This window comes from Somniosus microcephalus, chromosome 9 (assembly GCF_052327205.1).
Source record: "Somniosus microcephalus isolate GS21.2 chromosome 9, FLI_Smic_1.0, whole genome shotgun sequence".
NCBI classification, from domain to species: Eukaryota; Metazoa; Chordata; class Chondrichthyes; order Squaliformes; family Somniosidae; genus Somniosus; species Somniosus microcephalus.
The window spans coordinates 22898526-22970614 of record NC_140995.1 but is presented as its reverse complement, the minus strand read 5'-3'; the positions used below and the strand labels follow the sequence as shown (position 1 = coordinate 22970614).

Here is a 72089-nt window from a genome sequence, read left to right as displayed (position 1 = left end):
GGGTACTACAAGTTAAGTCTATCAGGAGGCCTTGTCTGACGTCCTGATCGTCGTGGTGGCAGCGGTGGTGTTGCAGCATCCGACGTCGGGTCTGGTGTCTGGGTGGTTGGCGAAGATTCCTGGGGCTTTGGCATGCCGTCTGCAGGGGTTGGGTTGGGAGGGGTGGTGGGGGATAACAGTGGTAAGGGGGATAACGGTGGTAAGGGGGATAACGGTGGTAATTCAGGGGTACCCGAGGGTGCGAGATCTCGTATGGAGACCGTGTCCTCCCGCCCGTCTGGGTATGTCACCCAGGCATACTGGGGGTTGGCGTGTAGGAGGTGCACCCGCTCGACCAGGGGGTCCGTTTTATGCGTCCTCACGTGCCTCCGCAGTAGGACGGGCCCAGGAGAAGTCAACCATGCCGGTAGCGAGGTTCCCGATGTAGACTTCCGGGGGAAAACGAACATTTTCTCATGAGGGGTCGCATTAGTGGCAGTACAAAGCAGTGACCGAATGGAGTGGAGTGCTGCAGGGAGGACCTCCTGCCAGCGGGAGGTCGGAAGGCCCTTAGATTTTAGTGCTAAGAGGACTGCCTTCCAAACCGTCGCGTTCTCCCTTTCCACCTGGCCGTTCCCCCGGGGGTTGTAACTGGTGGTCCTGCTCGTGGCGATACCTCTTGTTAGCAGGTACTGCCGAAGTTCGTCGCTCATGAACGATGAGCCCCTGTCGCTATGTATATAGCTGGGGAACCCGAACAGAGCGAAGATGTCATTCAGACACTTGATGACCGTGGTACTGGTCATGTCTGGGCAAGGGATGGCAAAGGGGAAACGGGAGTACTCATCAACTATGTTGAGGAAGTACACATTGCGGTCAGCGGAGGGGAGGGGCCCTTTAAAATCGACGCTCAGGCGTTCGAAGGGGCGGGTGGACTTGATCAGGCTTGCTCTGTCCGGCCTATAGAAGTGCGGTTTGCACTCGGCGCAGATTTGGCAGCTCTTGGTCATGGTCCTGACCTCCTCGATGGAGTAGGGCAGGTTACGGGATTTGATAAAATGGAAAAACCTGGTGACCCCCGGGTGGCAGAGGTCATTGTGGAGGGACTGCAGCCTATCACTCTGCGCGTTGGCGCATGTACCACGTGATAGGGCATCTGGGGGCTCATTGAGTTTCCCTGGCCGATACAAGATATCATAATTGTAGGTGGAGAGTTCGATTCTCCACCTCAAGATCTTGTCGTTCTTGATTTTACCCCTCTGCTTATTATTAAACATAAAAGCTACTGAACGCTGGTCAGTGAGCAGGGTAAATCGTTTCCCGGCCAGGTAATGCCTCCAGTGACGCACCGCTTCTACAATAGCCTGGGCCTCCTTTTCGACGGAGGAGTGTCTTGTCTCGGGGCCCTGGAGGGTCCTTGAGAAAAAGGCCACGGGTCTGCCCGCCTGGTTAAGGGTCGCGGCTAGGGCGAAGTCGGAGGCATCGCTCTCCACTTGGAAGGGGATGGACTCATCCACCGCGTGCATTGCGGCCTTCGCGATATCGTTCTTGATAAGAGTGAAGGCTGCACACGCCTCTGGTGTCAGGGGGAAGGAGGTGGCTTTGATGAGGGGCCTGGCTTTGTCTGCATAGAGGGGCACCCACTGGGCGTAGTAGGAGAAAAACCCCAGGCATCTCTTCAGTGCTTTTTGGCAGTGGGGAAGGGGTAGCTCCATTAGGGGGCGCATTCTGTCGGGGTCGGGCCCGATGACTCCGTTCTCCACCACGCAGCCGAGGATGGCCAGGCGCTTGGTGTGAAACATACATTTTTCCTTATTGTACGTTAGGTTCAGCCGTTGGGCCGTACGGAGGAAATTTGCTAGATTAACGTCGTGGTCCTGCTGGTCGTGGCCGCAGATGGTGACGTTATCCAAATAGGGGAAGGTTGCCCGCAGCGCGTTCTGGTCAACCATTCGGTCCATCTCCCTTTGGAAGACCGAAACCCCGTTGGTGACGCCGAAGGGGACCCTAAGGAAGTGGTAGAGGCGGCCGTTTGCCTCGAAGGCAGTATACTGGCGGTCCTCATGGCGGATGGGCAGCTGGTGGTACGCTGACTTAAGGTCGATGGTGGAGAATACTTTGTATTGCGCAATCTGATTGACCATATCAGATATGCGAGGGAGGGGGTACGCGTCCAGCTGGGTGTACCGGTTTATGGTTTGGCTGTAGTCGATTACCATGCGGCGTTTTGCAGTGGTTTTAACGACTACAACCTGGGCTCGCCAGGGGCTAGTGCTACCTTCGATAATGCCCTCCTTCAAGAGCCGCTCCACCTCAGAGCTGATAAAAGCTCTGTCCCCGGCACTGTACCGCCTGCTTTTGGTAGCGATGGGTTTACAGTCGCGGGTGAGGTTAGCGAACAGGGGAGGGGGGGGGACTTTTAATGTGGAAAGGCTGCAGGTGGTTTGCAGCGGGCGATTTAAAAGTTGTTGGTTGCAGACTGTGAGTGGGGGGAGGGGTCCACCGTATGCTAGTGTGACACTCTTAAGGTGGCACTGAAAATCCAACCCTAGCAGGACGGCAGCGCAAAGACGGGGCAGGACTAGCAGTTTAAATTTTTTATATTCAGTGCCCCCTACTGACAGGGTCACCACACAGTAGCCGCTGATGTCCATTGACTGGGACTTGGACGCCATAGAAATGCGATGGTGCGTTGGCAGAATCGTGAGGGAGTGGCTACGTACCGTGTCGGGGTGGACGAAACTCTCTGTGCTCCCGCTGTCGATCAGGCAACTGGTGGCGCGGCCGTTTACCGCGATATCCATCATGGAGCTGGATAGATGGTGAGGGAGGGCTTGATCCAGCGTCACGGAGGCCAGTATGTGGCTTAGTGAGTCACTATAGTCATCCGCCGAGACGGTGGTCGGTTCCGGTGACGAAATGGCGGTTGAGTGCGTTGGATACGATGGCGGCGGATGCCATGCGGCCGGGGGTACACAAAATGGCGGATAAGATGGCTGCTCCCATGGCCCGCACGCTGCGCTGCTGGCTGGCTTCCCCTTGCAGGCGTTAGCGTAATGGCCTTTCTTCCCGCAGCCCGAGCAGGTAGCTGTCTTAGCTGGGCAGTGCGCTCTGGGATGTTTTAACTGGCCACAGAAATAGCATTTTTGGGCCTGGTTACTGGGCATCGCAGCAGTTCTTACCGGAGGCTGCTGTCTCGGTTGGGTCGCTGCAGCGGTTGGTGCCGGGGGCGGCGGTCCCGTGTCCCACGGTTTCGATTGCCATGTCTCGGCGCCGTTACGGGGGTATGCCTCGAGGTTTCGGTGGGCCTCCTCTAACGAGAGCGCAAGGGCAATGGCCGTCTTCAGGTCGGGTTCCTTGCTTTCTAGCAGTCTCTGCCGGGTGTGGTCTGACTGGAGGCCCCTGACGAAGGCATCACAGGCGAGTCCCTGCGCGTGCTCCACAGCCGTTACCGCTTTACAATCGCAGTCTCTGCAGAGTGCCAGTAGCGCCCGTGCAAATGCCCCTACCGATTCTCCCGGTTGCTGCCTGCGGGATCCCAAGAGGTGTCGGGCGTAAATTGTGTTCACTGGGCGCGTATATTGCCCTTTTAGTAGCTCGAGGGCCGCCACGTACGTATTAGAGTCCCGGATTAGCATATATACTTGATGGCTCACCTGGGCGGTCAAAATTTTCAGTTTGTGATCCTCCTCTGTAACCTGTGAGATTGCGAGGAAGGATTCAAAGCAGCTCAGCCAGTGTTCAAACTTGGCTGATGCACCCACATCTTGAGGGTCGAGGTCCAGGCGTGGTGGTCTGAGGGCTCTCAGCAATGTCTGCTGTATCCGTTGCTGTTGTTGCTCCTCAGGTGTCGCCATTTAACTTTTAGCTAATAAAATTGATACGCTTATCAATTACTTCATAAAAGGTGATGAGTCGAAGAAGAGATGATGAGTCGAAAGAAGAGATGAATAAGGCTTTTATTAGCTAAGAAGAGACCATGCTTCTTCGTGAGTGACTGAACAAGTCTGAACGAAACCCACACAGTGGTGGGTGGAGTCAGCTGAGGCATGCCTCCATACACAGCGCCACCCAGAGGTGGCAATATACAATACAGTGGTTTACCACAAGTACGGCTGAGATGGCTGAAGTCTCGGCCACTGGCGGTGGAGTGCAAGCAGGAAAGTCCCGGTTGTGATGTAGGGTTGGATAAGATTGCAGAGAGGTCATATGTGGCAAGGCTGTGCAAGGATTTATTAACGAGGATGGAGATTTAGAATTCAATGCCTTTGGGGATGGTGCAGGCAGGGTGGCTTGAAATTGTTGTGTATGTAATATGTGTGCTACTTTGAACCTATGGACAGGACTGCACTACTTGTTGGGCGTAGTGATACGCAGTACCACTCCTGGCCATAGGGGTATAAATAGTACTGTGGGTACTGATCCCCCTCAGTTCCCGCCTGTGGGCATGAAGTAAAGACCTATGTATAGTCCCTACCTCCAACCAGTAAAGACCTGTTTGAGTTATACGTTTAAGTCTTTGTGTTAATTGTTCAATACAATACACATACTTAACACTGGCGACGAGTCGGTTCGAACCCTGCGGCAGTTATTCCACAGCGGCTTCGTCCAAAGACAGGACGTTGAAGGGAGGTTCCAATCCTCAACACCCCACTGAAAACTGAAGGGCAGCAGAAATCCTGACAGGTTCCAGCGACTGGAAGCGACAGGCATTAGGACCCTGAAGCCTCCATAACCTCGTGGGTAAGCCAGAGCCCGGGAGGGCGCGAGCGGGTAAGCCAGAGCCCGGGAGGGAGTGAGCAAGAGCCGCCGAGCGGGTGAGCCAGAGGCCGGGAGCCGCTTCAAGCGGGAGGCGCTTAGCGGGCCAGCGATCGCACCGGTGATAAGGGCTGAGAACCGTTTCGGGCGGGCGGCGCACCAGCGATCGCACAGGAGATAAGAGCCGCAGTCGGGCTGAAAGTCAGCGACGAGAAGCGCGGGAAAACCGCCATTGAAGTGGGCGGGGAGAGCGAGAAGCGCGGGAAAGCCGCCATTTTTCGCGGGAAAACCGCTGGGGAAGAAGGCAGAAGCGGGAAAACCGCCATTTTGTGGGCGGAGGACGACGGCAAGAGCGGGAAGCCGCCATCTTGGATAACAGTAAAAAAAAAATCTGAGAAATTGCAAATCTGATAAAGTACTACAATGCCTAAACACGGGAATATTAGCAACTTTGATAGTGACATCGAAGATTGGGCCATATATGTTGAACGAGTTAAAAATTATTGTAAGGCCAATAAAATTCGTGAGGCTGATAAAGCACTAACATTATTAAATTTAATGGGTGCGAAGACATACGGGCAATTGAAACACCTGTTATCACCAGATGAACCGGCGGATAAGACGTTCGATGAGATTGTTACTGTCCTGAAAGATCATCTAAACCCCACGCCGCTGATGCTAGCGGAACGATTTAAATTTTACGACAGAAGGCAGCTACAGCATGAAAGCAATGCTGATTATTTGCTGGAATTGCGTAAATTAGCGAAATATTGCCAGTTTGGAATGGGACTGACAGAGGCACTTCGAGACAAATTTGTGTGTGGTTTATTTAAACAGGATACACAAAAGCGACTGCTCGAGGAGAATGAGCTGACGCTTGAGAAGGCGGTCACTATGGCAGCAGCACACGAAGCCGCAGCGAGAGGCACGGCAGTAATGCAGCTACGGTCACCGGAGCTCAGTGCACACAAATTGGGTGTGAGTTCTGGCAAATGTTATCGTTGTGGAAAGACAACGCATGATCAGAACCAGTGTTGGTTTAAAAACCAAGAATGTAGAACTTGTGGTAGGCTTGGACATATAGCTAGAGTATGCAGGTCAGGGAAGAAGACCAACAACAAGAAGTCACCGCAAGGAAAATACGCAAAGGTACACAAGGTGACCGAACAGGAGTCCGATTCAGACGCTAGCAGTAATGAACTGGCTAGCTTAAGCTGTAATGAACTGGCTAGCTTAAGAGTACTCAACGCTGGTAAGGGTGCAGACCTCCAGACAATTTGGGTCACTCTTCAGATAGAAGGAGTCCAAGTAAAACTGGAATTGGACACTGGATCGGCATTGACGGTCATAAATAAGAAAGATTACGGAAAGTTATTCCAACATATTCCCCTACAGGATACGGGGATTATATTGAAAACATACACGGGGCAAAGAGTGTACCCCATCGGGAAAATAGAGGTTGCAGTGGTCCACAAGGGCGAAGACAGTCAAATAATGGACTTATATGTGATATCTGAAGGAGGTCCTCCACTACTAGGACGGGAGTGGATTAGGAAAATGAATATGGACTGGCATTTCCTACAAACAATAACGAGTGAGAACTCGGTGAAGATAGTCGGCCCAGACTCTGGAACGGATGATGGTAAGCCCAACTCAGGTGCAAAAGACAAAGTTTCAGCACAGAATTCCACTGAGCAACAACAACATAGTTTAACTGTGGATTGAGAGTCTGGCAAGTCTACTGATGTGCCCATTTCTGAGGGACACCGGGCTCGAACTCAACTCCATTTCAAACTACAACAGCAATTAGAACAAATGCTTCGCCGTTTTGAGCAAGAGTTGAATGCAACGAAAGAGTTCTTTGATATAGAGTTGGAGAATCTGGAAAGACAACAGAAGCAGCTGATGGAGAAAATGGAGCAGGAGCACACAAAACGTCTGATGTCAGAGGAGTTAACGGTCAGCCAACTCCTGCATATGCTGAAGGACAGGACTCTGAAATGGGAAAAACTTGAACATGAACTTCAATATTCAAACGAAAGGGGTTCGGAGCTCTCAAAGGTTATTGGAAGAGCTGAGGTGGCAACACAGACTGAGATGACTGCAACAGAGCAGCCCTTGGATGCCAAAAGTACGCTGACTCACGTCAACGTAGAACAACAGACCGCTGAAACAGCTGCTCCGGTAGAGGGATTGCATAGTCCGATCAATCAATCTCCAAAGGAAGTTGAAGTATTAAAATCACAAATGAGGTCATTAGTAAACGACTTGCTGAAAGCCCAGAAAAAGCTGGATGCAGAGGTACACATGAAGAAGTCTCTTCAGGAAAGATGTCTGGATTTGGAACAAGAGCTGGCTAATGTCCAGCTGGGTATGGAGGAAATAGACGACCCTCTCACTGGTCTAGCTCAGGACGACACCGAATATTACGATGTCCTGTCCTGCCCAGCTTGTAACTTCGACTCCCAAAGTGCAGAAATCATGGAGGAGCACCAAAAGTCTACGGAACATCGGGAGAAGCTGGCTCTACGACGGAAACAGGAGGAAGAGAAGGAGGAACTGCGCATGCAGCTGGCAGCTGTGGCAGCTGACAATGGAGCCCAGAGAGTCTCCAAGAAGCAGAAAAGGAAAAGGAAAAACAGAAGATGACCCATCTGAACCATTATCACCTCTACCAGATCACACACGTGGTCCCTCCGAACGGAGCCAATTCAGTTCGGAAGTTCAAACTGTTAAATCCATGGAAGGACTATTGAATGAGTCACTCCAGCAACGTGAACCGACTACACCACAGAGATTGAATCTGTGAACTGTTTTCCGCAGAGACTGAATCTGTGATCTGTTTTGACATGAAGTTATCTATGTATCTATGTTATTCTGTTATGTAAACCTGAAGTTATATATGTATATATGTTATTACGTTATGTTAAATGGGGAGATGACTGTAAAGCTAGGAAGGGAGGAATGTTGTGTATGTAATATGTGTGCTACTTTGAACCTATGGACAGGACTGCACTACTTGTTGGGCGTAGTGATACGCAGTACCACTCCTGGCCATAGGGGTATAAATAGTACTGTGGGTACTGATCCCCCTCAGTTCCCGCCTGTGGGCATGAAGTAAAGACCTATGTATAGTCCCTACCTCCAACCAGTAAAGACCTGTTTGAGTTATACGTTTAAGTCTTTGTGTTAATTGTTCAATACAATACACATACTTAACAGAAATCAGTGTGGGTAGTTGAATTTATATAGGTGAGCGTTTGGAAGGCCAGCGAGAAGGGCATTGGAGGTGTGGTTAATGGCGTTGGCTGTAGTGGGGTGAGGCGAGGTCCAAAAGGGAGGCGGGTTGCAGAAGTCTTGGTTGTTAGTTTCATACCTTCACACTTTTCTCTTGGAGAACAGTATGAAGTAGTGGAAGGATTTGCAGGCTGATTAACAATCCTACCATGGCTGTAACCATTTCTATACCAGCCGATAGGATGGTTAGTTCTATATGGCAGGAGGATTTTATGGGTTCCCACAACCCATATGATAGGGGGGGCGGGGGGGGGCGGTGGGAGGCAGCCCACACCCACCAGACGCGAGTATCCCACTGGATGTCAACCCAGAATTCAGAGTTGGAGATCCCGTCTCCATTCGCTAGGACTGTCTGGAGAGGGGTTTGAACCCTGCACATGCTGACTCAGAGGCAGGAAGTCTACCACTCAGCCATAGGCTCACGTAAGTGATCTTGGTGATGGATATGATATGTGATTTAAAGCTCAACTCAGAGTCAAACTGGGCACCAGTCTGTCAGGTCCAGTTTGAGTACAATTAGAGGGGGATTGAGTGGGGGTGGATGCTTTTGGTGAGAGGCCAAACAGAATGGCTTCAGCCCGGCAACGTCCAGAAAGCCTTCCTTTCGACGTTGAAAATTCTGATCGTCATCTATTTGAACGCAGATTAAAACTTTAAAATTCCCATCCTTGTTTTCAAATCCCTCCAAGGCCTCCCGATCTCTGTCACCAGCTCCAGCCCTACAACTCTCCAAGATCTCTGCGCTCCTCCAATTTTGTCCTCTTGCGCATCCCCGATTTCAATCGCTCCCCCCGTTGGCGGCCGTGCCTTCAGCTGCCGAGGTCCTCGGCTCTGGAATTCCCTCCCTTAGCCTCTCCGCCTCTCTACCGCCCCCACCTCCTTTAAGACGTTCCTTAAAACCTACCTCTTTGACCAAGCTTTTGGTCATTTGCCTGAATATCTCCTTATGTGACTCAGTGTCACATTTGGTTTGCTAACGCTCCTGTGAGCGGCTTGGGGCGTTTTGCTACACTAAATGCATTATATTAATGTAAGTTGTTCTCGTCGGTATTAAGTTGGAGAAAATCTGGCTCATCCATGATTTGAGGTTGGACAAGGAATCTGAAAGCACAATGATTGTGGAATCAACGGTAGTCAGCATATACAGGAAACTCTCGTTTAAATGGCACCGAAATATCTGGAATTCTCTATTAACCGGCAAAATTCAGGAGTAGGTTCAGGTAAGTTTTACTGTATATTAGTGGCTGTGTAACCGGGGTTCCTGCACCTGTGGCCGTGTAACAGGGACTCCTGGATCTGTGGCCGTGTAACCGGGGTTCCTGCACCTGTGGCCGTGTAACCGGGGTTCCTGCACCTGTGGCCGTGTAACAGGGACTCTTGGATCTGTGGCCGTGTAACAGGGACTCCTGGATCTGTGGTCGTGTAACAGGGACTCCTGGATCTGTGGCCGTGTAACAGGGACTCCTGGATCTGTGGCCGTGTAACCGGGGTTCCTGCACCTGTGGCCGTGTAACCGGGTTTCCTGCACCTGTGGCTGTGTAACAGGGACTCCTGAATCTGTGGTCGTGTAACAGGGACTCCTGGATCTGTGGCTGTGTAACCGGGACTCCTGGATCTGTGGCCGTGTAACAGGGACTCCTGGATCTGCGGCTGTGTAACCGGGACTCCTGGATCTGTGGCCGTGTAACAGGGACTCCTGGATCTGTGGCCGTGTAACAGGGGCTCCAGTACCTGTGGCCGTGTAACCGGGGTTCCTGCATCTGTGGCCGTGTAACAGGGACTCCTGGATCTGCGGCTGTGTAACCGGGACTCCTGGATCTGTGGCCGTGTAACAGGGACTCCTGGATCTGTGGCCGTGTAACAGGGACTCCTGGATCTGTGGCCGTGTAACAGGGGCTCCAGTACCTGTGGCTGTGTAACCGGGACTCCTGCGCAAGTGGCCGTATAACTGGGTTTCCTGCACCTGTGGCTCTGTAACGGGGCTCTCGTACCTTGGTAGGTATACATCTCTGTTACCCGGAATTTTTAATCAACCGGCACCATCCGGTCCCATAGGTGCCGGATACCAAAGAGTTTCCTGTATGTGGAAGATGACTCTGTGCCTTAGGATAATGTCAACAAGTGGCAATGTACAAACGAGGAAAAAGAAGGGATACAAGGATAAAACTTTGGGGCTCTTCCAAGGTAATTGTGCAGGGGCATGAGAACAAGCCAATTCTAGAGATGAAATGACTAAAATATTGGGACAGGAAGCAGTAGAATCATACAGCGGAGAAGCAGTAAAGGAGGATGGAGCTGTTGATCTTGTCAACATAGAAACATAGAAGATAGGAGCAGGAGTAGGCCATTCGGCCCTTCGAGCCTGCTCCGCCATTCAATGAGATCATGGCTGATCATCCAAATTCAGTATCCTGTCCCTGCCTTCTCCCCATATCCCTTGATCCCTTTAGCCTTAAGAAATATATCCAACTCTTTCTTGAATATATTTAATGAACTGGCCTCCACTGCCCCCTGTGGCAGAGAATTCCACAGGTTCACCACTCTCTGGGTGAAGAAATTCCTCCTCATTTCAGTCCTAAATGGCTTACCCCTTATCCTTAGACTATGACCCCTGATTCTGGACTCCCCGGCCATCAGAAACATCCTTCCTGCACCAATCTGTCCAGGCCTGACAGAATTTTATAGGTTTCGATGAGATCCCCTCTCAATCTTCTAAACTCCAGTGAGTATAAGCCCAATCGACACAATCTCTCCTCATACGTCATTCCTGCCATCCCAGGTATCAGCCTGGTGAATCTTCGCTGCACTCCTTCCATGGCAAGAACGTCCTTCCTCAGGTAAGACGACCAAAACTGCACACAATATTCAAGGTGCGGTCTCACCAAGGCCCTGTACAACTGTAGCAAGACATCCTTGTTCCTGTACTCGAACCCTCTTGCTACGAAGGCCAACATACCATTTGCCTTCTTAACCGCCTGCTGCACCTGCATGCTTACCTTCAGCGACTGGTGCACAAGAACACCCAGGTCCTCTTTGCACTTCCCCTTCTCCCAATCTATTGCCATTCAAATAATAATCTGCCTTCCTGTTTTTGCCACCAAAGTGGATAACCTCACATTTATCCACATTATAGTGCATTTGTCATGTTTCTGCCCAATCACCCAACCTGTCCAAATCGTACTGGAGTTTCACGACATCCTCCTCACAGCATACCCTCCCACCCAGCTTTGTGTCGTCTGCAAATTTGGAGATATTGGGCTAGAAATTCAGTGGCCTGCGCCACCAGTTTGCGCCCAAAGAGGGCTTTTGCGCCACTGGCCAAACCTACCGCGATATTTAGCAGGGCGCTAATGGCGGCGTTAGCCTGTAGCACTGCGCCGCCACTGATGACGTCATCGGTGTGCGCAGCGCCCCGCTATCGCCCCGCCGGCCATATTTGGTCGCTGCCGCCTCCTCCGCGCCGGCCGCAAACAGCGACCGGTACACAGGGGCCTACCTGTGGCGGTAGTGGGGCGAGTTAAGGTGGAGGTGCGGCCGGCCGCTTTTTCGGCGGCCGCCTGCCCACACCTCCGTCCCCAGCCTCCTACACCACCCCCCCGCGGCATTGCTGGCTGTTTCCCGAGAGCCCGGCACTTCTCCTTGGTGCCAGGCTCATTTGCCGGCACTCGCAAGCGGGGATCGCGCTGCTGCAGGCACCTCCCCCTTAAGAGTGAGAGGAAGGCCTGCAGTACCGCAGGCTGCCGTGCCGCAGCGGGTGGCGCTGCGGCACTTTGCGCGCCGATATTCAGTTTCAGCGCCCCAAGCGGGGCGCCGAAACCCTTGTTTAGCGGCCGGCTTCCACTTGGGGCGCTGAAACTGAATATCCCGCTGGCGCAAGTAGCTCCGCACGCAGCAGTAATTCCGGTGCCCAGGCGAGCTGGGCGCCCCAAACTGAATTTTTAGCCCATTACATCCAATTCCCTTGTCCAGATCATTAATATATATTGTGAACAGCTGGGGTCCTAGGACCGATCCTTGCGGTACCCCACTAGTCACTGCCTGCCACTCGGAAAATGACCCGTTTATTCCAACTCTTTGCTTTCTGTCCGCCAACCAGTTCTCTATCCAAGTCAATACCTTGCCCCCAATCCCATGTGCCTTAATTTTGCACGCTAATCTCTTATGCGGGACCTTATCGAAAGCCTTCTGAAAGTCCAAATACACCACATCCACTGGTTCTCCCTTATCTATTTTACCAGTTACATCCTCAAAAAATTCCAGTGGATTAGTCAAGCATGATTACCTTTTGTAAATCCATGTTGACTTTGTCCGATCCTGTCACTGCTTTCCAAGTGCTCTGCTATTACATCTTTTATAATGGACTCTAGCATTTTCCCCACTACTGATGTCAGGCTTACCGGTCTATAATTCCCCGCTTTTTCTCTACCAACCTTTTTGAATAGTGGGGTAATATTAGCTACCCTCCAATCCATGGGTACTGTTCCAGAGTCTATCGAGTTCTGGAAGATGACCAGCAATGCATCTACTATCTCTAGGGCCACTTCCTTAAGTACCCTGGGATGTAGATTATCAGGCCCTGGGGATTTATCGGCCTTCAGTCCCATCAATTTTCCTAACACCATTTCCCTACAAATACTGATTTCTTTCAGTTCCTCCCTTTCATCAGACCCTATGTTCCCCAACATCTCTGGGAGGTTATTTGTGTCCTCCTTTGTGAAGACAGAACCAAAATATATATTTAGTTGGTCTGCCATTTCTTTGTTCCCCATTATAAATTCCCTTGATCCTGACTGCAAGGGACCTACGCTTGACTTCACCAATCTTTTTCTCTTCACATATCTATAAAAGCTTTTACAGTCAGTTTTTATGTTCCCTGCAAGCTTACTCTCATATTCTATTTTCCCTTTCTTAATTAGTCCCTTTGTCCTCCTTTGTTGAATCCTAAACTGTTCCCAATCCTCAGGATTATTGCTTTTTCTGGCCAATTTATATGTCCTCTCCTTGGATCTTATGCTATCCCTAATTTCCCTTGTTAGCCACGGTTGAGTCACCTTTTTTGTTTTATTTTTATGCCAAACTGGGATGAACAAATTCTGTAGCTCATCCATTCGGTCTTTGAATGTTTGCCATTGCCTATCCACCGTCAACCCTTTGAGTGCCATTCCCCAATCAATCCTACCCAACTCGCTCCTCAGACCATCGTAGTTTCCTTTATTTAAATTGAGGACCCTAGTCTCTGAGTCAACTATTTCATTCTCCATCTTAATGAAGAGTTCGATCATATTATGATCGCTCCGACCCAAGGGGCCTCGTACAACAAGATTGCTAATGAATCCTTTCTCGTTACATAATACCCAGTCTAAGATGACCTGATCTCTGGTTGGTTCCTCGACATATTGGTCCAGGAAACCATCCCGTAAACACTCCAGGAATTCCTCCTCCACAGTATTGTTACTAATTTGGTTGGCCCAATCTATATGTAGATTAAAGTCACCCATGATGACTGCAGTGCCCTTATTGCACGTTTCTTTAATTTCCCTTTTAATGCCATCCCCAACCTCCGCCTTACTGTTGGAAGGTCTATATACCACTCCCACTAATGTTTTTTTCCCCTTAGTATTTCTCAATTCTACCCATACAGATTCCACATCATCAGAGCTAATATCCTTCATTACAATTGTGTTAATCCCTTCTTTAACCAGTAATGCTACCCCACCTCCCTTTCCTTTTTGCCTATCTTTCCTGAACATCGAATACCCCTGGATGTTGAGTTCCCAGTCTTGGCCATCCTTGAGCCACGTTTCTGTAATCCCAACCAAATCATATTCGTTTACCTCTATTTGCGCAGCCAATTCATCCACCTTATTACAAATGCTCCTCGCATTAAGACACAAAGCCTTCAGGCTTGTTTTTTTAACGCTCTTAGACCTATTAGAATTATTATTTACTGTGGCCACGTTTGATTTAAACCGTTGATTTCTCTGACTGCCACTTTTGTTTTTCTCCTTCCTATCTTTTGCTTTTATCCTTGTTTCCCTTTCCTCTGTCTCCCTGATCTGGTTCCCAACCCCTGCCATTTTAGTTTAAACCCTCCCCCACAGCACTAGCAAACACTCCCCCTAGGACATCGGTTCCAGCCCTGCCCAGATGCAGACCGTCCAGTTTGAACTGTTCCCACCTCCCCCAGCACCGGTTCCAATGTCCCAGGAACTTGAATCCCTCCCCCTGGCACCATTCCTCTAGCCACGTATTCATCTGAAGTATCCTTCTATTTCTACTCTGACTAGCACGTGGTACTGGTACCAATCCTGAGATTACTACCTTTGAGGTCCTGTTTTTTAATTTATCTCCTAACTCCCTATATTCCGAGTCAACACTCGGGAGCGGTCTCGGAGGACAAAGAGGGATAGCACGCCAAATCATGCTTAACACATACATGATGAAAGAATGCAAGTAAATAATTTTAAATTAAATTAACTTATTTCCACTCTGTTTTTGCACACTAAGTTCTTGCTAGGTCTGTGTAAATATTGTACCAGATTATGATCATTTTATAAATTTTAAACAATGTTTGATTGTTTGGCATACCTGTCAGTCCAGATCTCTTGCACGTGATTGAGAGCTCATGTACTGCGTGACAACAGTGGAATACATCAGTGTTTCTACAGAAAAAGGTGGCGTGTTCTTATAAATTAAAGAGCGCTGAGTTATTTAAACCTAGTTTTAAGCATAGTTTTCAAACCGTTTTTTTTTTTAAAGGTTCAAGTACAAGTCTGACTAGAACAATTACACTTTGCAAAATCAGCTCCCTGATTATTATTTACAAAATTAGCACAGCAGGGTTACGGTGATCTTTTAACCTTGTAGATCTTTCTGGAAAAGATAAGATGCTGAATGCCAGTTTTAATCAGAGAGATAAAAGCAAAACAATCCAAATGATGTAAATCTGAAATAAAAATACAAAATGCCGGAAATACTCAAGGGCCTAGGCTTTCTGTATGGAGATGCCTCGCCGACCCCCAGCTGACTTTCTGGGCCCGGGATTAGTAACCTCCACTGGGGATGCAGACTCGTTGCAGCAGGCCTCGGGGATATATTTTTTGTTTACATTGAAGGCATTTTAATTTAACTGGGGGTGGGGGAGGTGTTGTGTATTTTGAATGTTGTATTTGAATTGTCCCACATAGCTTACCGTAGTTGTGATGTGCAATGCACTATGGGAAATAGAATGCATAAAGTTGAGAAGCTTCTCTTGAAAGTGATGGCTGTTAACTGAACTCTGTCTCCTGCATACTCTTTTAATTGCTATACAAGCAAGGTTATTAAACTCTTGAGGTTCAACAGGAGGGGAGTGCAGCAGGCAGGGGCTGGGGCATGAAGGCACCAGCGTGAGGGCCTGACCATTCGAACTTCCAGGCTTCATTTCAGTGTGGGACCACTGACTCCTGCCCGGATCCGGCAGCAATGACTGGGGTCGGGGTGGGGGGGGGGGGGGGGGGGTGATGGACAAGTTCTGAGGAGTGAAGCCCGGGACAGGGGTGGCCCATGGTTTCCTTGTGGGACCTGGAGGAGCACTTCTGCTCCTCGATTAAATATTGCAACTGGGAAACCAGCCACACTTCTGTTGCTGCTAGGAAATCTAACTAGAAAATTAATTGGAATGCTAAATGGAAACATGTCTAGGGAAGCTGATCGCTGCCCATATTCCCAATTAGTTCCATCCACTGCACTCCCATTTGGTGCTGCCTCGGCCTACACCCAGGAGGCCACCTTGGAGTGCTGGAGAATGGCTACAGCAGGTGTCTGAGGTCTGGTTACCTCCAGGGCAGAACTTTTTTTTTTAATTGCCAAATTTCAGGGCTGGAATCACTTGTAACTAGAATGGCAAATCTAGGCCCTGATTCTCTGCTGAGTTAGCTCATATCAGCTTCAACCGCAGTAGGGGCTCTGCAATTGGTTACAGTGCCCCTGGAGTGGGAGGGGAGGTTGAAATCAGCCGGAGTTCCTGCTCCTTATCAGATGGGGTGAAGGACTGGAGAGTAGTTGGCGCACAAGGAACTGCCCACCCCAGCATGAGTCAGCACATTTAGGAGCGCACTGGAGAAAACTGGAGAGAAAACACAGACAAAGCAGAATCCTTGGTTAATGGTGGTCCATTGCTTCATTTTTTTCAATGACGGAACATTAGTTAATGCACTTTTAGCTGTGGACACCTTTATTAGTGTGGTAAACCACTGTTATTGTTTTCACTGTCGTTCACTACCGTTATCGTTATCGCACATTGTTACCTCCTGCTACTCACTGTGTACCTATGCATGCCTCAGCTGACTCCGCCTACATGACCTGGTATAAAGGTGGCTGCCCGGCAACCCACTTCCTTCTTGGAACCGGTCGTCCACGAGAGGCATGCTCTGTTCTTTAGTTAATAAAAACCTTTTCATTACTTTCCTAATTCATCGCCTTTTATGGAGTAATTGATAAGCGTATCAATTTTATTAACTAAAAGTAAAATGTCCGGAACTGAGCAGCAACAACAGCAGGCGTTGCTGCGAGCCCTCAGACCAGCATGCCTGGACCTCGACCCTCAAGCGGCGGGTTCAGCTACCAATTTCGAACACTGGCTGAGCTGCTTTGAATCCTTCCTAGAAGCCTCCGCCGTGACATCGGAGAAGAACAAATTAAAAGTTCTGACCGCCCAGGTGAGCCCTCAAGTATATACACTCATCCGGGACGCTACTACGTACACAGTGGCTCTCGACCTGCTAAAAGGGCAATACAAGCGCCCAGTGAATACGATTTACACCAGACACCTCCTGGGATCCCGCAGGCAGCAACCGGGGGAATCGGTAGAGACATTTTTACGGGCGTTACAGACACTCTGCAGGGACTGCGACTGTAAGGCGGTAACGGCTGCAGCGCACGCGGAGGGACTTATCTGTGATGCCTTCGTTAAGGGCCTCCAGTCCGACTACTCCCGGCAGAGACTGCTCGAAAGCAAGGAGCTCGACCTGAAGACAGCCGTAGCCCTCGCGCTCTCACTAGATGCGGCCCACCGAAACCTCGAAGCATACTCACGTAACGGTGCCGCGCCATGGCCATCGCGACCTTGGGACATGGGACCGCCGCCCCCGGTACCAACTACTGCAGCAATGTCCCGAAATCAACTGGGACCGCCGCCCCCGGTACCAACTACTGCAACAATGTCCCGTAACCAGGCCCAAAAATGCTACTTCTGTGGCCAGTTAAAACACCCTAGAGCGCGCTGCCCGGCGAAGACCGCTACCTGCTCTGGCTGCGGGAAGAAAGGCCATTACGCCAACGCCTGCAGAGGGAAACCCGTGAACGCCAGCAGCGCCGCGTGTGAACCGTGGGGGCAGCCATCTTCTCCGCCATTTTGTGCACCTCCGGCCGCGTGGGGATCGGAATCATGGCCGCTGCCATTTTGCCCGCCGCACTCAACCGCCATTTTGTCTCCGGACTCGACCACCGTCTCGTCTGATGACCATATCGGCTCACTCAGCCATACACTGGCCTCCGTTACACTGGATCAAGCTCTCCCTCATCATCTGTCCAGGTCCATGATGGACATTACGGTAAACAGCCGCGCCACTACTTGCCTGTTTGACAGCGGGAGCACGGAGAGTTTTATTCACCCCGACACGGTGCGTAGCCACTCCCTCACGGTCCTGCCAATGCGCCATCGGATTTCTATGGCGTCCAAGTCCCATTCAACGGACGTCGGCGGCTACTGTGTGGTGACCCTTTCGGTTAGGGGCACCGAATATAAAAATTTTAAACTTCTTGTCCTGCCCCGTCTTTGCGCTGCCGTTCTGCTAGGGTTGGATTTTCAGTGCCACCTCAAAAGTGTCACATTGGCATACGGTGGACCCCTCCCCCCACTCACAGTCTGCAACCAACAGTTTATAAATCACCCGCCGCGCACCACTTGCAGTCTTTGCACACTCAAAGTCCCCCCCCGTCCCCTGTTCGCTAACCTCACCCGCGACTGTAAACCCATCGCTACCAAGAGCAGGCGGTACAGCGCCGGGGACAGAGCTTTTATTAGCGCTGAGGTGGAGCGGCTCCTGAAGGAGGGCATTATCGAAGGGAGCACCAGCCCCTGGCGAGCCCAGGTTGTAGTCGTTAAGACCGCCGAAAAACGCCGCCTGGTCATTGACTACAGCCAAACCATAAACCGGTACACCCAGCTGGACGCATACCCCCTTCCCCGCATATCTGATATGGTCAATCAGATTGCGCAATACAGGGTATTCTCCACCATTGACCTTAAGTCAGCATACCACCAACTCCCTATCCGCCATGAGGACCGCCCGTATACTGCCTTCGAGGCAAACGGCCGCCTCTACCACTTCCTTAAGGTTCCTTTCAGCGTCACCAACGGGGTTTCGGTCTTCCAAAGGGAGATGGACCGGATGGTCGACCAGAACGTGCTGCAGGCCACCTTTCCCTATCTGGATAACGTCACCATCTGCGGCCACGACCAGCAGGACCATGACGTTAATCTAGCGAAATTCCTCCGTACGGCCCAGCGGCTGAATCTAACATACAATAAGGAGAAATGTATGTTTCGCACCAAGCGCCTTGCCATCCTCGGCTGCGTAGTGGAGAACGGAGTCATTGGGCCCGACCCCGACAGAATGCGCCCCCTTATGGAGCTCCCCCTCCCCCACTGCCAAAAAGCACTGAAGAGATGCCTGGGGTTTTTCTCTTACTACGCTCAGTGGGTGCCCAACTATGCAGACAAAGCTAGACCCCTCATCAAGTCCACCTCCTTCCCCCTGACATCAGAGGCGGGTGCAGCCTTCACTCTTATCAAGAGTGATATTGCGAAGGCCACAATGCACGCAGTGGATGAGTCCATCCCTTTCCAAGTGGAGAGCGATGCGTCCGACTTCGCCCTAGCTGCAACCCTTAACCAGGCGGGGAGACCCGTGGCCTTTTTCTCAAGGACCCTCCAGGGCCCCGAGATTCGACACTCCTCTGTCGAAAAGGAGGCCCAGGCTATTGTGGAAGCGGTGCGACACTGGAGGCATTACCTGGCTGGAAAACGATTTATCCTTCTCACTGACCAGCGTTCAGTTGCTTTTATGTTCAATAATAAGCAGAGGGGCAAAATCAAGAACGACAAGATCTTGAGGTGGAGAATTGAACTCTCCACCTACAATTACGATATCTTGTACCGGCCCGGGAAACTCAATGAGCCCCCAGATGCTCTATCACGAGGTACGTGCGCCAACGCGCAAGTTGATAGACTGCGGACCCTCCACAATGACCTCTGCCACCCCGGGGTCACCAGATTCTGCCACTTCATTAAGTCCCGCAACCTGCCCTACTCCGTCGAGGAGGTCAGGACTATGACCAGGAACTGCCAAATCTGTGCCGAATGCAAACCGCATTTTTATAGGCCAGACAGAGCAAGCCTGATCAAGGCCACTCGCCCCTTCGAGCGCTTGAGCATCGACTTTAAGGGGCCCCTCCCTTCCTCTGACCGCAACGTGTACTTCCTCAACATTGTTGATGAGTACTCCCGTTTCCCGTTCGCCATCCCTTGCCCAGACATGACCAGTACCACGGTCATCAAATGTCTGAATGACCTCTTCGCCTTGTTCGGGTTCCCTAGCTATATACATAGCGACCGGGGCTCATCCTTCATGAGCGACGAACTTCGTCAGTACCTGCTCGCGAGAGGTATTGCTACGAGCAGGACCACCAGCTACAACCCCCGGGGGAACGGCCAGGTGGAAAGAGAGAACGCGACGGTTTGGAAGGCCGTCCTCTTAGCCTTAAAATCTAAGGGCCTTCCGACCTCTCGCTGGCAGGAGGCCCTCCCTGCGGCACTCCACTCCATCCGGTCACTGCTTTGTACTGCCACTAATGCCACCCCTCATGAGCAAATGTTCATTTTCCCCAGGAAGTCCACATCGGGAACCTCGCTACCGACATGGCTGACTTCTCCTGGGCCCGTCCTACTGCGGAGGCACGTGAGGACCCATAAAATGGACCCCCTGGTCGAGAGGGTGAACCTCCTACACGCCAACCCCCAGTATGCCTACGTGGCATACCCAGACGGGCGGGAGGACACGGTCTCCATACGAGACCTCGCACCCTCGGGCGCCCCTGAATCACCACCGTTATTATCCACCACTCCTCCCAACCCAACCCCTGTAGACGGCATGCCGGAGCCACAGGACCCTTCGTCGACCACTCAGACACCAGATTCGACGTTGGATACTGCAGCACCGCCGCCGCTGCTACGACGATCAGGACGGCATACAAGGCCCCCTGATAGACTTACCTACACGAACTCTTAGTACACTTCACCCCACCGGACTCAATTTTAAACAAGGGGTGAATGTGGTAAACCACTGTTATTGTTTTCACTGTCGTTCACTACCGTTATCGTTATCGCACATTGTTACCTCCTGCTACTCACTGTGTACCTATGCATGCCTCAGCTGACTCCGCCTACATGACCTGGTATAAAGGTGGCTGCCCGGTAACCCACTTCCTTCTTGGAACCGGTCGTCCATGAGAGGCATGCTCTGTTCTTTAGTTAATAAAAACCTTTTCATTACTTTCCTAATTCATCGCCTTTTATGGAGTAATTGATAAGCGTATCAATTAGTTGCTCCCATCTATACTTCATTCTCTGTGTCAGTATTTTCTTCTCCTTTCATTTATCTGTGTGACAGTCTAGTGAATTAGCACAGTTATGGATATTTCTCTGCACTCAGAAGCTCAATGAATAGTTAGAGCTTGACCATTTAGAAGAAATGCCCCAAGAATTGCCTTAACTGTGTCCTTAAAGACAGAATGCTAGGGAAGGGAAGGGCTGATGCTAATTAAACCATGAAGGCTTAATATACAAACAACGCGTTCCATGCCAGGGATAGAAAACAAGCAGGGTGTATAACGGGTGGCCCATCTGCTACCTCCAGTTTCCTGCCTGGCAGTGAAAGTTAAAATCTACCCCAATATATCTAACTCGGAAATACTCAGTGTTGACAGGGGGTGCCCAAAATGTCAATGTGTTCCCCTTCCCAGTCCTAACATCCCTCACCTTGAATAACAAAATAATGCACCAAGGACATAAAGTGCTTAAGAGAAAAATAAACCAGTTGATGTCTACCCTGGAGGTATTGTATCCTTGTGATATTCCAATGGTAGAAATGCAGCTTTTATTTGAGCTGTTATTTCTCCATCATGAACGTTAGGAAATGGGATCGGAATAATAACCAATCAACAGAAGGGGAAACTCGGGCTTTGGTGCATCGGCATCAGCATCAATTCATAGATCAATCTCCAATTCAGCTACTGAATTAAACACGGTGACATATAACAACTTCATAAAGTGTTAAATAATTCAATTTAACTTGTAAAGGAGGGTTTGGTTTTATGAATATGTATAATTGATGGCCATTCTGAAGTATGTGACTCACTCTCTTTGCAGTCACCGCCACTTTCTCAAGGGCAATTAGGGATGGGCAATAAATGCTGGCCTTGCCAGCGACGCCCACATCCCGTGAATGAATTTTTAAAAAGTGAATGTTAACTTAGTATCATTTATCATTTATGAAAATAATTAATTGACTGCATAATGTTATAAACAACTGCAAACAAAGAATACTTTCACCAAACGGCGTCAATATCAAAAGCAAGAGATAGCAGCTATTCAAAGTTTCATCTACTGAAGCCAATGCATTTATTTTGGAACTAGTGTTTTTTTCTTAAATGTCGGCGATGAAATCTGAAGCAAACAAAAACATTAAAAGATATCACCGGAAGCATACAGTCCAAGAGCTTTATGTAACTCTGCCTTAAATATCAGTGAGACCAGGCTTAGAATATTTCATTCAGTTGTGCCAACACTGATGCAGAGAACAGATAATCAGTGCGTGCCTTTAAAATGATGAGGGGAGTAAATACAGCCTACGCCTGCAAACTCTTGGCCCGACACAGATGGAAAAACAAGAACACACATTTTCAAAATGGCTGAAGTATAGTAGTTAGACTTGCAAAGGTGAAAAATCTTGGGGTAATGTGAGCAGCGTGCAGTGAATGCTGTTACTACAGGTTTCAAAAAGGACAAGAGCCATTTCTAATTCAAGATAAAACACTGAATGAAGATTGGGATGATGACAGAGGGTCTCAGCTCCAAAGGTAGTGAGGGATCTGCAGTATAATGTGCCTCGCTGGTCCTTTTATTACATTATACATTACAATATAAGCCCCACACTAGTGTTGGATTTTGCCGGAGCTCAGAGGGTGGGTTTGGAGGCGGGTCAAAGGTTAAAATCGTTTTGATTGACGGCGGGTTGTGATCCCGCCGTCAAGCTGCCTCCAAACAATTTTCCCAAGTGTCGGGTCCCCGGTTTGTGCATGGACCCGACACCTAGCGGCGGGAAGAGGGTTAAAGGCAATTACCTGCCTATTAACAAGCAGTTGCCAGTAGTTAACAGGCTATTTTTTAATTTTGCTGCTTCTACCCTGGGTTTCCCAATGTCCGGACGCCAGGCCAGGTAAGTGTGGTGTGTTGTGAGTCTGCTGTAATGTTTCTGGATTGATGACAGCTGCAGAAGTGGTGTGAAGGATCCAATGTTGCACTGGTGTGTCTCAGAGCTAAGAAAATGTTGGGAAATGCATTTTTAATACATTCACACATTTCTTTAGGTTACAAGGTTTGAAAACAATGTCCAATGCCACCTCATTGGGAGAACCTCTCTCACCAGTGACAGATTGCTTCTGTCACCTCACCTGCAGCTGCCATCTATTCCAGCCTATGGAGGGAGTCATTGGAGAGCCTGGTTGTAAGAGTTCACCTTTGTGCAGTGATTGTCTGTTTTCAGCACCTCAATGCTGTCAAACACTGAGAAATCAACTTTCAAAAAAAAATTGTGCGTGGTCCCTTATAGGAAACTGGCAGATGACACGTCATCAAATTACATCATCTGACCCGCTTCCTCTTAATTGGCCCGCAAGCCTGCAGAGTGGGCTTAACAAGATCAATCAACGTAAAATCTTAACTGTGGGACAGATAGAGTTGGGGGCGGGACTGGAAGCCGGAATCCACTTGACCCGCACCCAACCCACCTCCATTGATAAAATTGCAGCCTAAGACATTACTAGCAACACCCCAAGATCTTCCCAAACTGGAGGGGGCATGTGGTATTAAGGTAAAAATGTTTTTATATGAACTTGTTTTGAAATTCAAGTAAACGAGATTGACTGGATTACTCTTGGAGCCCAGCTTAGTTAATTCCTGAGAGAATGCCAAGCATGTATGAAAGTAAATAACCATCACTTCTATGGGCGTGCTGACTGCCCTCTGTCAGACCTGCGCTCCAACTCTTCATTTATAATATCTCATAAGTTCCCTCAACCATATTTCCATTATGAATATTGGGCTTACTAGTCTATAATCAACCAGGCAGCATCCTTCCAGTACATTGACCAACTGGCACTTTTTGTGAGTGTAGACAGTGAGTATAAGCAAACTATTCGATCAAAGGGGCCATTACAATTTGGCCAACCGTGCCCTCATTCAACATCACCACATATGTACTTTCAGCAGGGGTCGTTGCCTCAAAAAAGGGCAGGGTTGGGTACTAAATATTCCTGGATATACGGTGTTCAGGAAAGATAGGGAAGGAAAGAAAGGAAGTAGGGAGGCAGTATTGATTAAGGAGAATATTACAGTGCTGGAGAGAGGGGATGTCCTGGAGGGGGTGAAGGACAGAATCTATTTGGTTAGAGCTAAGAAACAATAGAGGTGCCATTACACTACTAGGTGTATTCTATAGGCCACCAACTAATGGGAAAGATATAGAGGAGCAAATTTACAGGGAAATTACAGAGAGGTGCAAGAACTATAGAGTAGTGATAATGGGGGGCTTCAATTAACCTAATATAGACTGGGATAGTAATACTGTAAAGGGCAGAGAGGGGGAAGAATTTCTGAAGTGCATTCAGGAAAACTTTCTTGATCAGTATGTTTCCGGCCCAACGAGGAAGGAGGCATTGCTGGATCTGGTTCTGGGGAATGAGGTGGGTCAAGTAGAGCAAGTGTCAGTAGGGGAACATTTAGGGAACAGTGATCATAGTATCATAAGGTTTAGATTAGCTATGGAAAAGGACAAGGAGCAATCTAGAGTAAAAATACTTCATTGGAGGAAAGCCAATTTCAGTGGGTTGAGAAGGGATCTGGCCCGGGTATATTGGAATCAAAGATTGGCAGGCAAAACTGTAATCGAACAATGGGCTGCCTTTAAAGAGGAGATGGTTCGGGTACAGTCAAGGTACATTCCCACGAGGGGGAAAAGTAGGGCAACCAAAGCCAGAGTTCCCTGAATGATGAACGAGATAGAGAGTAAGATGAAGCAGAAAAAGGGGGCATATGACAAATGTCAGGTTGAGAATACAAGTGAGAACCAGGCTGAATATAGAAAGTTCAGAGGGGAAGTGAAAAAGGAAATAAGAGGGGCAAAGAGAGAATATGAGAATAGACTGGCTGCTAACATAAAAGAGAATCCAAAAGTCTTCTATAGCCATATAAATAATAAACGGGTAGTAAGAGGAGGGGTGGGGCTGATTAAGGACCAAAAAGGAGACCTACGCATGGAGGCAGAGGTATTAAATGAGTACTTTGCTTCTGTCTTTACCAAGGAAGAAGATGCTGCTAAAGTGGCTAGAAATTTGGCTCCTTTGCGCCTGCCGTTAGCGCCTCCAGGGGGCGCTAACGGAGCGCAAAGGGCTTATCGCCCAGGCGGGGGGTGAAAAAAGCACCTCCCGAGAAATTCGGCATGGCTTTGCTGAGGCGCTACCCAATAGCACGGCGCCCCCACCCCGGGCCGCTTCGCCACCAGCGATGACATCATCACCGTGCACCGCAACCCCTTAGCGTCCCTCAAACAGGGCGTAACCTAATTTCGCGTCCATAGTGAAAGAGGAGGTAGTTGAGATACTGGATGGGAAAAAAATTGATAAGGAGGAGGTACTAGAAAGGCTGGCTGTACTTAAAGTAGATAAGTCACCAGGACTGGATGGGATGCATCCTAGGATGCTGAGGGAGGTAACGGTGGAAATTGCAGAGGTACTTGCCATAATCTTCTAATCCTCCTTAGATACGGGGATGGTGCCAGAGGACTGGAGAATTGCAAATGTTACACCATTGTTCAAAAAAGGGTGTAAGGATAAACCCAGCAACTACAGACCAGTCAGCTTAACCTCGGTAATGGAGAAGCTTTTAGAAACGATAATCCGGGTCAAAATTAACAGTCACTTGAACAAGTGTGGATTAATTAAGGAAAGCCAGCATGGATTTGTCAAAGGCAAATTGTGTTTAACTAACTTGATTTGAGTTTTTTGATGAGGTAGCAGTGAGGGTTGGTGAGGGCAATGTGGTTGATGTGGTGTACATGGACTTCCAAAAGGTGTTTGATAAAGTGCCACATAATAGGCTTGCCAGCAAAGTTGAAGCCCATAGAATAAAAGGGATAGTGGCAGCATGGATACGAAATTGGCTAAGTGACAGGAAACAGAGAGTAGTGGTGAACGGCTGTTTATCGGACTGGAGGAAGGTGTACAGTGATGTTCCCCAGGGGTCAGTACTAGGACCACTGCTTTTCTTGATATATATTTATGACTTGGACTTGGGTGTACAGGGCACAATTTCAAAATTTGCAGATGACACAACACTTGGAAATATAGTGAACAGTGAGGAGGGTAGTGATAGAATTTAAGAGGACATAGACAGGCTGGTGAAATGGACGGACACTGTAAGATTCGCAATTTTCAGCAAAAATCACGCAAGAAAACTGGATAAAATAAGACTGTTTATTGACCAAAGTAAGCTTGCACAGAAAAACCTTTGATAAAAAGGGCATACAAAATGGCCGCCAGGCCCCGTGATCAGTTTATGAACCATTTTATTTCTGTTACTGCAAGCCAGACAGGCTTGTGGATTGAAGACAGTGAGCCCACGAAAGCCAGTATCTGGGAACCGAAACTCAGAGCAACAGCATACATATTCAATGGATTATAAGTACAGGATGGGGCCCATCAAGATATGGGCGGACAATGTAAAAACACTTATACCCATTTATCGTACAAAGGAAAAACCGTTTAGCAGCCATCAAGGAAAATGTCCGGACCGATCAATATGCGAACCGAGCCGCGGTGACAATGCAAAGGACATTAACAGACATTATCGGCCAGGAAGGCCAGTTTAAGTTATCACCGGCTCCGTTACAAGACAAAGCGCCCCTGCAGAGATTTCTGCCCGCCAAAATTAATACAAAGACAGGACTATGATTTGGCGGGATATAAGACTGTCCCAAAAGAGTATAACTATGGATTGAAAGTCCATCTAAGTTACTTCTTCTTCACTGCCACGGCTTCTTGTTGGGCGACTTCAGGCTTCCATTTCTTCAAGAACTTTCTTCTACGAGGAACGAACGAAGGGCGGACGGTGCCCGGATCGGCGCCTCTTCCACTTCGGCAGATCGATGAAAACGTTTTCGTCTTTTTAAAGACGGACGGTTTCGGAAAAAGGACAACGTGGCCGATGTTCAGCCAAACAAGGCTCGGCCACGACGAGAAGGCGACGAGGGTGGCCCGGGTACTGGGGTCGGGAGATCATCGACGACCCAGGCCGACGGAGAAGAAACCCTCTGGAGGACTGGCGATCTAGGCCACAAGATTCTCCCATGTGCATAGCCTGCATCTGGGTCTGCTCCATGAACCCAAATCGACTTAGTGGATCTCAACCTTGACGAGCGCTCATCGAGGCTGGGTCTACCCCACCGCCTCGAGGGAGGAGAGAATATCGACTGCGCCAGAAGCTTCCAATCCATGTGACGACGGGAAGCGGTGTCAAAAGTCTGCGAACCCCTTTTCGCGATTTCGAGAGTGGTGAGCATGATCCCAAGTTCCCCAGGTCGAAACTTGGTTTAGGTATAGGGGAGGGAGTTAAGGGAAATCGTAATGTGTTTCCCCTTTTACGATGTGCCGTGTGTTCCCCATTTCCATAGAGTCAAGTTCATAAATTTGTGCATGATTGTAGTTACTTTAATCTGTGCCTATGACATGTATTTTGTAATGCTTCAAACTGTTCAAAAATAAAAGCATCCATTTCGTGCTATTCAGCCTGGTCTATTGAGTCCTCGTCTCTGCACTACTGTTCTCTGCATCTAAGTCCAAGGTCTAGAACCGTAGGGGGGGTGGGTCGAACCACTCAAGGGTAATTCTTGCACGAAGCCTGGCAGGGGGCCAGAACGGGCAAGAGAGCAGGAAAAACCCCCTACAACACGTGGCAGATGAAATTTAACGCAGAAAAATGTGAAGTGATGCATTTTGGTAGGAAGAACAAGGAGAGGCAATATAAGCTAAAGGGTACACTTCTAAAGTGGGTGCATGAACAGAGAGACCTGTGGGTATATGTGCACAAATCGTTGAAGGTGGCAGGACAGGTTGAGAAAGCGGTTAAAAATGCATATGGGATCCTGGGCTTCGTAAATAGAGGCATAGAGTACAAAAGCAAGGAAGTTATGATGAACCTTTATAAAACACTGGTTTGACCTCAACTGGAGTATTGTGTCCAATTCTGGGCACCGCACTTTAAGAAGGATGTGAAGGCCTTAGAGAGGGTGCAGAAAAGATTTACAAGAATGGTTCCAGGGATGAAGGACTTCAGTTACGTGAATAAACTGGAAAAGCTGGGGTTGTTCTCCTTAGAGCAAAGAAGGTTGAGAGGAGATTTGATAGAGGTGTTCAAAATCACGAGGGGTTAGAAATTCATCTCCTTATCGACACTCTGTAGCACCAAGAAATGGCGATAAAATGGCGGCCGCCACTCTTTCGTCAGCTAGTGGCAGGTCCCATGGCAGCCGCCATATTGCTCTTCCCTTTTGCGCTGCTAACTGGCAGCACCCTGGAAAAAAATGACCGCGTGATGCCGTCAATCGGCGTGCAATGGCGACTTATCGTTACCAATGCGAACTTTGACCCTAGCGCTGAATTCAGCGCTGGGTCCTAAGCATGCCAGGTTAACTTGACGTGCAAGCAGACTGACAGTGGTGAGGTCTGCAGCTCTTAAAGGGACACACACATCATTCAGGTAAGATTGAATTTAAGGGTTTGGACTGTTTTTTTGATTTTATTGTAGCTTGCTGCATTAGATGTGAAAAGTGTTTTGAGTGTGTAGGGAGTGCTGCTGGATGCTTGCAAGGGCTCAGATGGTAAATGAAGGCCTTTGAGAAGACAGAACATGCTGCGAATACTCAACAGGTCATGCAACATCCGTGGAGAGAAAAACAGAGTTCACGTCTCAGGTTGACATGCTGCCTGATCAACTGAGTATTTCCAGCATTTTATGCTGTTATTTCATATTTACAGAATCCCTTTGCAGAGGGAAGAGGAAGACGCAGAAGAGGAGGAAGCCGAAGAGGAGGAATCAGACAGAAGGATGCATCCCAGACAGCCACTGTCCGGGATGGAATCATCCACCTACAGTCCCACTGGCTGGGCAGGCTGCCTCTTCTTATTGACCTACTGGCTGGGCTGGCTGCATTTCTTGGGTGTGTGAAATGAGGAAGGCACAAGAGTGGAGTTGTGCTGACGGGAGGGCGGGAAAGCAAGAGGTGCATGCCAGAATGAGGATAATGTACGAGGATACCAGTATCTTGTATCCTTTCAGCCGCACCGCTGGCCAAGGGCTCAGCCATGCCCCTGCCAAGAATGGCGTGCACCGTCTCCTCCAACGGGGTGAGGTGAGGCTAGGAATGGGAGATGTGCCTCGTTATTGGTGCAGATTGTTGGTAAGTGAGTGATTGGGGGTCGTGCATTGAGCTGTGTGTGAGGCTAGTGGTGCAGTTGTTAGGAGACGGCTTTTGAAGATGCATTCGCTGACCTTGACCAGTGGTCTGAGGTCATGAAGCTTCTTTGGGCACTGGAGCCAGGCGGTGGGGGTGACACTGCTGGCAGTGACAGCCATAGTGATGTACTCCCACACCCTTCTTTCTGGAGGGCCTCCTGACCCCTGTGGGTAGAGGGCCGTTCTTGCAGTGTTGACCGCCTGCACAAAGCTGGAGTGCTGCGTGAGACCCTTGGTGCCCCTTCCCTGGCTTGCTGAGCCAAGTGTGTTAGTGCTGAGGCAGTTTTCCTATTTGTTGAGGTTAGGAAGGTAATTCAGCTTTGACAGCTGACTATTCACATTTGGAACTTCTTTTAAATGTTGAATATTTTTTAAAAGGCAGAAAGGGCTGAAAAATGTATTGATTCACTGCATTTTATTTTGTATTGCTGCAGTGTGCATGGCCCCTTTAAATCTCAGACCTCTTCATTGCCCACAATTCCTTTCGAGCTCCACAGCTTCGCTCACAGCGGCTGTGAGAAGCTGCAACACCGGACCTGGACAGGAACTTTGTCCCGGATCCCTCCAGCAATGCCACCAGGACGGTGATGCACAGAAGGTGAGTGCTGCGCCACCGATCTCTGTGCCCCCCAGACCAATTTGACTCGCTTAGCGTTGCAGCCATTTCCAGCGGCCGTTAACTGCACCGGCAACTTTGCTGGTGAACACAAATTTTCCCTCCGATGGGTCTAGACAGAGTAGATAGACAGAAACTGTTCCTATTGGCGGAAGGGTTGAGAACCAGAGGACAAAGATTTACGGTGATTGGCAGAAGAACCAAAGGTGACACAAGGAAAAACTTTTTTACGCAGTGAGTGGTTAGGATCTGGAATGCACTGCCTGAAAGGGTGGTGGAGGCAGACTCAAAAGGGAATTGGATAAGTACCTGAAGGAAAAAAATTGCAGGGCTACGGGGAAGGGATGGGGGAGTGGGACTGGCTGAAGTGCTCTTGCAGAGAGCCGGCATGGGCTCAACTGGCCGAATGGCCTCCTTCTGTGCTGTAACCAATCTATGATTCTATATCAATTAGTCCAATCTAACACCCACATTACCATCCAGCCACACTTGGCAACTTGGCATATTCAATCTGGTGTCCACACTTCCTGTAACGCCCTCAAAAACATCTCTAAGCTCATGAGAGTGCAAAAGAAGTGTAAGTTGCTGTATGGCTCCATGCCACCCCAGCAGTGTGTTTAGCCACAGAACCATTGATTGGCCTAGTGGAACAACATTTTAAAAACTGCATTAGCATAATACAGGAAACGGATTTGCTCACCCTCTCAATCAAGTCATGGTGAAGCTGACATTTTTGATGGTGGCACTGAGAATGAATGGTTGCGCAGATTTTAAGTTAGACCTCTATGCTCCCATTGCCCTTGTATTATCTTTTTTATGTTGGCTTTTAATGGGTATATAATGGGCCTGAATTTGCGATTGCAGGCTTCCCGCGGGCCGATGTCTCCGATCATCAAAAAATCTACGCATTTACCTGGGGGTCCGGGAGATACGGAGGCTTCGCGATCCTGGGCCTCTCCTGGTAGAAATGCATAGACGCCCACGTATCCCAGGGACACAGGCGGTTCGCAAGCGCCCCTGGGATCACGTGGGCTGGCTCTACCAACGTACGGAACTGTCATAAGTATGAATGGTGATTACTTAAAAAATACACAAACACATGAAATAAATGTTTTACAAACATTATATAAAATTAATTAAAATGGCATTAAATTAAATATTTTAAACAAAAATGTAATTTTTTGAAAAAAAATGTATATGTTTTAATGGGGCTAAATATAAACTTACCTTATTGGACAGGGTTTTTAATGTATAAGTGAGTGATAAAATTTTATTTTTCTATTTTTTAAAACTCTTATGCTGGTAATAGCAGACGTAAGAATTCCACGGCCTTGCAGCGGGCGGAGGTTGGGCAAATAGCACAACTCTCCACCGGCAGAGGCCCTTTTCCTGGGGATGCGGGGGATCTGTCAAGGAGATTCTTGACAGATCGCAAGTGCCGGGTTTCAGCGCATGCGCTACGCACGCCTAAACCCGGCACTTGCGCGGCCCCTGCGAGCGCGGGCGCGGGCGCACCTCGTACGCACCCATAGGGGGTCGCAAAATACGGTCCAATAACATTACTTGTGAAGTATTATTCAGCAAGAATGTCACTTCTGTTTACAAGAGCGTCCTTGTTTTAAGTCTCCTTTGTTGCATTAGTAATGATATATGATGGCAGCACAAACAAACTGCCAAAAATAAGTATGTAACATCCTTTGAAAAGCATCAGTGCGCCGGAGAAACAGTTACAATTTTTCTTCCTGTTTTTTTTCCTTCGACTGATGATGTAACTAGGAATCACAAAACATCACTTGTGAGACTTGAGTGGGATGGCATTGTGATGGGTGGCTCTTCTGGCTGTTTCCCTTTCTATCAAGATGGTAATCCCTCTTGACAGAAAACCCGTTGCGCAAACTTTGCTTTTTGAGGAGCGAGAACCGAAAAATGCACTGGGCAGACGCCAAGAAGGATTTGTTGGTTAAATAGTTGGCGACAAATAAAAAAAGACAGAATTTTATCATGCTGCTTCAGCATTGTTTCCCACTCCCTTCACACACCCACCCCCTCCCCGCCCCCACCACCACACTGTAACCACCTGGAAATGCTCCAGTGCCTGTCATAATTCTGGCAAATGAATAACTTTTTTAAAAACAATAATCTGTGTCAGTAACAGCTTTATGTTCCTCGGAGTCCATATCACGGAAGACCTCTCCTGGTCCCTCAATACCTCCTCTCTGGTGAAGAAGGCCCAGCAGCGCCTATATTTCCTAAGGAGGCTGAAGGGATGTCACCCCTGATCCTCTCTAACTTTTACCGCTGCACAATAGAGAGAATCCTGACGAACTGTATCACAGTATGGTATGGCAGCTGTAGCTACTATGACCGGAAAGCCCTGCAGCGGGTAGTCAAAACTGCCCAACGCATTACCGGCACCCGGCTACCAACCATAGAGCACATATACCAGAAATGCTGTTTACGGAGGTCACGGACCATCATCAAAGACCCTACCCACCCCAGCCACAGTCTGTTCGCCCTCCTGCCATCTGGGAGACGTTACAGATGCATTCGCACCCGTACGACCAGATTTAGGAACAGCTTCTTTCCCAGGGCTGTCATCCTACTGAACTCCACAAATAAACTCTAAAGCCTGCACATCTGCCAATGCACTTTATTATGGTTATGTTTATGTTAATGTATTACAAGCCAAATGAATGTTGAATGTTTAAATGTCTTAATCTAAATGTACACTCTCGGGAGCCGCAAGCCTACATTTCGTTGTACTGCACTTGTGCACTAACAATGACAATAAAGTTGATTATTATTATTATTATTAATAACAAGATATAAATTGACCAATCGCTGCACACAAAAAAAAATAAAAACAGCTCCTACAAATGAATTGTTGAGGGTCCAACATTTAGCCCATAGTTAGCCTCATTTTACATTGTTTAAATTAGCATATTCAAATTGTCACGGCGATCTGTTACTGTCCTGCTTTAGGGGTCGCTGCCTCCATCCTTGGAGAACCCTGGATCTTATTTCAATGGTCAGTAAACAGATGATGGCCTCCAGCATTGTTTTGGATAAAATGCCTGTTTACCCTGGAACTACAGGAAGCATCAAAAGAAAAAGAACATGCTTCAAAGCAATTCAGTGCAGGGTTGTTTGTCATTAGGATTTCAGTATGTGTGAAATTACTTACTATGTCACCAGTTCTGACGAAAGGTCATCGACCTGAAACGTTAACTCTGTTTCACTCTCCATGGCCTGCTGAGTGTTTCCAGCGTTTTCTGTTGTTATTTACTATGTCACTATGTTCACTTGAATGGTAAAAGGCATCCTGCAGTACGATTTTAGATTTTGTCCTTCCAAACTTGGCTAGAGAAAGCATTTTGAGCTATATAACACCTTGATGAAGTAACTTCTGGTTACAGGTCTAACGCCAGTAGTGGGAGCAAGTTGAGGTGATGAAATAAGAGTATTACATCAGAAACATTGACACTATTGGCTTAAGTGTGAATTTTCTTGTCGTGCATTTTTAAAAACTATTTTAAGTTGAGCGAGCAAAGTGAAGAGTAAATACCCATAATACAGGACACCACCAAGGTTGAAAAGAGAAAAAAAGAGGACAAGATAAATCAAGAAAGAGTGAATAGGTGACTCCAAGCCTGGGTTTTAAAAGGTTATACAGGAAACTTTCTGGTATCCGGCACTGACGGGACTGAGCTGGTGCCGTTAGATCAAAACTGCCGTATAAACCAGCGGCAATGTTAAAACATACAGAGCTTTTCAGCTCCGTGTGAATCAACAAACCCTGTTGCTTAGCAACAGCTTCAAAACAGTCGGCTGCAGCTGCAAGCGTCTCTAGCTGAAGCTGTTGCTTAGCTACAGACCTTGCAGAGCCTGACTGGGGAAAAAAAAGCAACGAGAAGTAAAAAAACTTATAGAAAATGGCTCCTGAATTTTGCCGGTAGATAGAGCTTTCCGGACCTTTAACCTCCGGTTAAACGAAAGTTTCCTGTATATTGTAGAAGGAAGGAAACACTGAGGGACATGAGAGGCTCCATGGTTTTGAGATTCAGGGAAAAAAATGAGTTACAGTATGAGATGATGCAATGAGTCTTGATTTTAATAGCGAGAGGAGGAAAACTATGAAGAACAGTGCCGTTTCAGCTTCGGAGGAACAAGAGGAAACGTTCACTGGAGCACTGACTATAGCATTAATGAAAACTGAAACCAGAAAGGTTGCAATGGAGAAAAAAAGATGTTGGAGACCATTGGCAAGAGAAGGATCATCAATCAGACAAGATTTCCCTTGAATCTGGTCCAAGAGTGTGAGAGAGGTGTTGGGAGTTTCCTTGCAAAAGTACAGAGCTTTGAGCACAGAGGACTAGAGTTGGACCAATCTGTTTAACAGAGTGAATTGCAAACAGAGTGAGGACTTTAAAAACGGGAATTTGGTGAGAGGGGGAATTGGGAGCAGAGGGGGAAGGAGGTGTGAAGTATTTTAAACCAAGGGGCAACAGTAAATAAGTAAATATATCAACAGATAATCAGTAATCAACTAGACCGAAGAGGATAAAATTAAAATTAAAGAGGCTTATTAAGAAGATGGAAGACCATGGAATTAAGGGGAAAGTGGCGGAATGGATACGGAATTAGCTCAGTGACAGGAAGCAAAGTGTGGTGGTGGATGGATGTTTTGCACATTGAGGGGTGGTTTGCAGTGGTGTTTCGCAAAGGTCAGGTTTGGGTCCATTACTCTTTACAATTTTTATAAATGACCCAGACTCAGGTGTAGGGAGGATGCATTATAAAGTTTGCAGATGATACGAAACTTGGCAAAGTAGTAGATAGCGATGAGGATAGATATAGGCTTCAGGATGACATAGTCAGGAGGGTGAAATGGGCAGAAGCATGGCAGATGCACTTTAGGAGGAGTAATGTGGAAAGACAGTACACTATAAATGGCATGATTTTGAAAAGTGTAAATGCACAGAGAGACCTCGGTGTCCATTTACACAAATCCTTAAAGGTGGCAGGGCAAGTTGATATGGTGGTTAAAAAAGCGTATGGATTCCTTGGGTTTATAAATAGAGGAACAGAATATAAAAGCAATGAGATCATGCTAGAACTTTACAAATCACTGGTTAGGCCTCAGCTGGAATATTGTGGACAATTCTGGGCACCACACTTCAGGAAAGATGTAAAGGCCTTAGAAAGGATACAGAGGAGGTTTACCAGGATGTTACCAGGGATGAGGGACGTCAGTTATGAGGAGAGGTTGGAAAGGTTAGGACTGTTCTCCTTGGAACAGAGAAGGTTAAGAGGTGACCTAATAAAGGTTTTCAAGTTGATGAGAGGTTTTGATAGAGTAGATAGAGGAAAACTATTCCCTCTGGCAAGTGGGTCAATAACCAGAGGTCAAAGATTCAAAAACATTGGCAAAAGGTCGAGAGGGGAGACGAGGAGAAATGTTTTCACTCAGAGAGTTGTCTTGATCCGGACGCTCTACCTGAAAAGGTGGTGGAAGCTGATTCCATCAATAATTTTAAAAGGGAGTTGGACGGGTGCTTGAGGATGAGGAACAAAAAGCAGGGATGTGAGACGAAGCACGACGGCTCTTTCAAAGAGCCAGCACAGGCACGACGGGCCGAATGGCCTCTTTCTGTGCTGTAAGTTTCTATGATAGTAACAGACTTCAAGAGGACATAGACAGACTGGTGAAATGGGCAGTCACATGGCAGGTGAAATTTAATTCAGGGAAGTGTGAAGTGATTCATTTTGGTCGGAAACATGATGAGAGGCAATACAAACTAAATGACACAATTTTGAAGAGGGTGCAGGAACAGAGAGTCCTGGGGGTGTACGTACACAAATCTCTGAAGGTGGCAGGACAAGTTGAGAAGGCAGTTAAAAAGGCATACAGAATCCATGGCTTTATAAATAGAGGCATAAAGTACAAAAGCAAGGATGTTATGCCGTTATAAAACACTGTTTAGGCCCCAGCTGGAGTATTGTTGGCAATACTGGGCACGACACTTTACGAAGGATGTCAAGGCCTTAGAGAGTGTGCAGAGGAGATTTACTAGAATGGTACCAGGAATGAAAGACTTCAGTTATTTGGAGAAAAGAGAGAAACTGGGGTTGTTCTCCTTAGAGCAGAGAAGGTTAAGGGAGATTTAAAGAAGTGTTCAAAATCATGAAGGATTTTGATAGAAACTGTTTCCAGTGGCAGAAGGGTCAGTAACCAGAGGACACAGATTTAAGTTGATTGGCAAAGGAAGCAAGGGCGGGATGAGGAAAAATAAATACGCAGTAAATTGTTAAGATCTGGAATGCACTGCCTGAAAGGTCCCGGCAGATTGGAAAACTGCTAATGTAACACCCTTATTTAAAAAGGGTAGTAGGCAGAAGGCTGGAAACTATAGACCTGTTAGCCTAACATCTGTGGTTGGTAAAATGTTAGAGTCCATTATTAAGGAGACAGTAACGGGACATTTGGATAAACATAATTTAATAGGGCAAACTCAGCATGGTTTCATGAAGGGGAAGTCATGTTTAACAAATTTGCTTGAGTTTTTTGAGGAAGTAACATACAGGGTGGATAAAGGGGAACCAGTGGACGTAGTGTATTTAGACTTCCAAAAGGCATTTGACAAGGTGCCACACAAAAGATTATTGCTCAAGATAAAAAATCACGGGATTGGGGGTAATATTCTGGCGTGGGTGGAGGATTGGCTCTCTAACAGAAAGCAGAGTGTTGGGATAAATGGTTCATTCTCAGATTGGCAACCAGTAACTAGTGGTGTTCCGCAGGGGTCAGTGCTGGGTCCCCAACTCTTTACAATCTATATTAACGATTTGGAGGAGGGGACCGAGTGTAACATATCAAAGTTTGCAGATGATACAAAGATGGGAGGGAAAGTAGTGAGTGAGGAGGACATAAAAAACCTGCAAAGGGACATAGACAGGCTAAGTAAGTGGGCAGAGATTTGGCAGATGGAATACAATACTGGAAAGTGTGAGGTTATGCACTTTGGCAGGAAAAATCATAGAGCAAGTTATTATCTTAATGGCAAGAAACTGGAAAGTACTGAAGTACAAAGGGATCTGGGGGTCCTGGTGCACGAAACTCAAAAAGTTAGTATGCAGGTGCAGCAAGTGATTAAGAAGGCCAATGGAATGTTGGCTTTTATTGCTAGGGGGTTGGAATATAAAAACAGGGAGGTATTGCTGCAGTTGTACAAGGTATTGGTGAGGCCGCACCTGGAATACTGCATACAGTTTTGGTGTCCATACTTAAGAAAAGACATACTTGCTCTCGAGTCAGTACAAAGAAGGTTCACTCGGTTAATCCCGGGGATGAGGGGGTGGTCATATGAGGAGAGGTTGAGTAGATTGGGACTCTACTCATTGGAGTTCAGAAGAATGAGAGGCGATCTTATTGAAACATATAAGATTGTGAAGGGGCTTGATCGGGTGGATGCGGTGAGGATGTTCCCAATGATGGGTGAAACTGGAACTAGGGGGCATAATCTTAAAATAAGGGGCTGCTCATTCAAAACTGAGATGAGGAGAAACTTCTTCACTCAGAGGGTGGTAGGTTTGTGGAATTTGCTGCCCCAGAAAGCTGTGGAAGCTACATCATTAAATAAATTTAAAACAGAAATAGATAGTTTCCTAGAAGTAAAGGGAATAAAGGGTTACGGGGAGCGGGCAGGAAATTGGACATGAGTCTGGGTTCGGAATGGTCATGGCCCTGTGGGTAGTGGAGCGGGCCCAGGGGCCGTGTAGCCTTGTTCTGCTCCTACTGTGTTCTAATTCTGTTAGATTTCAGGAGATGGTTTTATTCCTGTTCCTGACTGGGGTGGAGATCGCCTTTACAGAAGGTAAGTACTGTAGAAAATATAGGGACAGAGTGATCTCCTGGAAGAATTTCGATCGCCTAGATGGGTCGGAGAGGAATTTCCCAGATTTTTTTCTCCCAAATTGGCCATTGGGTCTTTATCTGGTTTTTCGCCTCTCCCGGGAGATCACATGGGTTCGGGTGGATGCAGAGTGATAGAAGATTTGAGGTTAGGATCAGATCAGCCATGATCTTATTGAATGGTGGAGCAGGCTCGAGGGGCCGATTGGCCTACTCCTGCTCCTATTTCTTATGTTCTTATGTTCTTATGAAAGGGTCGTTGTCATACGTGTCTTCATACTGTTCCCTTTGGGGAACTGTATGAAGTGGTGGAAGGATTTCTGGCCGCGATTAACGCTCCTTCCGTGACCGTAACCATCTTTGTACCAGCCATTAGGGTGGTTAGTCCTATGGCGGGAGGGTTTTACGGGCTCCCACAACCCATACGAGGGGGGGGGGGCCACCCACACCCACGGACGCAAGTATCCCGCTGGATGTCAACCCAGAATTTAGAGCCAGAGCTCCGACTCCACTTGCCAGGACTGTCTGGAGCGGGGTTCGAAACCCTACGCCTTCTGACCCAGCGGCGGGGATGCTACCGCTACGCCAAAGGCCCACTCCTGCCTGAAAGGGTGATGGAAGCAGATTCAATAATAACTTTCAAAAGGGAATTGGATAAATCCTTGACGGGGAAAATTTTGCAGGGCTATGAGGAAAGAGCAGGGGAGTGGGACCAATGTTTCCACTAATTTTTTCTTTGGGTGCACGGTCTCTTTAACAGGGTACGTGGCCCATTTAAAATTTTGCGCATGCGTGAAACCTCCCGTTCAAAAGCCGGTGAGCGGCCTGCGCGCCACCACCAGACTCTATGGCCTAGAAATTTGAGGACTTTGTTTTTTCAAGAAACAGGCCTTAACAAAGAACAATGTCGGGCACCTCACTTCCTTCCGCCTCAGGCATGGGATTCGGCAGCCGTCATTTTATGTGTGGGCCATAATGCTGCTATTAGCAGTGCTGGCCCTAGAAATGCAAGTCAGCAGAGCGTGATGTCATGACATCATGCTCTACAAACTTCGGCCTTTGCGCTGGGTCCCAAGCTCGCTCAGAAAAGCGAGTGTGCAGCAGACCTACAGAGAGTAGCTACCTAAAGGGAGATTCACATCTTTCAGGTAAGTTTGGATTTAAACTTTTGGATTGGCTTTTTTATATTTTATTTAAGGAGTGGTTTGGTGCAATAGATGTTAAAAGTTTTTTTAAAGAGTGCAGGGAGTTCTGCTGGATGCTTGCAAGGCCTCGGATGGTAAAGGAAGGCCTCTGAGAAGACAGAAAATGCTGGAAATACTCAGTTAAGGCAGTATCCATGGAGAGAGAAACAGACTTCACGTCTCAAGTCGAGATGCTGCCTGACCTGCTGAGTACTTCCAGCACTTTATGCTTTTATTTCAGATTTCCAGAATCCACTCACAAAGGGAAAAGGAAGACGAGGAAGAGGAAGACACAGGAGAGGAGGAAGTGGAAGGAAGAATGCAACCCAGACAGCTCCTTTCTGACCGGGATATCTGGGATGAAATCATCTGCCTGCAGTACCAGTGAGCACAACCCCAATTCCCCTGTCAACATTAGTCCCACACCTTACCTTCCCTCTGTTACTGACCATCACAGCTTCCTCTTGGCCACAATGCTGAAGGCAGATCCCTTTAATGGACTGACACTGCTTTCTAAAATGACAGGCTAGCTTTAAGACAACGTTGTTCTTGCTCTAGGGACGCTACAGCCACGCTACCTTGGGCCTCCTGCTGAGAGTAGCACCAGAAAACCAGCCTTGCACGGTAAGTTTAGCGCTGCGCTGCCTGCACTATGAATTCGGGTGGCCGTTAACTGCGGCCTGTGGTGGCACCGGCAGGTTTTCGGTGCACTGGAATTTCTAGGCCTATAATTCTGTATAGAAGCAGTATTCAAATCTTGGATAGCCTTGGACTTTCTAGAAAGCTAAGTTATTGAAGGGCTTCCCTGATGGCTCGGCTGTTTGGGGCAGAATTAACTAAACCATACAGACTGGGAAAGCGATAATGAGCCAAGCTTTCAGCTCTTGGTTGCTATCTAATGATCCCTGCTGGTGTTATGTGTGGGCGAATATCAGGCGAGAACACCTTGGGATTTGGCTGTGATGTCTTTCATAGTCGACAGTCTTTCCATGGTTCATTATATAGACTTGCCAGGGACCCGGGTTCAAATCCGGCCTCGGGTGACTGTCTGTGTGGAGATTGCACATTCTCCCCGTGTTTGCGTGGGTTTCCTCCGGGTGCTCCGGTTTCCTCCCACAGTCCAATAATGTGCGGGTTAGGTTGATTGGCCATGATAAATTGACCCTTAGTGTTAGGGGGATTATATACGTGAGGTTACGGGGATAGGGTGGGATATGTGTTGGTGTAGGGGTTACGGGGATCGGGTGGGATATGTGTCGGTGCAGGCTCGATGGGCCGAAATGGCCTCTATCTGCAGTGGGGGTTTCTGTGATTCTGTGATGTGGGTGCCCATAGCATTAACACCTTCAGGAAAGCAGCGAGAGTGAAAAGCAGAGAAAACTTAAATAAAGAAGTTCCAATCAGTCTGTAGGACTTGTTATGAATCTTATGATCCATGAAGAAAGACTCATGAAATAACACTGGACGGCCAGCTGGTGGCGCCGTCCAAGGAGTATAAATACTCGGGCGTGGGCCCAGCTTTCCCAGGACATTTTGTAAACAGGAACTAGTGAACGATAACTAGACCTCCATGTTTTGAAACAAGTTGATTAAAGCCTTGCTTTATACTCAAACCAAGTGCGTAGTGAGTTTTTTTACGTCAGGACTCAAGTGTAGAATTTGTTTACATTTATGTTTAAACTGCCTGACTATAATGTACAGTAGATTTATGGAAAAGGATGAAAAGATTCAACAGGCTGCAATGATTTTCTCCCTGCAAAGCTGCAGCAGAGTAGGTGAGTTTAACAATATGTTACTCAAGCTGGCCAAGGCAGCAGTTTTTGTACAAGAGTATGGAGATAAACTCTAGTGAAGTATGAATGGCTGTGTGTGCATACAAGATACACTCAAAGTAGAGATGACCGAGTATGTAAAACTATTACGGTATAAAAAGATTGACAAAGGGAAGAATGCACCTACATCCTGTAACCCTGACAACAAGCTGTCGACACCAACATTTTACCTGAACAGTGGGACATATCAAGCGCCAACAGTTAGCTTTTTCAATAGGTACAATATTTTCATCTGTAGGGTTTGAGGGCTTTGGGGCTAGAGTATGGTTATTTGTTTTTAAATGGCAGCATGAGTGAAGCAGTTACATAGTTTTTGGATTTTTCCTCCCCTAACGTTCAATACAATGACAATAAATCGCCTGGATGATTAGCCAACAGGTTCTGGTAGAATACACGATTGCACTTCGAAATGTAAAGTTATCGTGAGCAGCTTCCGACAGATGTGCAGCTGATCAGGCTGGGCACAGACTGCCAGATCTTTTATGTATGTACATTAGTAGGAGTATAGCAACTGTAACGATTGGGTACAGCACCAGTGGGAACAGGATACTTCAGAGAAAAAGAAGCAAATTTATCAAAGGAGTGGGAATTTCCATCCAATTTTCTCTTCTCCTCCTCAAGATGTTAACTCATTGCATGCGAGCTTTAAAATCAGTTCAAACCAGAAAAACTCAAACCCTATTAATTTGTGTACTCTGGGAAACAGCGTTCCTCCCTTAGATTGGTCACCATTTTACAATACCTTAAGAACAATAATCGGATGTACTTGCCTCTGGCTAAGTAGCATGATCCTGCAGCTCTCCCTGCCAGAGCAGAGAACGCCCCACTTAACACAAACATCATGAAAGGACAACCGAGTGCTCGGGGGTATGTTAGCAAAATACTGCAGATGTTGGAAATCTGAAATAACAACAGAAAACGCTGGAAAAACTCAGCAGGCCAGCCACCTCTCTTCTAGGAATGCCTACCTTGAAGAAGTTCTGCTCTTCTTTTCGACGGGATCTCAGTTTGTCTCTTCAACCTTGTTCATCTTCATTGCTTTCAGTTTCCCTTCTCGTGTTTGATCAGGTATCTCTTAATGTCTCTCAATGTCTCTCAATCTCTCCTGCTTTCTATCCTATCACTGACCTTCCCTGTTGTTCTTTCATCCCCTCCCCCTTTTCCCAGCCCCCACTTGCTTTAAAATCTATCCCTTTTCCTGCTTTATTTCCAGTTCTGACGAAGGGTCATTGACCTGAAACGTTAACTCTGTTTCTCTCTCCACGGATGCTGCCTGGCCTGCTGAGTTTTTCCAGCGTCTCCTGTTGTTATTGCTAGGGAGTATGCATTGTGAGACAAGAGACAAACATCTAAATGGCCCAGAAATTGCTGGAATGGCGCATCCCACGGCGAGTGACGTGAATTGGACTTTTTTTTCTCACCCGTCAGATTGCACTATATTGGCGCTGGAAATGCGAATTGGCAACGGCGCGGTGATGTCATCGTCGCATCTGGGAGATTGTGAACGTCGTGCACGACGGAGAAGGAAATCGAGCAAATTAGAGTCAAACTAAATGACATGAATCAGTCATTCATGAAGGAAAGACTTATGAAATAATACTGAGCGGCCTGCGGGTGGCGCTGTCCAGGGAGAGTATAAATACTCGGGCATGGGCCCAGCTTGTGCAGGACATTCTTAACAGGAACTAGTGAAGGACACAACTAGACCTCCATGTTGTAAAACAGTTGATTAAAGCTTTGTTTAACGCTTAGACCAAGTGCCTAGTAGTTTTCTTACGTCACAAAATACAGAAAGAGATATAAGGAGAGGGAGAGAGAGTAGATGGAACGATTGAAAAAAGAGACAGAAAGGAAAAGCAGGAAAAACATTAAAAACAACTAGCAGAAGAAGAGGACATTGTAGCCCAGTTGTGTTTGGGAATTGTTGTATTGGTCCTTGAGGTGTTAATAATGAGTCAATGGCAGGGTAGGTGTGCAGAATGTACAAACATTCTTACTCATATACTGTATCCCAAAATTATTTTCTGAAAGGAAATCTATCTAATTTGCATTTCTGAGTGTCAAAACAGCTTTGCATCCTGAAAATGATTGCCTTCCGACACTAACAGGAGTGTGGATGTCATGATTGGCACAAAAATAGTGCCAAGACAGATAAAATAAAATGTTTTAAAAACCTCTCAGAACAAATCACTACCTGCTGGAGTGAGACTCCCCAGCTTAATTTGTTCCCTTTCTGGGCCTCCAAGGTTGAATGTTGCGTCGGGACCGTTAATTACGTCATTAACAGGGTCCTTACACATGAATTACCAGCCCTAAATAGCAGCAGCAAGATTAATTCGCAGTAATGCCGTAAATCCAGCAATTTCCTGACATGCAATTAATTTCAGTGGAGAGGCTCACGGAGAGGTTGCAAATTTTTTCGGTTTTGTCGAGGATAAGGGCAGAGCGGCGCAAATCGTCCAGCAATTTGTGGAGAATCGCAACTCATTGGTATCTCTTCCTCGCCACAAATGGCTGGATATTTTGCGACCTAATAATGGAGGGTGCCGTTAATTTGTCCTTATCCTTCCAGCAATTTCTGATCTCCACACATACACCTTGCAACCAATACACCCATTATACATGTGAGTGTATTTCCATCACACTGAAATCACAGACCAATCGCAACTACAGTAGAAATATTTAGAAGTGCTAAACTTGCTAAATTCTTCTGCCGGAAAATTAGTTGTTTGCTGCATCTGAAATTGGCCAGCTTTCTTTTCAGAGTTCTCCGGATATTTTTTATTCATGAAGCACTTGTTCCTAGGCAGAGATGCACTATCTCTAACTGGAAAACAAATGACCTAATATGCAGATTTGTCTTGGAATCCTTCTTTCCTGCTAAACATCAATTTAAATATAGGCATCCTCTCTGCACATATTGCTAAATGTGAAGTATGAAGAAAATATACGAAGTAAACTAACCAAGTCTGCTTATTGTGGTACTGAACCATCCAAAACAGGAGGGTCTCGCATTCTAATCGCTCGACTATGCTCAATTGGCTGATCTTAACGGAGGCAGCAGTGGCACTACAACTGGCCTTGGTATTCCTAAGGAGAGGAAAAATTGATCTGGCTCCTGCTGATCACTTAAGTGACTCCTGCTGGGGGGGTGTGCGCAGGGATGCTGTGTTAGGTCAGGATAAGCGTCTGCTCTGATGGCCATCCAGTGTCAAATAATAAACCTGTCAGCAATCACTATTCAGGATCACACATAAAGAATAGCAACTTGGTGACGCATTGGAGGCCCACCACTGCTTGAGTAATCGTACTCCAGTACGAGTCACTGGCAGAAATTTAAAAAGAGGATTGATAAACGAAAGGGGGAAAAGAAAAAGTGACAAAAATAGTTTCTTCATTAAAATCCAAGAAAGATCAAAGCTGTACAGAAAACTGTGCTATAAATAAAATACACATGCCATATTTTTGTCAAACTTTAAGACAGAAGTTAACTTCTCATGACAGATGTGAATCACTTCATGACACAACATTGTCAAACTGATGGCAAACACTAGCCTTGGCCAAGTTTACTTGAAAGAGACAGTAACAGAGTAACAGAGGAAGCTCAGCGTAAGCTCGAGGAACAGCACCTCTTCTTCCGATTAGGCACTTTACAGCCTTCCGGACTCAATATCGAGTTCAACAATTTCAGATCATAACCTCGGCCCCTATCATATTTTTATATATTTTTTATCTACACCTTTGGTTTGTGCCTTTTCCCTTTTTTTTTCTCTCCCACATGGCAGCTGTCTTTCATTCTGCCAGCATATTTCACACTTCATCTAGAGCCATCCTTTGTGTCTTTACCTGTCCTATTACCATCTCGTCTCGCCTTGAATATCTCTTAATGTCTCCTCACCCCTCCCAGACCTTCCCTTTTGTTCTTTCATCCCCTCCCCCATTTCCCAGCCCCCAAACTTGCTTTTTAATCTGTTTCATTTCCTGCTTTTTTCTCAGTTCTGACGAAGGGTCTTCGACCTGAAACATTGACTCTGTTTCTCTCTCCATGGATGTTGCCTGGCCTGCTGAGTTTTTCCAGCGTTTTCTGTTGTTATTTCGGATTTCCAGCATCCGCAGTATTTTGCTATCGTGTAACAGAGGAACCTGTCCAACAGGCCCTCCTTACATCCCATTAAAGTGTGCCCAAATAAGTTGGTTACTCAGCAAGAAAGGAGTGGAGTGTTGGGAAGTGGAGAGGAAGTAACCCATGCAATCATTTTTTTAAAGAATCGAATCCCTGCACAAAGGCATGTCAACCTGGATCATACCTATTCATGTACAACAAAATATGAGCTGAAAACATCTGGTATGGATAATGGAGTCAAAAATTAATTCACAATCACTATTATAAAATCAATGTAATACTTGGATCACAGTTCCCACGCACTTATTCTTGTCATTAACATATTAACCCTGCTCCACCACTACAAATGAAACTAATTGCCTGTATCCATTAGAGACATTCATTCTGCATTCATCAATAACAATGATTTTCAGTAAAAAAAAGATAAATGATTTGGAAATATATTTTTCTATTGCACCATATAATGCAGAATACTTTGGGATTCAATGCTTTCTGTAGATTGTGCACGGAGATAAGTTTTACACTTTGACATATGTTGCAAATCTAAAATTGTGCCAGGCCATTCCACATTTCACAAAGCAGACACTTCAACTGCATTCTCACACCTTTCATTGAACTGCTGCCAAACAGAGCATTTTGTTCAAACATTACCATATCAGTACATTTGGGAACCAACTCTGAAGCTATGGCCCCAGGATGTACATAATGTACAACACTCAGGTGTGTCACAACCAGGGGGGAGATGAAGAGATTTTTTTTTTACGCAGCGAGTTGTTACACCCTGCCTGGAAGGGTGGTGGAAGCAGATTCAACAGCAACTTTTCAAAGGGCATTGGATAAATACTTGACGGGGGGAAATTTGCAAGGGCTATGGGGAAAGAGCAGGGGAGTGGGACTTATTGGATAGCTCTTTCAAAGAGGCACGGTTAGTCGATTGGCCTCCTTCTGTGCTGAATCATATTACGAATTCTTTCATAGCCCCATTTTTTCTTCTGCTTTTGGTTGAAAACTTATTGGACTCTGATAAATAAATTAAATACTCAGAGAAAAGAAAAGCTTGAGCCATTAAATACTGGATATCTGGAAGTGAGTTAACAGGTTGTAATCTAATTGACAGGGCTTGGTTCATGTCACGAATAACGGCAGCAAAGATTATAGTTGTGAATTTACTGTCTTCCATCTACCAGCTTTGATTTATTTAATTTGCTTGTAAGTTCTCTATTCAGTATTTTTCACATATTTTCCCTGGTGATGACCAATTTCCCTCATGCACATTGACATGCACAACAGGATATTAATACCTTGCAACATCAACAACAAGCTGCTAATGAATTATACACTGACTGCTATTTTCTGGCAAGGCGATGCAGATTATCATTTGAGAGATTTGCAGTGATAACAGTACCACGTATGGCGACCGCAACTAAATAAAACTGACCGCCACAAACTCCAATGTATGCATTTTTGTTGAACAGACACTTTAGGGGGAAGTTTAACCCCCAAAGACGGGTGGGTTGGGATCGGGTGGGAGGTTAAAGTGTTAAAAAAAACAGAATCCTGACCACAACCCACCTCACTTCCGGTTTCAATGGAGGCGGGACGGGGGACGGGCAGCCAACTCGCTCCCAGGAGGCGGGTCGTCCATTTAAATATTATAGCGAGGCTGGCGTGCCTCAGATTTAACCAGCATTTCAAATTTAACTGTGGCTAGTTGGGTTTCTCAGGCCTCTGAGAACCCGCCAGCTAAAGTAAAGCGAGGACTGCTGGATCCAGGAGATAAGTGCCTTTACACTTACCTCCTGGATCCAATGTCCCTGCCTCACCCACTCCCGCAGGAGGCCTCCGATTCCCCCCACGAGGCCTCCGATTCCCCCCAATGAGGCCCCTGATTGCTTTCCCGGACTTGATCCTCAGGCCGTTCCATTCTTCTCTCCCCCCCACCGATGATCCTCAGGCCGTTCCATTCCTCTCTCCCCCCCCACCGATGATCCTCTGGCCGTTCCATTCCTCTCTCCCCCCCACCGATGATCCTTAGGCCGGCACCAATCCCACCCCGCCCCATGATGCTCCGGCCCCGATCCGTTCTTCCCTCTCTCCCAATGATCTGGAGTCCGGTCCCTATTCATTCTTTCCCCCCCCGATATATTCTTCCCTCCCCGAAGCTCCGGAGTCTGGCCTCAATCCTTCTTCCCCCCCCACCCCCCACCGATGCTCCGGTCCCAAGCCATTCCTCCCTCCATACCGATGTTCAGGAGTCCAGCCCCAATCCATTTTCCCTCCCTCCCTGATGCTCTGGCCTTGATCCATTCGTCCCTCCCTCCCTGATGCTCTGGCCTTGATCCATTCTTCCCTCCCTCCCTGATGCTCCATCTCCATTGTTCCTTGCCCACCCAGCCCCCCCCCCCGATCCTCCACTGGCCCCCTCCCAATCCCTCCCTCTCTCCTCTCTTGAGCTACCCACCCACAGCCAGCCAGCCTCTCCATCTGGCTGGCTGAGGGTGGGAAACAGAGCTTCGAAATGCTAATGAGGCTCTGTTGTTAAATTCGGCAGGGCCTGTGGGAAACCCGTTCTCCCAGGTTTCCTGACCGCTTCCTAGCCCCCCACTCCCATCCCGCCTTCCGATTAAAATTCTAGCCATAGAAGTGAATGGAAGCCCAGAAAAATTATTGAAATTTTGGTACAGAATGCGGCTACTAGGCCCATCATTAAGCCCACATGCTAGCTCTCTTACCAGAGCAGTCTGCTGCGACCTAATTTTCCTGCTCGTTCCCCATGTCCATTAATAATGTTCTTCAAGTGTTTCTCTAATTCGCCATTCATGGTCATGGTTAACTTGGCTTCTTGGCACTTGTAAGAGATTCCACATCCGAGTAAAAATGGCATCTTGGAGTTCAAACTACCATGAAATGCAAGAAACTTGATGTCATGATAAAAGCCAAAGCCTCAATGAGAGCACCTTCTGGTAATATTGAAGGTATTCTGCAATACTTTATCTCACTGCACTATAGATCATTTGGATTGACTGCAGGCAGGCCAAAATTTCATGCCTGGAGATAATTTTAATAAATTGTTCTAATTATTTTGTTTTCATAGAATCATAGAAATTTATGGCACAGAAGGAAGCCATTGTGTCTGTGCCAGCCGAAAAAGAGCGATCCACCCTAATCCCACTTTCCAGCTCTTGGTCCGTAGCCCTTGTAGGTTACAGCACTTCAAGTGCACATCCAAGTACTTTTTTAATTCGATGAGGGTTTCAGCCTCTACCACCCTTTCAGGCAGTGAGTTCCAGACCCCCACCACCCTCTGGGTGAAAAAAGTTCTCCTCAACTCCCCTCTAATCCTTCTATCAATTACTTTAAATATATGTCCCCTGGTTATTGATCTCTCTGCTAAGGGAAATAGGTCCTTCCTATCCACTCTATCTAGGCCCCTCATAATTTTATACACCTGAATTAAGTCTCCCCTCAGCCTCCTCTGTTCCAAAGAAAACAACCCCGGCCTATCCAATCTTTCCTAAGCTAAAATTCTCCAGTCCTGGCAACATCCTCGAAAATCTCCTCTGTACCCTCTCCAGTGCAATCACCTTTTCCCTGTAATGTGGTGACCAGAACTGTACACAGTATTCTAGCTGTGGCCTAACTAGTGTTTTATACAGTTCAAGCATGATCTCCCTGCCACAGCTGGTAAAGCAAAGTATCCCGTTTGCCTTCTTAACCACCTTATCTATCTGTCCTGCTACCTTCAGGGATCTGTGGACATGTACTGCTACCTTCAGGGATCTGTGGACATGTGCTGCTACCTTCAGGGATCTGTGGACATATACTCTAAGGTCCCTCTGTTCCTCTACACTTCTCAGTATCCTACCATTTACTGTGTATTCCATTGCCTTGTTAGCCCTCCCCAAATGCAGTACCTCACGCTTCTCTGGATTGAATTCCATATGCCACTTTTCTGCCCACCTGACCAGTCCATTGGTATCTTCCTACAGTCCACAGCTTTCTTCCTCACTATCAACCACACAGCCAATTTTTGTATCATCTGCAAACTTCTTAATCTCGCCCCCTACATTACCCTTTGCTTCCTGCCACAGAGCCCATTTTGGATCCAACTTGCCACTTTCCCTTGGATTCCGTGGGCTTTTACTTTTCTGACCAGACTGCCATGTGGGACCTTGTCAAAAGCCTTGTTAAAATCCATGTAGACGACACCAAACGCGTTACCCTCATCGAACCCCTTTGTTACCGCCTCAAAAAATTAAATCAAGTTAGTCAGACACGACCTTCCCTTAACAAATCCATGCTGACTATCTTTGATTAATCCGTGCCTTTCTAAATGACGATTAATACTGTCCCTCAGAATTTTTTCCAATAATTTTCCCACCACCATGGTTAGGCTGACTGGCCTGTAATTACTTGGGGCAGGATTTTAACTCAGGTGTGGGATGCTGTCGTGTTATCCGCATTTCGTGTTATCCACCCGAATCTAAATGGATGTGGGAGATTGATGCAATTTTAACTTAATTGTCCAATTGATTTCCAATGTGTGGGAACCCTTGGCAAATGTGTTTTTCATGACTGAAAGTCGCCTCCGATGACGTCATCATTACTGCTGCATTTAAGGTCTACAGCAAGCCTTGCTTCTTCTGCAGGCTTCCAAGCTTTCTCCATTTGGTGTGAGAGGGACCTGCAGGAAACATGACAAGCGGGAGGCCCAGATCAGCTCCTCATTTCGACGAGGTGGCCCTGCAGACATTGGTGGATGGAGCTAGGGCCAACAGGGAGGTGCTCTTCCCTTCGTCAGGGAGGAAGAGGCCTCCCAAGCAGACTAAGGCAGCGTGGATGCAGGTGGCTGAGGAGGTCAACTCCTCGGGAGTCACACGACAAAGCTGGATTCAGTGCCGGAAAAGATTTCATGACCTTCAGCGCACTGGAAAAGTGAGTATGAATTTCCCATCACCCTCAATCTGACCCCCATTGCCTTTCCTCACCAGCACTCAGCTTTAGCAATCTCTTCCTCCACATCCCACTTGACACTGACATCCATGCACCCTTACCCATTCCCTCTCTCTCTATGCTCACATTTACATAACTATTCGACTATGCAGCCCTCACACTCCCTATCACTATGATGCTATGAAAACAACTGGCAACACACAGGGAGGGCCCTTGGTCTTGCCACCTCACTCCATTTTTGTCTCCTTCTAAGTATCTATGCTATGCAATCTCTACACTCACTCCTTCATTCTCATTCAACCTCCACTTGCCTCCCTCATTGCAGGAAAAGAGAGCTCACAACAGGAGAGCGAGCGAGGACAGGAGGAGGGGCAGCCTCAATAGTCCACCTGACCCCCTGGGAGGAGGCGGTACTCAAAATAGTGGGACTGGAGGATGATGCGCATGTGGGGGATGGACAGACGGGTGCAACACAGCAAGCTGGTGACAGAAAAGTTTCCCATCTCTCTCTTTGGCATTGCATGAGTCGCTGATAATGATTGTGAAGCTCTAACAGATGGACTTATGAGCATCTTCAAAAAGCAATGTGCATGTAGCCTTGGCATCACATCTCTGACTCTTTCCTTTACTCCCCCACAGGACCATCACAAGCATCCGTCCCCCCTAGCCAGGAAGAAGAGGCTGAGCAGCCAGACTCCTCAGAGGAAGCTGCAACCTCTGAGGGCGCAGCGTCAGCAGAAATCTGCGCACCCAGCACCAGCGCAGACACTCACACCTCAGTGGGACCTTCGGGACATAGAGTAGTGTTGTCATCTGGTGTATCACAGCTCACAAGTGAGCATCAGCAGATTGTGGAGACAGGGACAGCAGTGGAGAGTCCTAGTCGGAGGGCGCAGGACTCTGCCAGCTCGGCTCAGCAGCATGTCGACCCTCTGCCTCTGGGTCCATCCATGAGATCAGCGGTGATGGAACTCCAGGCACAGATGCAGGAGTCCCTGGCAGGTTTTGTCTCTAGGGTCACTGCAAGTGTGGAGCGAATGGAGGAGTCCACAGCGAACATAACCAGAGCCTTTGTGGAGTCATTGGCGCATGAACACATCGCCACGGAAAGGATGGCAACCTCCGTGGAAAGGATGGCTACCGTAGAGGAGAGGATGACTATGGTAGAGGAGAGGATGGCTACGGCCATGGAGGAGCTTAGTCGCCAGGGTATGGAAAACATGGTCATTGTTCAGAATAGAATGAAATCTCTTGAGGAGCGATGGGCATCTATTGAACAGAGAAACCAGACCTTCATGGAAGTCCTTCTGAGTAGGACTGCCATTGCAGATATGGGTCCCCATGGCCCCCCTGATGTGCAGCAAGGTGCTCTCCAGCCACTTGCAGGCGTTGAGGGGGACCTGACCCATGAGAGGGAGGTTGGTGGCAGACCTCAAGGAATTGGGGGCTCGTCTCTAAGCGCTCACACTTCCATGCCACTGCAGAGCCCTCGGTCAGAGCCCCACCGGAGTCCACATCCAAGTGAGATAGGCGTCTCAACCCTTGCACAGCCACAGGAGTAGCAGACTGTTGATGAGCCCTCACAGGCTCGCAACCCCAGAGGACGCCCGCCAAAGGTGTTGAGACAGGAGCAGCAGCAAAATGAGCAAGGGGCCACCACGTCTGCTGAAGCCACAGGGGAGGCACCACGTAGGAGCATGCGTAGGAGGAAAATTCTGCACAAATAGTCACAAGGGTAGTCAGTTGGGTGCAATTTTGTGTTTACTGTAAAAATGCCATCACTTCGTTATTGTACATAAAATTTCTGATGGCAAATGTTGCAGTTGTATCGTCTGTCATTTCGCTATTGGGACTTCCACATTGAGGGCATAGGCATACTTGCAACTGTCAGTATGGTGGTCAGAGTGCTAGGAATCCTATGGTTCTTGGCCATTGTCAATGCTCTGGTAAGAAGCTGCGAGGCAAAAGTGTTTGATTGACTAGGCTAAGCAAATCTGGCCAGGATGAGTGCGTTCCTTGCATCCCGGGCAGCAATGTTCTTGCGTAATGCTGCCGCTGGTTGATGGGCCTCTGCAGGATGTTTGTTTTCGCCCTCCTCCTCCTCCTCATCTGAGGAGGATATGTGAGGAGTCACTTGGTCCTCAGGAATCTGCAAGCCACGGCACTGTGCCATGTTGTGAAATGCACAGCAAACCACGACGATTCTGGAGACCCTGGGTGCTGAGTACTGTAGGGCTCCACCTGATCTAGCCAGGCATCTGAAGTGGATCTTCAGCAAACCGATGGTTTGCTCAATTATGGCTCTGGTGGACATGTGGCTGGAGTTGTAGCTCTCCTCAGCTTCGTTGGATGGTCTCCTCAACGGCGTCATTAGCCACGTCCTCAGGGGATAGCCCTTGTCTCCAAGTAGCCATCCGTTAAGTTGGTCTGGCGGACTGAATAACGGAGGCACACTAGACTGGCGCAGTATGAAGGAGTCATGGCAACTGCCAGGGTACTTGGCACAAACATACAAAATTTCCTTCTTGTGGTCACACACCAGCTGAACGTTAAGGGAGTGGAAGCCCGTGACAAAAATATCTGGATTGCGATGGGGTGCCTTAAGGGCCACATGTGTGCAGTCAACGACGCCCTGCACCCTTGGAAAGCCTGCCAGATGAGCTAATCCAACCGCTCGCGCCGTGACACTTGCTCGATCCTTGGTGAAATGGATGTGATTGTACGCGAGGGCAAAGAGGGCATTGGTTACCTGCATGATGCAAGTGTGTGCGGCCGCCTGGGAGATGCCGCTGATGTCTGCTGCTGATCCCTGGAATGAGCCTGAGGCAAAAAAGTTGAGTGCGGTGGTGACTTTGAAGGCCACTGGTAATGCTTGTCCACCTGGTCCTCTGGGCAGCAGGTCTTGCTGTAGCATTGCGCAGATGTCACTCACTACCTCTCGCGAAAGTCGGAGCCGCCTTTGGCACTGCTGCTGAGACATGTTGAGATAGCTGACCCTGTGTCTGTAGACCCTGTTTGGGGGGTATCTCCTGTGCCGACGGGCTTCCAGGCGCTGGCCCCTTCTGGCCTGTTCAGCTTCAGATGGGTGAGCAGCAGCCTAGCGCTCCTGCTGCTGCTGCTGTTGCTGGTGCTGCTGTTGTTCCTGGTTCTGCTGGTGCTGCGGCTGGTGCTCGAGCTCCTCTAATGCCCAGATGGGAAGGAACTAGATGGCTCCCATGCTTCTGGTATATGCCTCACTTGAGGAAGCGCTGAGGGAAGGTGGCGAGAGGGGTTTCCCAGGAGGTCACACTGGAGATGGGTGTCAGGCTCCAACCTTCCACAGGTGTGGTTAAGCCTTCTAAAAGTTGCCCCAAACCTGAGACCACTAAGTCCTGCCACCTGCAAATGATGGCTGATCAAATCTCCTCTTTAATGGTTGACCTGCAGTTGATAGTCAGCAATCCAATAGTGCTCCCGCCAGGTTTCACCGTCGGTGACCAGCAGGCAGAGTACTAGGCACAGGCAGGTAGTGCAGGGGTCCCCTGTGGCCATCCCCCTCTCAAACAGATATACCGCTTTGGATACTGATGGGGGGGATGGCTTACCAGGGGAAGGCAGCAGCAGCTAACTTCCTGGCACCAGGGGTGGCTCTGCTGCACAGGACGGGAGGGAAAAGAGGGTGAAGAGCTATAGTAATAGGGGATTCTATTGTAACAGGAATAGAGTGCCGTTTCTGCGGCTGCAAACGAGACTCCAGGATGGTGTGTTGCCTCCCTGGTGCAAGGGTCAAGGATGTCTCGGAGCGGCTGCAGGGCATTCTGGAGGGGGAGGGTGAACAGCCAGTTGTCGTGGTGCATATAGGTACCAACGATATAGGTAAAAAACGGGATGAGGTCCTAAAAGCTGAATATAGGGAGTTAGGAGGTAAATTAAAAAACAGGACCTCAAAGGTAGTAATCTCGGGATTGCTACCAGTGCCACGTGCTAGTCAGAGTAGAAATAGAAGGATATTTCAGATGAATACGTGGCTAGAGGAATGGTGCAAAGGGGGGGGGGATTCAAATTCCTGGGACATTGGAACCGGTTCTGGGGGAAGTGGGACCAGTTCAAACCGGACGGTTTGCACCTGGGCAGGGCCGGGACCGATGTCCTAGGGGGAGTGTTTGCTAATGCTCTGGGGGAGGGTTTAAACTAAAATGGCAGGGGGTTGGGAACCTGAGCGGGGAAACAGAGGAAAGGGAAACAAGGATAAAAGCAAAAGACAGGAAGGAGAAAAACAAAAGTGACAGGCAGAGAAATCAAGGGTTTAAATCAAACATGGCCACTGTAAATAATGATTCTAAAAGATCTAAGAGCATTAAAAAAACAAGCCTGAAGGCTTTGGGCTAGATTTTCAGTTGCTTGCGCCAGCAGTTAGCGCCTTAAGAGAAGTGATTTCCGGGCGCTATGCGTGTAGCGCCCGGGCGCAGCGCAGTTTGCGCCCCGCCCCAAATTAAGTTGCCCGTTAGCGCCGGCGCAAAGTTTAGCGCCCGCCCGGATGCGCGCGCAGAAAATGACGTCACATCCTCGTGCAACGCCCTTTGGCCGCCCCGATTGCAAACTTCAGTCGGACCGCCCCATTGTGCGGCGGGCGGCCGGAGCGTTTGGAAAAAGGAACGCAACACAACCAGCGCGGGCCCCGGGGGGCGCTAATTAAAGGGACCGTCCTCTCCAGTATAAAGGCCATCCATTATTTCAGAAAACAGTCTTGTGCAACGCATTTCTGGAGACACAACAAGGAGGATAGCTAACTGGTTTCAAGCAGCAAGAGCCAGGTATTTTTGGACTCAGGCAACAGCGCTGCAAGTGGCCATTTGGAAATTAGAGTGTTTGCCAGGATTTGATGGGGGTTGCATGGGGTGCCAACGCGGAGCTGCAGCTCCATGTCCGTAGGGCTCGCAGACGCATTGTGAGAGGGGCAGCCCTGGCTAGAGGCAGAGGGGGCTACAGGCGTCGGCCACGTAGGCCTTACCCAGTCAGGCTATACCGCCAGCAGCGCTCCTACCTAAACATGAGTGCCGCGCGATGTGTTAAAAGGCTCCGATTCCGGAAGGGGGTGATTGCAGAGATCTGCCACCTGCTTCGCCGAGATCTGCGGCCAAAGCTCAGGTGCAGGACGTCTCTGTCGGTGGAAGTGAAGGTGACAGTGGCATTGAACTTCTATGCCACCGGCTCCTTCCAATACGCTGCTGGGGACATAGCAAACATCTCCCAGTACGGCGCGCATCGCTGCATCCGCCAGGTGACCGAAGCACTGTTCAGAAGGAGAAGCCAATTCATCTCCTTCCCCATGGCCCTGGAGAGCCAGCATCAGTGCGCATTGGGATTTTCCAGACTCGGGGAATTCCCCTTGGTGCAGGGCGCCATTGACTGTACGCATGTGGCTTTGCGGGCCCCTCTGGAGCATGGCGAGCAGTATCGCAACAGGAAGGGCTACCATTCTCTGAATGTGCAGCTGGTCTGTGACCACAAGCAGCGCATCATGGCAGTCAATGCCAGCTTCTCAGGCAGCAGCCATGATGCCTTTATCCTGCGGCAGAGTACTGTGCATAACATGTTCCAGGCACAGCCTCCCCCAAGAGGATGGCTACTCGGGGACAAAGGCTATCCTTTGTGCACCTGGCTCATGACCCCGCTCCACGCGCCCAGGACCGCTGCTGAAGAGGCCTACAACGAGAGCCATCAAACCACCCGCAACATCATCGAGCTAACTATTGGGGTCCTCAAGCAGCGGTTCCGCTGCCTTGATCGCTCCGGAGGAGCTCTCCAGTATTCGCCGGACCGGGTCTCCCAATTTGTGGTGGTTTGCTGCATGCTACACAACCTGGCTATCCGCAGGACTCAGGCACTGCCACCTGACGTTGGACCAGCACCTCAGGAGGAGGAGCAGGAGGAGCATGAGGAGGAGGAGGAGGAGGAGGAGGAGGAGCAGGAGTACGTTCCCAGGAGGGAGCGACCAGGGCCAAGGGCCGCACGACGCCACCTTATTACACGGTACTTCTAAGCCCCCTGTCAGGGAATGGCCAGGGGCCATGAGGGAAGATGAATGCAGCCGCTCCGCAAGCCCTCAGCCGGCGAAGCCAACAAACACTAAGAAGAACAACCATGGAGACTGCATGAATAAAGATAATTTTTTATTAAACAAAAATGAAAAGCCCTTCCCACATGAATCCCCAAAAACAATAAACGGGCCCCACAAAAAGCCCAACAAACGACTCACTCCCACAAACTGGGGAGGAGCCACTCCACCTTTATTGAAACCGGGCCTCAACGTCGGCCTAACGCAAAAAAAAAGCCCTCCAAAAGCACAACCATGGGCAAAATAAAGATGGCCACCGCCATATTAAAGGAAAGCTGGCCACACCCTCTACTGAGTGGCCCGCGAGGGCGAGACCTTGGCCAGCATTTTGCCTCCCCTGCCCTGCCTGCTGCTCCTTCGCAAGCTCTGCCCAGTGGCTGCTGCGAGGCTGGGGGAAGGCGCCTGAGGCTCAGATGCCCTTCCGCCAGATGCCGCTGGGGGGCGGCCTACACGGCGTTTGGGCCTCGAGGGGCCGTCTCCTGAGTGGCGCACCTGAGCCTGGCCACCATCAGCTGCAGCCGCTTGCCCTTGACGGCCCAGAGGGGGAATGGCGGCGACGGATGGCGCAATGTGGGCCAGCAGGCGTCTGGGATGCGCACGCTGGTGCTGTGGCGCGGTGGCACTCGGCCGGGCCCGCACTGCAGGATCCGCAGCAATCAGCCGACGGCCGGCTTGCTGGGATGGTCCAGCGCGGCGCCTGCCCTGGCGATGCCTGCCTGAGACAGCGCGTGTGGCAGCAGTGAGTGGCCCTGTGGTCCTGGTGTGCGCGCGCATCACATCCGCCAGGGTCTTGACGGCATCAGTTAGCATGCGGCCAGTCGCGGCAGTTGCTGCCCCGAACTCGCGCACACTGGTCGCCAGCGACTCGATGGCCTCAGGCATGCGCCCCACCACGCTCATGAGCTCCGTGTGGCGCCGGTCCGAGTCGTCGGCCATCTGATCGAGCTTCCGCACCTCCTCCGAAGTGAAGGTGTCCGGACTGGAGTCGCGACTCTCCCGCTGGGGAGGAGGGGGCCGAACTAGGGGACCCTTGCCGCGTTGGTGACGGCGAGTGTGCCGAGCAGCAGCACTCCCCTCTGATCCTTCCCCCCTTTGGGGGGAAGGCCGCGGGCCACGCGCACGGCTGCTGGGTGGCTGGACGCCACTGGTCCCAGAAGCTGCATTGCCCTGCGACAGTTCCTCCAGGCACTCGTCCAGTGAGGAGGTGTCGAGCATTTCCTCCTCTCCTGCGGGACGTGACTGTTCCCCCGAAGGTCCGGCTTGCTCCTCCTCCTCCTCCTGGTTGGAGGTGCTGTCACTGGCAGCCTCAGGGTCCTGGTCGTCACCAGCTGAAAGCAGGAATGCACAAGAGTAGCTTCAGAGTGAGGAGACGGCGTCAGCGAGGGAGTTAGGACTGGTGGGATTCAGCGCATTGTTGGGACAGTGGCAAAGGAGGTAGCTCGGATGGGCCAGTGCGACGCGAGAGGGCCAAAAGGCGAGGTCCTTACCATTGCCGGGCAGTGGAGGGTCGGATACACCGCACGCTGTGGGGACAATCACACGTGCTCCCATGAGCACACACACGCGCTCCTCCAGCTGAGTGAGCTTCTGCAGCTTGGCGCGGCCACCCCTGGCACGGGCCTGGCGATTAAACGCTACTTTAGCCTGCAAGAGAAAGGACGGGCTGTAAGTGCGCAGTGAAGCCCTGATGTAGTGTGCACTGCCTCCCATGGTGGAATAGCTTGGACAGAGTGAAGCTCTGATGTACTGTCCACTGCCTCCCATGGTGGAATAGCTTGGACAGAGTGAAGCCCTGATGTACTGTCCACTGCCTCCCATGGTGGAATAGCTTGGCCAAAGTGTAGAGTGCCGAATGGCCATTTGATGCTCATGACTGTCCCAATGCTGCTGGCTGAGGGCTGGCCAAAAGGACTTTCAGGTCCCTTTGCCCATCATGTCAGGTGTACATGCAAGAATGAGGAGGAGACTGGAAAGGCTACTCACCCTCACAATCCTGGTCAGATCGTTGTATTTCTGTATTTCTTACGGCATTGTGTGTGGGTCCTGGGGGCCTCGCCGGTGAACGTCACCCTCTGGGCGATCTGCTTCCAGGCTTTGGTGTAGTCGTGGTGGGTTGGATTCCTCCCACTGTCTGGAAACAAGATCTTGCGCCTCACCTCCAGAGCTGTGACCATGATGTCCAGATCACCCTCTGAGAAGCGCAGGGCACGCTGACGGGCCTTCTCTGGCGTTGCCATGACTCCCTGGGGCTGAGCAGTAGTGTTGAGGCCTCTTTGCAAGGCTGCAGTGTGCAGGGCGTGGCAGCAGACCAATTCGTCCCTTCCCCCTTTAAGAGCTGGTCGGCACCACGGGGTCTGCTGTCAGTGCAAAAATGACCGCACCCGTGCTGCGCCCCGCCTGGGCGCTATCCCTCTGGACCGCCGGCTTAGCGCCTAAAGAGAGTAGTGGAACGCCTCTTTTAGCGCTCCACCAACCTCTTAGGGCGAAGCCACTGAATTCCCGGCAACGGGGCGCTACTTTGGGGCGGGCGCTAACTTCGGGCGGGCGCTAAGTTTAGCGCCCCAAAACTGCCTATACTGAAAATCTAGCCCTTTGTGTCTTAATGCGAGGAGCATTTGTAATAAGGTGGATGAATTAGCTGCGCAAATAGAGGTAAACGAATATGATATGATTGGGATTATGGAAACATGGCTCCAGGGTGGCCAAGGCAGGGAACTCAACATCCAGGGGTATTCAATATTCAGGAAAGATAGGCAAAAAGGAAAGGAGGTGGGGTAGCATTGCTGGTTAAAGAGGGGATTAACACAATTGTAATGAAGGATATTAGCTCTGATGATGTGGAATCTGTATGGGTAGAACTGAGAAATACCAAGGGGCAGAAAACGTTAGTGGGAGTGGTATATAGACCTCCAAACAGTAATGCGGAGGTCAGGGATGGCATTAAACGGGAAATTAGAGAAGCGTGCAATAAGGGCACAGCTGTTAGCATGGGTGACTTTAATCTACATATAGATTGGGCTAACCAAATTAGTAACAATACTGTGGAGGAGGAATTCCTGGAGTGTATACGGGATGGTTTCCTGGACCAATATGTCGAGAAACCAACTAGAGATCAGGCCATCTTAGACTGGGTATTATGTAATGAGAAAGGATTAATTAGCAATCTTGTTGTGCGAGGCACCATGGGTCGGAGCGATCAGAATATGATAGAATCCTTCATTAAGATGGAGAGTGAAATAGTTGACTCAGAGACTAGGGTCCTGAAATTAAATAAGTGAGACTACGATGGCATGAGGTGTGAGTTGGGTAGGATTGATTGGGGAATGTCACTCAAAGGGTTGACGGTGGATGGGAAATGGCAAACATTCAAAGATCGCATGGATGAACTACAGAATTTGTTCATCCCAGTTTGGCATAAAAATAAAACAAAAAAGGTGACTCAACCGTGGCTAACAAGGGAAATTAGGGATAGCATAAGATACAAGGAGAGGACATATAAATTGGCCAGAAAAAGCAGTAAACCTGAGGATTGGGAGCAGTTTAGGATCCAACAAAGGAGGACAAAGGGATTAATTAAGAGGGGGGAAATAGAGTATGAGAGTAAGCTTGCAGGGAACATAAAAACTGACTGTAAAAGCTTTTATAGATGTGAAGAGAAAAAGATTGGTGAAGTCAAGCGTAGGTCCCTTGCAGTCAGAATCAGGGGAATTTATAATGGGGAACAAAGAAATGGCAGACCAATTAAATACATACTTTGGTTCTGTCTTCACAAAGGAGGACACAAATAACCTCCCAAAGATTTCATGGAACATAGGGTCTAATGAAAGGGAGGAACTGATAGAAATCAGTATTTGTAGGGAAATGGTGTTAGGGAAATTGATGGGATTGAGGGCCGATAAATCCCCAGGGCCTGATAATCTACATCCTAGGGTACTTAAGGAAGTGTCCCTAGAAATAGTAGATGCATTGCTGGTCATCTTCCAAAATTCGATAGACTCTGGAACAGTACCCATGGATTGGCGGGTAGCTAATGTTACCCCACTGTTCAAAAAGGGTGGTAGAGAGAAAACGGGGAATTATAGACCGGTAAGCCTGACATCGGTAGTGGGGAAAATGCTAGAGTTCATTATAAAGGATGTAATAGCAGAGCACTTGGAAAACAGTGACAGGATCGGACAAAGTCAACATAGCTTTACAAAAGGTAAATCGTGCTTGACTAATCTACTGGAATTTTTTGAGGATGTAACTGGTAAAATAGATAAGGGAGAACCAGTGGATGTGGTGTATTTGGATTTTCAAAAGGCTTTCGATAAGGTCCCGCATAAGAGATTAGCGTGTAAAATTAAGGCACATGGGATTGGGGGCAAGGTATTGACTTGGATAGAGAACTGGTTGGCAGACAGATAGCAAAGAGTTGGAATAAACAGCTCTTTTTCCGAGTGGCAGGCAGTGACTAGTGGGGTACCGCAGGGATCGGTCCTAGGACCCCAGCTATTCACAATATATATTAATGATCTGGACGCGGGAACTAGATGCAATATCTCCAAGTTTGCAGATGACACAAAGTTGGGTGGGCGTGTGTGCTGTGAGGAGGATGCCGAGAAACTCCAGTATGATTTGGACAGGTTGGGTGATTGGGCAGAAGCATGGCAGATGCAATATAACGTGGATAAATACGAGGTTATCCACTTTGGTGTCAAAAACAGGAAGGCAGATTATTATCTAAATGGCAATAGATTGGGAGAAGGGGAAGTGCAACGAGACCTGGGATTCCTTGTGCACCAGTCGCTGAAAGTAAGCATGCAGGTGCAGCAGGCGGTTAAGAAGGCAAATGGTATGTTGGTTTTCGTAGCGAGAGGGTTTGAGTACAGGAACAAGGATGTCTTGCTGCAGTTGTACAGGGCCTTGGTGAGGCCACATCTTGAGTATTGTGTGCAGTTTTGGTCGCCTTATCTGAGGAAGGATGTCCTTGCCATGAAAGGAGTGCAGCGAAGATTCACTAGGCTGATACCTGGGATGACAGGAATGACGTATGAGGAGAGATTGGGTCGATTGGGCTTGTACTTGCTGGAGTTTAGAAGAATGAGAGGGGATCTCATCGAAACTTATAAAATTCTAACAGGACTAGACAGACTAGATGCTGGAAGGGTGTTCCCGATGGTTGGGGAGTCCAGAACCAGGGGTCACAGTCTAAGGATAAGGGGTAAGCCATTTAGGACAGAGATGAGGAGGAATTTCTTCACCCAGAGAGTGGTGAACCTGTGGAATTCTCTGCCAAAGAAGGCAGTAGAGGCCAATTCATTAAATATATTCACGAAGGAGTTGGATGTATTTGTTAAGGCTAAAGGGATCAAGGGATATGGAGAAAAGGCAGGAACAGGGTGTCACAAATCGCAACTTCTACAAGAAGTAACTCAGGAAGTACTACTGGACGGCCAGCTGAGGGCGCCGTCCGAGGAGTATAAATACTCGGGCGTGGGCCCAACTTGACCAGAGACAATCTGGAAACAGGAAGCTAGTGACTACTAACTAGACCTCCATGTTTTGTTACAAGTCGATTAAAGCCTTGCTTTATAAACAACCAAGTGCGTAGTGAGTCTTTATTATGTCAATTTAATCGACTTGTTATCGTCTCCACGCCTTGGGTGATTCGGAACAACAAGCTGCAACTCGAACCGCAGAAAGGGACTTGTGCAAGAAACTGATCCATCATGGAAAAACTCCTTAGACCCGCTCGACTCGACCTGGACCCGAATGCACCTGCGGCAGTGAAGGTATGGAAGCGTTGGTTTCATACCTTTAGCAACTTTCTTGAAGAATGTGGGGCGGATGCCCCTAATAAGTTACGAATGCTTATTAACTACGTATCCTCTCATGTGTATGATTATATTGAGGACTGTATAGACTACAACGCTGCTATCCAAATTTTACAGCAGCTATTTGTCAAGTCCCCGAATGAAATCTTTGCTCGACACCTACTGGCCACAACTCGGCAGCAGCCTGGGGAATCACTCGATGAATTCCTCCAGAAACTTCGCGGGCTCAGCAAAGATTGTAACCTTAAAGCGGTTACAGCTGAACAGTATCAAGAGGAACTAATCCGCAATTCCTTTATCAATGGGATTGTGTCCCCTTTTATACGTCAGCGCCTGCTGGAAAATATAACCTCAATTTACGGGCTGCTTATGACCAGGCGTGTTCCCTGGACTTGGCCAAGAAGAATGCAGACACTTATCTCCCACCACGTGCACGGGCGGCGGCTATCACCTTTAATAAGTCTTTCGATAGGTCTCAGGTGGATGCCCCCACTGATGATGACTCTACTCTAACGGACGATGACCCTACCCTAGAGGCCTTTGCTGATGATGACCCCGCCCTAGCAGCATCCTGGCAATCAGGAAGAAAGTGTTTCTTTTGTGGAGGTACGTTCCATTACAGAAAATTTTGCCCGGCTCGTAATGCGACCTGCAATCATTGCGGCAAGAAAGGACACTTTTCCAAGGCATGCCAGTCACGGGCCTCTGCTAACAAGAAAGGCTGCTTCTCTAAAGTATACCGGTCGAGAGCCCCTGTTAGCTTCACAGCTGCTATCTATGGAGCTGCTCCTCTCCCAAGAACCACTGCTAAGGCTACAGCTGCCGAAGGAAAAATTACCCCTCCTCCCATCACAGCTGTTTTTCCCCAAAGTTTGTCCCATGCAGCCACGAAGGTTTCAGTAAATGGGCACGCTCTAAGCGTGCTAATCGACTCCTGCAGCTCTGACAGCTTCATTAGTAAGCGGGCTGTCAGCAGGTTAAAACTGCGCATTTATCCCTCGGACAGGGAGATCGCAATGGCTCTGACGACTCTGACCACCAATTCTTCTGGCTTCTGTCTTGTCAACCTCATCCTCAATGGTCGCACGTATCCCTCCACCCGGCTTGGAGTACTCGAAAACTTATGTAGCGATGTGCTTCTGGGACAGGACTACCAGAAGCAGCACAAAAGATTACTCATACATGCAATGCAGCCTATGCAGAGGCTCAGCATAGGCTTTACAGGGCCATTGCCTTCGTCGATGCGGAACACCTACCTACTTACGATGGTAGACGAGTATTCACGCTTTCCCTTTGCCTTCCCCTGTCCTAATATGCTTACCTCTACGGTAATTAAATGCCTCGATCAGGTCTTTTCCCTTTGCGGGACGGCCAATTTTATCCACATGGATCGGGGTCCCTCCTTTATGTCGAGTGAACTTAAAAGTTATCTCTCCCAATGGGGAATCGCCTCGAGTAAGACGACACCATATCACCCAATCGGCAATGGACAGGTTGAACAATACAATGCCATCATCTGGAACGCTGTCCGTCTGGCACTGAGGTCACGCAACCTACCAGACCAGCAGTGGGAAACTGCTCCCCGACGTGTTACACTCCATCAGGTCTCTTCTCTCCACATCCACTAATGTCACACTTCATGAGCGATTCTTCAAGTTCCGGCGTCGCTCTACACATGGGACATCTCTACCGTCATGGTTGGTGGCTCCAGGCCCTGTGCTACTCCGGAGGTTAGTCCGGTCTGCCAAGAATGACCCTCTCATTGATGAGGTGGTAAACCCCACGTATGCGCATGTGCGGTACCCCGATGGCCAGGAGTCCACCGTCTCGCTCAGAGATCTGGCTCCCTGCCCAACCGGTCACACGGGCCCGAATGATGAAGGATCCCACGACGATGATGTCAGCACTCCGCACCCCTGTAAAGATGGCGCTCTACCTGGGACATCGAGGGATCTGCCGGCAGTGCTACCGGATCAACTCAGGGAGCCGAACGCTCCCCGTAGGATGGCCACCCGAAACCAGGACGCCGGACAATCTCCGGCTACGACCCAGGATGAGGCCAGCTCTGCGCCTGTGGGGACCCGTGCCCGGAGTCATGATATTCCCAGGCCTCCACAGGATGATCAAGACGACACGGACTCTACCGACTTACCGGTACGGGCCAAGTGACCCAGGGACCAGGACACGGTCTTGGGAGACGTGCCTTCCGGTCACAAGCAGAAAGCTAAACGACTACGGCTATTTTTGGTCCACCTAGTCCGTTAAAGGAAGACTGGACTTCCAAACCTTTTAGGGAGGAAGAATGTCATAAATCGCAACTTCTACAAGAAGTAACTCAGGAAGTACTACTGGACGGCCAGCTGAGGGCGCCGTCCGAGGAGTATAAATACTCGGGCATGGGCCCAACTTGACCAGAGACAATCTGGAAACAGGAAGCTAGTGACTACTAACTAGACCTCCATGTTTTGTTACAAGTCGATTAAAGCCTTGCTTTATGTACAACCAAGTGCGTAGTGAGTCTTTATTACGTCACAGGGTACTGAATTTGGATGATTAGCCATGATCTCATTGAATGGCGGAGCAGGCTCGAGGGGCCGAATGGCCTACTCCTGCTCCTATCTTCTATGTTTCTATGTTTCCCACCAGGCGTGTTTCATGTGGGAAAAGGGTTAAAATCGCAAGGGCCTTTTAAAATAGGATTATAGAGGCCATTTAGTGCTTGTTAAGGGCCTTAATGACCAGTCCTGTTGGATGCGGGACGGAATCGGGGCCATCAGACACGCCTGAGTTAAAATTGCTCGGAGTCGGGAACCAGGCCGGGGGGGGGGGTCCCACACGCCAGTTTTTGCGATTTTAACCCCCCCACACGCCTCCAATCCCGCCTCCACGGCTCAATAAAAATCCTGCCCCTGGTGTTTCGCATTCTCCCTTTTCAAACAACAGTACAATGTTAGCAGTCCTCCAGTACCACACCTGTAGCCAGAGAGGATTGAAAAATGACGGTCAGAGCTTCCGCTATTTCCTCCCTTGTTTCTCTTAACAGCCTGGGATACATTTCATCCAGGCCTGGTTATTTATCTACTTTCAAAGATCCTAAACCCCTTAATATTTCCTCTCTCACTATGTTTATCACACCTAATATTTCACACTCCTCCTCCACTACAATGTCTGCATCATCCCTCTCTTTTGTGAAGACAGATGCAAAGTATTCATTAAGAACCATACCCATGTCTTCCACCTTCACACACACGTTTCCTTTTTGGTCTCTAATAGGCCCTACTCTTTCCTTAGTTATCCTCTTGCTCTTTATGTATTTAATCAAACATCTTTGGGTTTTCCTTAATTTTACTTACCAATAATTTTTCATGCCCCCCCCCTTTACTTTCCTAATTTTCTTTTTACTTTCACCCCTGCACTTTCTAAACTCCTCTAGGCTTTCTGCAGTATTTAGCTCTTGGTATCTGACATAAGCGTTCCTAAATTTTAGCAGGATTATTCCAAGTGCAGAGGGCCCATTAACACTCTTTATTGCTTCAGGTGAACCGCGGCAACTTGGAAAATCACCTCGGGGGGTGGGGGCGGGGAGATGAAGTGTGAAATTCACAGGAACGTTTCAGCACAAAATGTTTCACAAGTGAGTCAGCCAGCACGGGTGAAAATTTAGCTCCCCACAAGGGGAAAAAAATGATGGCATTGAACCAGCTCTGCAGAGAGAGACGTGCCATTCGTGAGCCTAATTGTCACTGAAGTGCCCAAATGCAGCCATAGTGAGAGACACTGTGTGGGGTGGTAGGCAGGAAAAAGCGAGGGAGTGGAGGTGGGAGAGAGCGAGAGAGAGAAGAAAGAGAGAGAGAGAGAGAGGAGGGGGAGGGGAAGAAAAACAAAGACAGAGTAGGCACTGTGATAAATTTAATCTTAATTTCGGGATTGTGACATTTGGTTTTCTACAAGCTAATTCTTTGGAAAAGGAGCACGGAGACATCCCAAAGGGATTAAGTGTTAATTTTGCCTCCAGTTTTCTTCTCTTCTCTCCGCTCCCGATTAATGCTGGGGTCTGGTTACACAGGCATCATCAGATCTCCAGTACCTCCTTTACTCCCCTCATTCTTCTGTGACTCATGATGTAAATACACTCATTATCTAAGGATGTTAAGATTTTTACTCAACAAAGCAAATGTCAGAACTACACCCACAGTCTCAACTTTGGCCCACATTTATTCGTCTCCTGTCCAGTTCTGGAAGTGGCAAAAAAAATCCTACAATGATGTGTTGCTGCACGATTTATGTCATTACATGCAGACTTCGTCATGCCGACTGTTGCCATTAATGGATTTAACATTAGCCAAAATGCCCTAGATTCTGAAATGGTCCCAGCAGTTTGGAAGGTAGCAAATGTAACACTGCTATTCAAGAAAGGGGGGAGAGAGAAAACAAGGAACTACAGGCCAGTTAGCCTGAAATCAGTCGTCGGGAAAATGTTGAAATCCATTGTTAAGGAAGTGGTAACAGGGCACTTAGAAAATCATAACATGATTAGGCAGAGTCAACATGGTTTTATGAAAGGGAAATCTGGTTTGACAAATTTATTAGAGTTTTTTGAGGATGTATCTAGCAGGGTAGATAAAGGGGAACCAGTGGATGCAGTATATTTGGATTTCCAAAAGGTATTCGATAAGGTGCCGCATAAAAGGTTATTACACAATATAAGGGCTCATGGGGTTGGGGGTAATATAGTAGCATGGATAGAGGATTGGTTAACGGACAGAAAACAGAGAGTAGGGATAAACGGGTCTTTTTCAGGTTGGCAGGCTGTAACTAGTGGGGTGCCGCAAGGATCAGTGTTGGGGCCTCAGCTATTTACAATCTATATTAATGACCTAGATGAAGGGTCATGTAATGTATCCAAGTTTGGTGACAATACAAAGCTAGGTGGGACAGTAAGCTCTTTGGAGAACACAAGGGGCCCAATTTTGTGGATTGTGTGGGAAATGGTCGGATTCCCCGAATGTGGGGTTCTGACACACAAAAAAATGGGTCAGCCAGCTCCACGCAATTTTCCCTCAAGTGGCCAATTAATTCCCAGCATGTGGGCAGCCTTGCTAATTGTCCATTTCCAGTCAGGAAGCCCCACAGTATGATGTCATCATTCATGGCGCTTTCAAGGTCCACAGCAAGCATTGCTTCCTCTGCAGGCTTCCAAACGAACCATGCAGGATGGCAGAGGAGCCAGCAGCAGCTGTGGCCAGTGTCAGACCCCGAGCTGCCTCCAAATTCGACGAAGCTTCACTGCAGGCATTATTGGATGGGGTTAGGGCCCACAGGGAGGTCCTCTTCCCTAGGTCAGGCAGGAAGAGACCTCCCACTGAGACCAAGGCTGCATGGATGCAGGTGTCAGCAGATGTCAACTCGAATGTGCATGTAACCTTGGCATCACATCTCTAACTCCTTCCTCTACTCCCCCACAGGACCATCCAGAGCCCCCGTCCCCACTGTGGAGGAGGAAGAGGCTGTGCAGCCAGACTCCTCAGAGGAAGCTCCAACATCTGAGGGTGCAGCGTCAGCAGAAGTAAGTGCACCCAGCACCAGCGCAGACACTCACACTTCGGGGGGACTTTTGGGACATTCAGTAGTGTTGTCACCTGGTGTTTCACAGCTCACAAGTGAGCATCAGCAGATTCTGGAGACAGGGACAGCAGTGGAGAGTCCTCGTCGGAGGGCGCAGGACTCTGCCAGCTCAGCTCAGCTGCGCTGCATGTCGACCCTCTGCCTCTGGGTCCATCCGCAAGAGAAGAGGTGATGGATCTCCATGCACAGATGCAGGAGTCTCTGGCAGGTTTTTTCTCCAGGGTCGCTGCGAGTGTGGAGCGAATGGAGGAGTCCATAACGACCATGAGCAGAGCCTTTGTGGAGTCACTGGCGCATGAACGCATCACCATGGAAAGCTTGGCAACCTCCATGGAGGAGATAACTCGCCAGGGTACGGAAAACATGGTGAGTGCTCATAAGAGAATGACATCTCTTGAGGAGCGTTGGCCATCTATTGAACAGAGAAACCAGACCTTCATGGAAGTCCTTCTGAGTAGGACTGCCAGTGCAGATACAGGTCCCCATGGCCCCCTAAAGCGCAGCAAGGTGCTCTCAAGCCACTTCCAAGCGCTGGCCCCTTCTGGTCTGTGCAGCTTCAGGTGAGTGAGCAGCAGCCTGGTGCTCCTGGTGCTCATCCTGCTGTTCCTGGTTCTGCTGCTGCTGCCACTGCTGCTGGAGATCCTCTAATGGCAAGAAGGGAAGGAAGAAAAGGCGTCCCATGCTTCTGGTAGATGCCTCCGCTGAGGAAGCGCTGAGTGAGGGTGGCGAGAGGGGCTTCCCAGGAGATCACATTGGAGAAGTGTGTGAGGCTCCAACCTTCCACAGCTGTGCCTAAGCCTTGAAGAAGTAGCCCCAAGCCTGCAACAACAAGGTCCTTCAACATACAAATGCTGTCCCTTTAAATTGCAGCTTTCCCGAATGACCTGCAGCTGAGAGCAAGCCGGCAAGCTTCACGCCAGGTTTCATCAGCGGGGTTCCCCGCAGGCGTGTTTAGCGTGGGGAACCCCTGAAAATCGCAAGGGCACCCTAAAATGGCATTAAACATGCCAATAATTGTTGATTAGGCTCCCGATGGCCACTGAATCGGCTTGCGGAGAAACGGCGGTCCGAAAGTCGGACGGGGCGGGAAATCAGGCTGGGGGGCGGCCGCGACCCCCTATTTCGGTGATTTTCGGCCCGACGGCTGGCAGAAAATCGGGGCCAAAGAGTCTGCAAAGGGATATAGATAGACTGAGTGAGTGGGCAGTAAGGTGGCAGATGGAGTATAATGTAGGGAAATGTGAGGTTATTCACTTTGGTAGGAAGAATAGAAAAACAGACTATTTTTTAAATGGTGAGAAACTTTCAAATGTTGGTGTTCAGAGAGATTTGGGTGTCCTCGTGCAAAAAATACAGAAAGCTAGCATGCAGGTACAGCAAGCAATAAGGAAGGCAAATGGAATGTTGGCCTTTATTGCAAGGGGGTTGGAGTATAAGAGTGAGGAAGTCTTGCTACAATTGTACAGGGTCTTGGTGAGACCACACCTGGCGTACTGTGCACAGTTTTGATCTCTTTATCTAAGGAAGCATATACTTGTCTTGGAGGCGGTGCAACGAAGGTTCACTAGATTGATTCCTGGCAGGAGAGGGCTGTCCTATGATGAGAGATTGTGTAGAATGGGCCTATACTCTCTGGAGTTTAGAAGAATGAGAGGTGATCTCATTGAAACATACAAGATTCTGAAGGCGATTGACTGGGTAGCTGCTGAGAGGTTGTTTCCCCATGGCTGGAGTGTCTAGAACTAGGGGGGGCATAGTCTCAGGATAAGGGGTCATCCATTTAAGACTGAGATGAGGAGGAATTTCTACACTCAGAAGGTTGTCAATCTTTGGAATTCTCTGCCCCAGAGGGATGTGAATGCTGAGTCTTTGATTATATTCAAGGTTGAAATCGATAGATTTTTGGACTCTAGGGGAATCAAGGGATATGGGGATCGGGCGGGAAAATGGAGTTGAGGTCAATGAGCCGCCGTGATCTTACTGAATGGCGGAGCAGGCTCAAGGGGCTGTATGGCCGACTCCTGCTCCTATTTCTTATGTTCTTATTTCATCCAAGACACAAAAGATGGGTCCAGAATTTGTTGAAAAAGTAATGACATCTGAATGACATATGTTGTTATTAATGTGTAAATTGCCCAGCAACCTGTGGCAAGGAAGAGATACACCGTGAATTGCGAATCACCACAATTTGCTGAATATTTGCGCCGCTCCACCATTAGCTTCGCGAAAACGGCATCTCACCCTTAACCTCTCCATGAGTTTCATGAAGTTGCTGCATTTGCACATTAATTTCCCATTAAACTCACCACAGAAAGTTAAGTCTAGTAATTAGTGTAAATAACCTTTTAACGATTTGATAATTGATAATAACTGCCAATCAACCTCACTTGCTAAGAAAGTGAACAATTAAATGTGGTCGTGAATTGTTGTTGGAGATTTAAAGAATATCAAAATAAAATGTTTTCTTACTTTTCCTTTCTGTCTCATTTTACTCTCTCTCTCTCTCTTAATCCAATCTTTCTTTCCCCCTCTTTATTTCTCTTTCTATAGCTGATTGACATTGAATTCACCCACTCTAATTCACCCTCCTTCTCAGTCCTTCCTCTGTTTATTTCTCAATCCTTTAACCTCATTGGTTAAGGAGATAGACTGTTGGTCCCATCATTCACCAACATCCCAGATACTTCATTGCCCTCGCCGCACCGTTATCTGCTCACACTTCCAGCAATTTACAGGGCAATAAAAAAAGATTTGAGGGTACAGGAACAAGTCTAATTAACTGGGCAAATTCTGGCCCATTAACTAGTTACCTAAAAGAAAATAAATAATAGATGGGTTTAGAGGAGCTGTAAATGACAACAGCAGAATCATTACCAGCACCTGCTGTCCGAAAAAATGGGAGCAGTGGTTATGATCTGAAATTGTTTAGCTCAATGTTGAGTCCAGAAGGTTGTAAAGTGCCTAATCTTTCGATCAACCTCACAAACTTTCTAAAGAGGCTAGAGAGCACCAGTGGTGGAACAGGCCTCCAGATCATCACTAATACTGTGGATGCTGGAAATATGAAATAAAAACAGAAAATGCTGTTATTGCTCAGCAGGTCAGGCAGCATCTGTGGAGAGAGAAACAGGGAACAGTACCTCATCTTTTGATTAGGCACTTTACAGCTTTCCAGACTCAAGACTGAGTTTAGTCATTTCAGATCATAACCGCTGTTCCTATTTTTTCGGACTGCGGGTGCTGGTAATGGTTCTGCGCTTTCCATTTACAGCTGTCCTAGACTCATCTTACGTTTCTTTTCTTGTTCCATTACTACCCCCCTTTGCCTTGTCTCATCATACCTTTTGTCATTTAATCTCTCCTGCCTTCCACCCTATCACAGACCTTCCCTTTTGTTCTTTCCTCCCCTTTCCAACCACCGCCCACCCTCCCCCCTTTCCCTGCCTCTGTACTTGCCTAAAACCTGTTACATTGCCAACCTTTTTCCAGTTCTGACGAAGGGTCATCGACCTGAAACGTTAACTCTGTTTCTCTCTCCACAGATGCTGCCTGACCTGCTGAGGATTTCCGGCATTTTCTGTTTCTACTCCAGATCATCACCTTGGCCAGGGAATGTGCATTCCAAGGAAATGCTCAAGAAAAGGAAGAAAATAAGTAAAAATGATAAAAAATTATAAATAATGAGGCAATTACTAGTCTTGTGTCCCTTGAGCTAGAATGACAGAAGTGATAATGAGCCCACTGTGCCTTTACTGTACACAACATGTGTGATTTACATGCATGGGCTGCACCTGCATCAAGCCACTACCGGGACTTCATTTTGTTTAAAAGAAAACTGTTCAAATCCAGTAAGTCTAAACTACCTGATCCTGAGTGGCATTTTTCATTTATCTTAAGTAAAATCACACAACACATTTTGACCAACCATCTGATTAATATTGTTTTACCGGTTTTCACTGATTCTGGACAACTTTACACACAATCGTTGTGATTTGCTCTACAAAGTCTCGAAAAATCCACACAGGCATGTCTATCCCAAAAAAACATAGGAACAAATTGCAAAAATTGAATTGAGCGAACATGTGCTGTAAACATTGGACACGACTGGTTCAAGCAAAATAAAACACTTCTGTAGGGCGTTGGTGTCAATGGCCTGTGTGAGTTATGCAATCAGTGCCACTTGGGGTTTACTCCGCATTAATAAGTTTGCAATACATATCTTTTAAGTAACACAGCGCCTGAAACATAACGGTCATTGTGCATCTGGTGCAGAACAGTCTAGCCACCAGCAAAACAGTAACTATGGGGATGATTTTGCCAATGGGGGCGCGTTGGAGGCAGGACTGCTGCTTGTCGGGTTTCAGTCCCGCCTCCATCGACTTGTGGCCAACCCACGCTATTTTCCCTTGATTGACCTTGTTAAGCTTGCCCAGTGGGCTTAGCAGGCCAATTAAGGGGAAGCTGGTTACAGAGAATGTCAGCATATGACGTTTCATCTGTCAAAAATCTTTGACAGATGAATTGTCATCGTCTGACAGCTCTGTGAAGCTGTCAAACACTGACATTCTATGTAGTTTGATGAGTCCTTGTATTCAAGACTCATCAAACCTCTTTCTTTAGCAGAAATTAGACGGCTGTAGCCTCGGAGAATGCAGCAGCCATCTGTCATCCCTGCCGGTGAGATGCGAGAGTCTCCACATCCCCAACTGTTGAAGCCTGCAGGAAGAACCAAAGGTAAGTAAACATTTTCTATCACTTTTCACTCACCTCACATACTTATCTCTCCACACTTGCACCCATCACTTACCTCCACTGCACACTTTTGCACCCCTCTGACCCCCACAGACCCACTGTTCGCCTCGGTGACCCTGGCGGAGTTTCCCGACGTTGGGAAGCCCGCGCCTCTGGTGGAAAAATGGGGATAATCCTGTTAACTGCCTGTTATCAGATAGTTAACAGGCAGCTAAGTGGCTGTAATCCCCTTCCCGCCTCCAGGAGATGGGACCC

General features: G+C 48.3%; 1 long non-coding RNA gene across 1 annotated transcript; it reads left to right on the top strand.

Moving 5' to 3' along the window:
• The first annotated feature begins 22383 nt into the window (after window positions 1–22383).
• On the top strand, window positions 22384–71413 carry LOC147112298 (uncharacterized). Its single transcript, XR_015079650.1, has 3 exons — window positions 22384–22574; window positions 66923–67023; window positions 70625–71413. It is a non-coding gene; the product is annotated as an uncharacterized LOC147112298 (long non-coding RNA).
• Window positions 71414–72089: the final 676 nt, after the last annotated feature.